The following is a 67,250-nucleotide window of genomic DNA, read 5'->3' as shown; positions in this document are numbered from 1 at the left end:
GGCACCTGACTCACTCTTGCTCTTTTTCCTGCCAAACAGGCTCTTGGTAACTTTGGCAAACAGACTCCTTGCAGGGTTGGGGGGTGTCAGATCTGGGACTGTCACACAGCTACTGACTGGGAGCCGATCAGGGGTGTAGCCCTGAGGAAGAGAGTCAGGAAAACAACGGCAGTGAGACCCCCCAAGGGCTCTGCTCCTGTGTGTCCTCTAGGAACATGAACACTGAACTCCAGTGTCTGGAGAACCACAGACCTTCATAAAGAAGTCATGGCGTAGGATCTGTTCAATGGAAGGGCGGTCTCTGGGTGAAGCTCGTAGGATGGCAGCCAGGAGCTGCCGGGCAGGCAGGGAGAGGCTAGCAGGTAGTGTGTAATGAACCTGCTTGATGCAGCGGTATGTCTCCTTCAGGTCAGCAGTCTCAAATGGGGGGCTCCCACACAGGAGCGTGTACCTATGCCCAAGAATGGGAGATCAGGAATAAAGTAGTGGGGACCCCCCCCATCCATGCACCTACCACCTGTCCACCAATGACTCTGACACTCACATGACACAACCAAGCGACCACACATCTGCCTCGGGGCCATGGCCCTGTCTCAGCAGCACTTCTGGAGCCACGTAGTTGGGAGTGCCACAGATGGTCCTGAAAAAGGCAAGGCAGAAAGAGCAAGGCTCAAACCCAGCCCGGCGCTGGTACCCGCCCCCATTCCTGCCCCTGCTGTGAGTTCAGACAAAGCAGCTGCCTGTCACCAAAGGCCAGAGAGCTCCTGCTTGTCTTGGGACAATGGATGCTGAGAATGGCAGCTGAACCCTCACCCACCCCTCTGGCCCAGCTGCTCAGCTGCTCTGCAGGACAGGAGGCCCTGACCCATCAAAGCCCCCACTCCCAAGGTCAATACAGAGGGTCCATGACTGAGCCCTTCCCCCACTCCCATCTGTAAATACTCACTAGGCTGTCACCTCCCACTGTCTGTGCCAACACCAGCTGTCATACCCTTCATAAAGCCTCACCTGCCTCACATGCTATGTTACACACACCCTGTCCTAGTGACCACAGCAGGGTCACATACACACAGAGGGTATCACGGTACCATCATGATCTGTCATTCCCATTCAGTCATCTCACACACACAAGCTGACTGCCTGGCCTATGTTTTTCCCATACATTTCCAAAAATCCTAGACACCCATCTGTGCCATACATTCATAAGATTGCTGTCCTTCTTATCTAACACAGTGACCTAGGTTGCCACCTCTAATGTCACACATACAGACAACCCATCATTACCCCTTCCCTGGTTATCCCAAGTAAACATCTGGTCACCTTGTACATCATCTGTGTCACAAACAGGCTGTGGCCACCATTCCCTTAACTCACTTTTTCCTCTGCTCTGGGGGCTCTAATCGAGCTGCCAGCCCAAAATCCCCCACCTTCAGTTCCATGTTATCCGTGATGAAAAAATTTCCTAGACAGTAGCAGAAAGATGTGTCAGATTCTTAACGCCTTTCCTCCCTCGGCAGGTCTCCACCCTTTAGACCAGACGCAGGAATCTCACCCAGCTTGAGATCTCTGTGTAAGATACCCCTCTGGTGCAAGTACTTGAGGCCAGAAAGGATCTGGCGCAGGTAGTAGCGAACCTCTGGTTCCAACAGGGTGTGTCGGGCCTTCCAGATGTGGGCCAGGGACTGCAGAAAGTCACTGTTTCAGACCCCACTTGCCTTCCCAAACCCTCCCTCCATCTGTGTTTGCTAAAGATGACAAGAACACAGCTTTGGATCTTAAGAACCCGCTTCCTCCCCTACCTCTGTTCCCAATGAATCCACCCCGCCCCCATTCCGGACCTTTCGGCTACAGAGCTCCAGGAAAATGTATATGTTGTCAGCATCCTCGAAATGATGTGAAAAGCGAACGATATGGCGGTGCTGTAGGTCTCGGTGCAACTCTATCTCATTTAGGATCTGCGACAGGGGAGTGAAATCCTCATCTTTCCAGGGTTCCCACGCCACCATCCCCTCCCCATCCCTTGGACCGCAGAGCCTGGACCCACCTTCTCGCGCTGATGCGGCTTGGCGACGCGACTCTGCGGGATGACTTTGACCGCGTAGGCTATACCAGACTCCGTGTCAGTGGCTTCATAGCAGCGTGCGAAGCCCCCCTAGAAAGAAGAAGCTGCATCATCGATCTGGGCGCTCCGGAGTGGCCGGATCGGGCCCGCAGAGCTTCTTTCCACCTCCGGAGTGGCCGGGTCGGGTCCGCAGAGCTCCCTTCCACCTCTGTCAACGCTACCCCGGAGCCCCGACCCACCTTGCCCAACAAGCGACCCTTGGTGTAGGTACGGCCGCTGAGAGGGTCCGTGATGAGGCGACCAGGATCCGGCGCCCGTGGCCCGGCCAGCACCTCAGGTTCCGACCGCGGGGAGGCACTGGCAGGCGGCCCCGGGCCGGCGTGGGGCGCGGACGGGGCAGCCGCGCGCGGGAAGGGGCGCGGAGACAAGAAGCCGGCGGCGGGCTCCATGTGAACGGCGCGGCGCAGCGCCTGCCGAGCTGGTTCTCGGTTCCGCCCGGCCCCGGCCGCGCGTGGCGCTGCCTGGTTTCTCTACGCTGCGATCGCGCCAGGGCAAGGGGGAGCCCGACGTTTTTATCAATGAACCCCTGCCCCCTCCCCGGTGTTTCGTCATCTCGAGCTCCGCCCCTTTCCTGGCTGCCAGGCTTGGAGAGGCCACGCCCATTGCTCCGCCTTACGTCACCTGAAAGATCTTCCCTTGCCTGGGCGTACTTAAAGGCCACTCCTCCTGCTCTGGCCTTAAAGGAGCCCCGGTTGAGCTAGTCGCCTGGCAGGTGTAACCCTGCTCCGTTTCTCTAGGCTACCCAGTCCAAGTGGCTCTTTTTTTCCCCTTCATCCTTCGAATGTGTGCTGAAGTCGGAGTGGAGACCAGTTATCCGGAGGCCTCTTTCGAGCAACAGCAAGGGTTAGCATTCAAACTGGTGGGAAAGACAGGGGTGTTGCAAACTGCTCAGTGCGCGTCACCAACACAGGTGGTTTCCTGCAAGCATCTCTTGCTCTGGTGCAGAGCATGCTGCCCTCTTCGGGGACTGTGGAATAGCACGCTGCAGAGCCCGATTTACCTAGTCTGGGACTGTGCAATGGGTTTGTGGAACAGAGCCTGATATTCAAGGTTTTATGTTTGCTTTTTGTTTTTCCAAGACAGGGTGTCTCTGTGTAGCCCTGGCTGTCCCAGAACCCACGCCGTAGACCAGGCTGGCTTTGAAATCAAAGATCCACCTGCCCCTGCCTCCCAGTATTCACTGTTTTTACCATGTTCCAGGCTACATCTTCTGCTACCCAATTCTATCTTCTTCTTCTTCTGAGGGAAAGGAGAGCTGAGGCAGAGTAGCTGTCATGTGATCCAGGCTGGCTTTGAACTCGAGGTCCTTCTGCCTTCACCTTTGACATGATGGGACTCCAGACCTGTACCTCTGCCCCAGACCCTGAGTTCCCCATCATATTCTCAAAATACCTATTGCACCGAGTCAGCAGGCAAAAGGCCAGACAGTGAGGAATGAGAACTGGATACTCTTAGGTGCTAGAGACCTGCACCTGGGCAGTTAGCATTGAAGTCCATTACAGATAAACTCAAGTAGGCGGCAGGAATCTATGATCTATGTGGAATCTTTTTCTGTGTTTTTTTTTTTTTTTTTTGAGGGGGGAGGGGTGTTGTGGAGGGTTGTTTTTGTTTTTGTTTTGTTTTGTGACAGGGTTTCCAGGAAGCCAGGAATTCGACCTGTAAACCAGACTGGCCTTGAATTCCTGCCGGTCCCTGCCCCTCCACCACTGCCTGGCTTCGATGTGAAATCTTTTTTTTTTTTTTTTTTTTTCTTCCCTCGAAATAGGTTTCTCTGTGTAGACTTGGCTATGCTGGAATCATTCTGTAAGCCAGGCTGGCCTCCAACTCAGAGATCTGCTGCCTGTCTCTGCCTCCAGAGTGCTGGGATTAAAGGCATGTGCCACCACCCGCCCAGTTTCGCCAGTGGAATCTTTTTTTTTTTTTTTTTTTTTAAGATTTCTTTATTATATGTAAGTACACTGTAGCTGTCTTCAGACACTCCAGAAGAGGGCGCCAGATCTCGTTGCGGATGGTTGTGAGCCACCATGTGGTTGCTGGGATTTGAACTCTGGACCTTCGGAAGAGCAGTCGGGTGCTCTTACCCACTGAGCCATCTCACCAGCCCACCAGTGGAATCTTAATCCCTAAAACTTTCCCCAAGGGTCACAGATCTGCTGGCTGTGTAGGCTTCGGTTTCACTTGGAGCCGTACATTCAGACCTCAGATTTACTGAAAACATCTGCAAAGTGGCAGGCGCTGCTTCCAATAAGAATGGCCAAGGCTGCAGCCCTTACTTAGTTTCTGCAGTTTCTGTATTGTGGAAACAGACTTAAGTACATAAATAAAGTAATTACAGGCTGTGAAAAGTGCTAAGACGGAAGTAAACCAAGGAGCACCCAGAAAAACCAACAAACATACACATACACCTGTGAATCAGCTCCCTCCTTCCCCAGTCTCTGGTCTGGATCATAACCTATCTTGTTGGGATTATTGCTACAGTGTACGGCCATCCCTGCCTTTGGTCTCATCTGCATTTCATCTTGCCTGTACATACTGTGAAGACATGGGCACACACACACACACACACACTTCCCAAAAAGCCTAAGACCAGGAGAAATATTAGTAGTTTAAATGATAGGGGTGGGCAGGAAAGTCTTAGGTGCTATGCTCAGCAGTTTCCCTGGCGGAGAAGGTAGTGGTAGGGTCACAAAGGACAAACTCTTCAGGTCACATGGCCTGAAGCACAAGTAGAGCTTCAAAAGACAGACTCAAAAATCTGAGCTGGAGTTGAGGCAAGAGGTTCAGGAGTCCAAGGTTGTCCTAGTTAAAGCCAACTGTCATCCTGACGTAACGAAGAGTCATCTGACAGAGTCTTGCTGGGCAACTGCACAGTTCAGATTGACCTTTGGCCTGGGAGGAATTGTCTTGATTGATGATGATTGGCATGGGAGGGCCCCTGAGGGCCCTGCCCACCGCGTGTGGCACCACCCCTGGGGTAGGTAGAGCTGAACTATAGCCGGAAGCTAGCAGAGTGATCTGGAGAGATGACTCAGCAGTTAGGAGAACACAGTGTTCTTTCTGTCAGAGGACCTGAAGTCACTGGGTGACCAGAGCTCCAGGGGACCTCTACACCTCCAGCCTTCTCAGCTGGGTACCTGGCATGTGCATACTCACAGACATACATGTGTGCATACTCACAGACATACATGTGTAATTAATTATTTAACGAAGCTAACAAGGAGCAAGTGATGAGGGAGCCAGCCATGAAGCAGCACTCCTCTGTGGTTTCTGCTTCAGTTCCTGCTTCAGTGTCTTGCCCTGGCTTCCCTCTGTGACTGACTATAACCTATAAAATGAAATAAATCCTTTCCTCCCCGGGTTGCTTTTGGTCTGGGTGTTTATCACAGCTGCAGAAAGGTAACAAAGGGCTCTCTGCATAGTGAACTTGAGACTAACCTGGAATAAATAACAGCCTGTCTATTTGGCCCTGGAGAGTTAGCTCAGTGGTTGAGCACTTGTTGCAAAGGACCCAGCATCCTGGGAATCACGGAGGCCCGTCACCTTTCCGGGCACCAGGATACCAGGCCATGTGTGATGCAGACCAAACACTCACACATGAAATAATAAAAATTAAATCTTTGAAAAAGATATATTCACTACTGTTTACTTTTATGCTGTGGTCTGGGAATTAAGCCCAGGGCTTTGTCTACGGGAGGCAAGTGTTACTAGACTATCCCCAGCTGGACTTTACAGCTATACATCTGGAAAATAAATTAAGATGTCTGTGTATTACTTTGCTGGAGATGCCATAACAAAATAACCTTGAATGGTTCAAATGACAAAAAAATAAATTAATAAAATTATTTTCACAGTCGGAGGTGCAAGATCAAATCAGGACAGGTTTCTTGGATTTTTCTGTTTTTTGCTTTTTACTTTTTTATTTTGTTTTGTTTTGTTTTTCGAGACAGGGTTTCTCTGTGTAGCCCTGGCTGTCCTGGAACTCACTTTGTAGACTAGGCTGGCCTCGAACTCAGAAATCTGCCTGCCTCTGCCTCCTGAGTGCTGGGATTAAAGGCGTGAGCCACCACGCCTGGCGATTTTTACTTTTTTTTTTAAAAAAAAATCTATTTATTTATTTTATGTATATATGAGTATACTGTAGCTGTCTTCAGACACACCAGAAGAGGGCATCAGATCTCATTAAGGGTGGTTGTGAGCCACCATGTGATTGCTAGGAATTGAACTCAGGACCTCTGGAAGAGGAGTCAGTGCTCTTAATTGCTGAGCCATCTCTCCAGTTCCTGTTTTTTATTTTTAAAACAATTATTATTAAATTCTCTCTGTGTCTCCGTCTCTCTGTGTATGTGTGTGTGGAAGTGCAAGTGCCAAGAGAAGGACAGAATTTAAAATTGCACGTGTCGGTGTACAGGTGTTGGTGCGCACACAGGAAGGTTAGAGACTAAGAAACAGGAGTTGATTTCTGTTAACCACCGACCCAGATCATCCTGGCCTGATGAATGAAAACAAGCAACTCAAGACCGGCCTGGTCTACAGAGTGAGTTCCAGGACAGCCAGGGCTATACTGAGAAACCCTGTCTCAAAAACCAAACCACAAGCCCAGCATGGTGGCTCCGGCCTTTAATCCCAGCACTTGGGAGGCAGAGGCAGGCAGATTTCTGAGTTTGAGGCCAGCCTGGTCTACAGAGTGAGTTCCAGGACAGCCAGGGCTACACAGAGAAACCCTGTCTCAAAAAAAAACAAACAAAAAAAAAAAACAAAAAAAAAAAAAAGAAGAAGAAGTGAATCCAGGGGATATGCCAAGGAGAGAGACAGAGAGACAGGGGCTCCCTCTGTAGCCCAGGCTGGCCTCAAACTCAGAGATCTGCCTACTTCTGCTAGGACTAAAGGCCACCATGCCCAGCTTTGGTTCCATAATCTTAAAACAAGTCTTAACTATGAATTTTGTTTGTTTTGTTTTGTTGTTGTTTCAAGACAGGGTTTCTCTATGTAACTCTGGCTGTCCTGGAACTCCCTTTGTAGACCAGGCTGTCCTTGAGCGCACAGACCTGCCTACCTCTGCCTGTACCACCGCCGCCAGGCTCCAGGTAAGATTTCTAAAGTGAACCCTGAGAGCTGGGTAAAAGTCAAGCAGGCATAGCACGGCTCAGGATCCTGTGCTCCTGGAGGCCTGAAGTGAGGGCTCACGGGTCCTTAAAGAACTACAAGTTGGGCGGGGGCGGGGGGCGGGGGGGGGGAGCTCCATTGGGAGACTCCTTGTCTAGTAGGCTGAGGTTTGATCCCTGAATGAAACTGAGAACACCTGTCAGCTCCTGGGTGTGGCTAAGGAAGTTTTTATTGTAGATTTCGGGGCGAGAACAGCCAGAGGGCACCTGGAAGAGACCTGAACAAAGAGAGAAAGAAATAGACCGAACAAGACCAGCAGACTGAACCGCAGCATGAGGGTGGGTGTGGGGATAGGGTGAGGTTGCTAGGGGATGAATGACCAAGAGGACAGAGAGCTTGAGGCTGAGCGAGGGGGAGGGGGAGGGGAAGGGAGGGGAAGCCAAGCCCCTGGCCTGCTGAGGTTTTAGGCAGAGCGTGGGTGGTAGGGGTGAGAAGATCAGAAAGGAGCTGCAGGTGCCGAGCGAGCCTAGAGGTCCAGCAGACACCTTGATGTGCTAAGGCACCACGGTTGTCCATTTGTCATGAGATTTTTTCTTTTTTTGCGACCTGACAATCCCTAGCGCCAAACAATGGGTTTGAACCCTAGCATTGCATAAACCAGGAATAGTGGCACACATCTGTAACCACAGCCTTTGGCAGTGGGAGGCAGAAGATCAGGAGTTCAAGGTCAGCCTCTCATACATAGTTTGTAGGTAAGCCTGAACTGTAAAGGACGCTGTCTAGGAAAACAACTGGAACCAGGTGGTGATGGCACACACCATTTATCCCAGCACTCAAATGGCAAAGATAGGCAGATCTCTGAGTTTGAGGCCAGCCTACTCTAGAGAACACGTTCCAAGACAGGCAGGGCTACACAGTGAGACCCTGTTTTGAAAAAAACAAAAGAAAGCTGGAGAGATGGTTCCGTAGTTTACCAAAGGTCTTGAATTCAATCCCCAGCAACCACGTGGTGGCTCACAACCATCTGCAATGGGAGCTGATGCCCTCTACTGGCCTTCAGGTGTACATGCAGATAGAGCACTTATGCATAAAATAAATCAATCTTTTAAGAACAAAAAAGAAAAACCAAAAGAAAGGGAAATAAGGAGGAAGAGAAGAAAAGAAAACACCTGGGGGGGGTTAGCTCAGTTGTGACATAAACCTAGACCAGTATAACCACCTACACCCATCACCCAGGAGGTAGAGGTTCAAGATCAGTCTCAGCTAAATAGTAAATTCCAAGCTAGCTGGATACAGTAGGCCATCTCCAAACAAAATAACAATAATAATAATAATAATAAACCCAAACCAAAAACCCTTACTTTTTAACCAAAAGTTAAAAATAGCTGAAACGGGCCGAGCGTGGTGGCGCATGCCTTTAATCCCAGCACTCGGGAGGCAGAGGCAGGCGGATTTCTGAGTTCGAGGCCAGCCTGGTCTACAAAGTGAGTTCCAGGACAGCCAGGGCTACACAGAGAAACCCTGTCTCTAAAAACCAAAAAAAAAAAAAAAAAAAAAAAAAAAATAGCTGAAACACAGCTGGGCGTGGTGGCGCACCCCTTTAATCCCAGCACTCCGGAGGCAGAGGCAGCAGATTTCTGAGTTCGAGGACAGCCTGGTCTACAGAGTGAGTTCCAGGACAGCCAGGGCTACACAGAGAAACCCTGTCTCGAAAAACCAAAACCAAATATATATATATATATATATATATATATATATATATATATATATATATATGAAACACTTCAAGGACTGGACCCTAAAACAATTCTGCAAGCTGGAGGGCGGGGTTAGAAGTTTTCTTTCCCTTCCTCACTTTGCAAGGTTCCCACGTTGCCTAAAAGTAGGTAGGCAGCCAGCAGGTAGACTGCTTGTGGACAATTTTGAAAGTCTACATTACGCTTTTGGGTTTGATAAAAGAGTTATTTGGAGTCAACCAATGCCACCGGGGTCTGGAAGTGGGTTTGGGGTAATGGTGGGCAGGATAGCCTTAATGGGCTTCTGGCGAGGTGAAGTTGACGCTGTGGCCCCACTCCTGGCTCTCCGGTTCTCCTTTCCAACACTGAAGAGATGCTCTCACCAAGCGTCTGTTGCTAAGCTCTTTCTAGGCTTCAGATTGAAGACTGAGCTCAGGCTGTCTGACCTACGTTTGCCACTCTAGACAGGACCCTCACCGGAATCCCTCCAGGGATGTCCTGTCCCCTTCCTTTGCTTTCCTCCCCTGGCTTGTACCCTCAGCCCCAATGTGGCACTGCGAGCCCCCTGTACACCTGTCTTTCTCATTCCCTCTCCAGTGCTGGAAATTGAGTCCAAGGCCATCAAGAAAGTAATCTAAGGGCTGGTGAGATGGCTCAGTGGGTAAGAGCACCGGACTGCTCTTCCAAAGGTCCGGATTTCAAATCCCAGCAACCACATGGTGGCTCACAACCATCCGTAACAAGATCTGACTCCCTCTTCTAGCATGTCTGAAGACAGCTACAGTGTACTTACATATAATAAATAAATAAATCTTTAAAAAAAAAAAGAAAGTTATCTAAGAGCTGATAAGATACCTCAGTGGTTAAAAGCACTGGCTGCGTGGGGAGGGTATAAGGGACTTTCGGGATAGTACTTGAAATGTAAATGAAGAAAATACCTAATAAAAAATTGGGGACGGGATGAAGCACAGGGTGCTCTTCTAGAGGTCCTGAGTTCATTCCCAGAAATCACAGGTGGCTCATGACTTAAAAGAATCTATAAAGGGATCTGATGCCCTCTTCTGGCACAAAGATGTATGTGCAGATAGAGCATTAATATATTTATAAAAAAATACATAAATAAATTTTAAAACAAAAAGAATCTACCACAGAGCTATACCCCCAGACAACTGCACAACTTGGAAGGTGAACAAGGTGTTTGAATCTTCTATTGGGAGCCAGGATACCAGGAGGAGCTTTCTAGATGTCATTATCTTTCTCAACTCTCCGCCATGGTATCAAACCAAGGGGCCCTGTGTATGTAGACAGTGTTCTATGGCTGAGCTCTGTCCCGGGGATGCTGTAATGGAAGGGCCTGCCTGTGCCTCCTCTCCCTGACAGCTGCTCCCCATCTGTGGGCCTCCCATGGCCCAGGCGCTGACCTGGGCAATTAGTGTATTGATTGCTCCCAGTAAGCCTGCAATAGGGAAGTGATTATAATCCTCAGAAGGAAATAAAAGTTCACAGGATGAGACAGTTTCCCCAAGGCTAACTCAGCTTCCCATGGGAGATCCAGCTTGCCCCATCTTTCCAGAGCATGAAGCAGGGCTGAGAACCTGAGACTTTTCTGAGCTCTCTGTGTGTCCATCCCTGAATGCTGTGTCCAGGCCTTCTGCTCTGTTGAGCATATGGTCTAGACCCCTGGTTCCCTTGGCAACTCAGAGTCATATATCTCTTGGTCAGAAGCTAAGACAGGGCAAGAATAAGAGGTTAGGATTCAGACTCAGGAGCAAACACCTGGCTAATCTGCAAGGAGATCTCATTATCTGTGATGTGCTACAACACCTCCTGGATCTGAGGGAGGCCAGCATGGAATACAGAGTAACATTTCTACAAGAACAAAATGGTTGCCATGTAAGACTGGTGACCCCTGTCCCACCCTCAAAACCCATATAAAGGGGGACAGAGATTCCACAAATTTGTCCTCTGACCTGCACATGCTCATTGTATACACACACAGCTGTGATGATGATGGTGGGGGTATTAATGATAACCAAATAAATAAGTTTCAAAAGCGTGAAGGGTCCCCTGAGTTAAAACACTTGCCACTAACAACTTGAATTCAGTACCCAGAACTCACATGGTAGAGGGAAAGAACTGACTTACCTATACACAGAATAAGTGAATAAGTTAGTGTAATTTTTACATTTAAAGCAAGCTAAGGCAGTGGTAGCACACTAATCCCAGCCCATAGGAGGCAGGTGGATCTCTGTGAGTTCGAGGCCAGCCTGGTCTATATAGATACTGAGTTCCAGGATGGCCAGGGCTGCAGAGAGAACCTGGTTCAAATGGAAGGAAGGAAGGAAGGAAGGAAGGAAGGAAGGAAGGAAGGAAGGAGGGAGGGAGGGAGGGAGGGAGGGAGGGAGGGAGGGAGGGAGGGAGAGGGAGAGAGAGAGAGAGAGAGAGAGAGAGACAGACAGAGAGAGACAGAGAGAAACAGAGAGAGAGAGGATTTAAAGCAGGAGGCTGGGGGACATCTCAGTCAGCATAGTTACCCAATGCAAGCGCCAGGACTTGGGTTTGATCCTGGAGTCCATGTGAGGAGCCAGGCATGGCAGCGCATCCTCATAGGTGGGGAGACTGATGAATCCCTAGAGCTGACTGACCAGCCTGGCTTAATCCACAAACCCCAGGCCCTGTCTCAAAAAAACAAAAACAAAAACAAAAACAAAAACAAAAACAAAAACCAAAGAGAATACTGACCTCTGTCTTCTAGTACATGAGCTCAAACAGGCAGTCAGCCCAAACCATCCCCGCCCCCCCCCCCCAGACACTGAGAGAGAGATGAGAGAGATGGGAGAGAGAGGGAGGGAGGGAGGGAGAGAGAGAGACAGAGAGAGAGAGAGAGAGAGAGAGAGAGAGAGAGAGAGAGAGAGAGAGAACCAAAGGGCTGAGAATTCAGCTCATTAGGTAGAATGCTTGCCTAACATGCTCGAGGCCCTGGGTTCAGTTCCCAGTACAGCATAAAACTGGGTGTGAAGCTGGGCATGGTGGCGCACGCCTTTAATCCCAGCACTCGGGAGGCAGAGGCAGGTGAATTTCTGAGTTCGAGGCCAGCCTGGTCTACAGAGTGAGTTCCAGGACAGCCAGGGCTATCAGAGAAACCCTGTCTCGGACAAAAAAAAAAAAAAAAAAAAACAACAAAAAAACCTGGGTGTGGCCATACACACCTGCAATCCCAGCTCTTGAGAATTGAAAGCAAGAAGGTCGTGAATCCAAGGTCATCCTCACCTACACAGGCAACTGGAGGTCAGCCTGGGCTACATGAGACTCATCCCACTCCCATCCCCGACACAATAGCTAGAGCTAGACCAGACTTCATGGTTGCTTATTGCTCCTCTGAGAACTTTACATAGTAACTAATATTTCCAGCAACTCAGTGAAACTGGTACTGTCATCGCCATTTCTTCTCGGTGAAATTCATTGATCAAGCATACAGAAGTTTGCTGGTATTCTGGCGTTTGTCTGTGAGCCTAGCACTTGGAAGGTGAAGGCAGGGGGCTCAGGAGTGTAGCTCCATGGTCAGCTACACGGAGAGTTTGAGGCTGGCCGGGGCTGCGTGAAACCCTGTCACAATAGACAAAGAGTTTGTCTGTCTGAGGTCATGAAGCTGGGAGAGCTTGGGAATGCAGACCGGCTGGCTGCACACCCCTGATGTTAGGTACTCAGCTGTATGACCAACTTCCCTGTGAGGAGGGGAGGGCGCTGGTGGGAAGGACCAGCAAGAAGAACATGGAGAAGCAGGGCAGGGCGCATGACTTATAGACGGAATGGTTCCCTTTCTGGGGTCATAAAGCAGGACAAGAGATCCATCCTCAGTGGGAAGGGAGATAAGCTGGGGGGATGATCGTCCTTCCTGGGCAGCAGCTCCAGGTCACGAACTTTTTATCCTAACTCTGTGGGAAATTCACAAACCAGAAAGCTGGTAACAGGTTCAAGTGTGTGAGGGCCGTGAAGGTGCGGGGCACAGGATCTCAAGGAGGAGATGGAGAAAGGAAGGAAGGAAGGAAGGAAGGAAGGAAGGAAGGACAGAAGGATGGGAAGGAGGGAAGGCAAGAGAAAGGAAAGAAAGGGTAAAAACCAAGGTAGGATATGGACAGAATCCCTCCAGCAAGCAGGGCTTCTGCCCTCTGTAGGCCTTGCATACACACAGGGCACACACACACACACACACACACACACACGCACGCACGCACGCACGCATCCACACACCCAAGACAGTCAAGAGAGAAAGAGTCCCTGAGAGTATCCAGGAGTTAAGATGGTTTCACAGAACTTAAAGAGATGTACCTCATGGTCCAAGTCCTTAGATTCATGACCTCTTTAACACTGTGGCATGGAAATGGCCTGACTAGGACCCCAGAGCCTGGGACAGGAGCCTGGCCCTGTGTTGAAGCCACTGGTACCAAGGACACTGATCTTGGTGCCCAAGTCCTGCTCTAGGGTCCAAACAGAGCCCATCTAGCCTGAAGCTGTGGCATGGTCTCCTGCCTCCAACACCACGACCTAGCTGTGTGACTTTGGGGAAGTCACTCTCCTCTTGGAACCTACTCTGAGAAACTGGGATGATTCCTGAATGGCGAGGATGTGATGAAGAGCCCACGCAAAGAAAAAGAATGTTGTTCTTGGCACAGTGTCTGTCTGTCTGTCCCTTAGTACTCAGTGATCAGCAGCTGAGAGTTACCACAACAGTTTACCCTGAACTGTCATCTCACTTGGAGCATAAAATAATCCTCCCTATTGTCTCTAGCTTAAAGGACATGGTATCACCTGTGAAATGTAGGGTGAGGACACATGGTCACTCAAAGTCCAGACCAGCCCCACAAGGCTAGCAGCACACGCCCAGTTCCCAGGAGTAGCTGTGTGACCGCCTCCATCCATCATGTCGGCAGCTACTTAAGATCGGGAAGAATGGGGTCTGGTCCAGTTCCTCCAGGCTGCGGCTCAGAACAGGTAGGCAGGTGTGAGTGGGGATTAGAGGGCCCTGGGACTTGGGAGACCGGGTAACCAGGTGTGGAGGGGACGCTCCAGGGGAAAGTGGAGCCTCTGGGCTGCAGTTGGTTGTGTTTGTTTTGAGACAAGGTCTTGCTCTATAGCACGGGCTATAGAACTCGAGATCTCCTGCTAGGAGTGCTGGGCTTGCAGATGCGCACCATGGCACCTAGTAAGCTGAGGCTCTGATCCTCAACACTTCAGAATCTACTTATCCCAGCTCCAAAGGCAGAAGGGTTGTGGAAAACCTCTGTGAGGGGCACAGAGCTCAGCTCCACTTCACCCAACTCCATCCTGGTTTTACCCATGTTCTGCAGGGGACTCTTTAGACTTTGTCCTATCGTTTTTTTAGCCCCTTGTCTACCGACACAGGGTGAAGATGAGCGGTCAGAGATGAAGGAACTTTGCTCAAGGTGCTAGGTTTAGTGGTAGGATAACAAGCAGAGAAGAGGACAGACAGTTCTGTGACCTTCTGTACCAGGCCCCAGCACCATGACGGCGTCTTACACTCTCCGAGTGGCAGAAGCATGCTTCAGAGCCTTCTCTGGCTTGCTCTTCCGCTGGAGGGGCAGCATTTACAAGCTCCCGTACAAGGAGTTCCTGCTATTCTGCGCCTTGTATGCTGCCCTCAGCATCACCTACCGGTGAGGGCAGCACTGAGCCCTGGCATGCGGGGACCTGTACCGCCTGCCTCCTTCCAACCCAGGTTTCTGCCTGACATTCCTTAGGCTGTTGCTGAGCCAGGAGCAGAGACACATTTATGCCCAGGTGGCCGATACTGCACCCACTCAGCAGAGCTCATCCCCTTGTCCTTTGTGCTGGCTAAGGACCCTCCTAGTTCTCCCTGGTATCCTGACCATGTTTTCTGACCTTTGGGCTGACTTGACAACTCTGAGCAGCTTGGCCTGTGGTTAACCAGTAGACAGAAGGGCTAGATCCCGGGTCCACAGTTTCCTCTGGGGCATTACTTGTCTGTCATTTCTGGACCCTCAGTCTTCACTGGCACAAAGACACTCACTGGCCTTATAACCCCTCTCTGGTTATACATCGGAATCTAGAGAGAAGGGATCCCTACCCTCATGGAAAAGTCTTAGACTCAGTAATCTCCTGGCCTCAAACCCCACCTCCCTCTTCCCTGCAAGTTGGCATTCTTTTTTTTTTTTGTTATATATTTATTTTATGTATATGAGTACACCATTGCCCTCTTCAGACACACCAGAAGAGGGCGTCAGAGCTCATTACAGATGGTTGTGAGCCACCATGTGGTTGCTGGGACTTGAACTCAGGACCTACGGAAGAGCAGTCGGATGCTCTTACCCACTGAGCCATCTCACCAGCCCGCAAGTTGGCATTCTTTGTGTCTTCCTGGCCCGGCTTTCCCAGCAAGTCCCACTTCTAATGGGACTAGAAGGGCGCTAGAATCCAATGCAGTATCTCAACCGCTTTTGAGGGCCTGGAACCCTTTCTGTCTCTGTTACCCATGGTGACCCACTAGGTTTCTACGTGACTTTGTTGGCGAACCGTTGGTGGTCTCAGTACAAGCATTCCACTGCCGGACCAGTTAATGTGTGTCTCGGCCAGTGTGCACGGTGTGGACCAGAGTGGCTGCTTGCTACGGGCTATGCCAACCTGGCATCGGTTTTGGTGCTACGTTCGGTGAGCACCCGTGTACTCAAGCGCTTCCCCACCATGGAGCATGTGGTGGAAAGGTCTGACCTTTAGGGGGCGCTCTAGGATTCCAGGGAGGCCAATGGGTTTAAGGGAGAACAGCCAGCTACACAATCACTGGCGCCCCCTGGCGGTAGAGGACTCTGCATTTACCTCCCTCACCCTGGCCAGGTTTCATGTCTCAAGAAGAGAGGAAAAAGTTTGAGAGCTTGAAATCTTGACTGTAACAAGTACTGGGTCCCTTGCGTCTGGTTCACTAACCTGGCCGCCCAGGCCTGCAGGGATCTCATACTGGAAGTCAGTTTAGGATTTGGATCCTTGGCTCTCCTTTCTCTATCGTCAGATTAATGTTTTTGGTACTTAAAACGTACTAGGCACCAACTATATACCACACACTCTTTTAGAGGGGATCTAGGATTACTCTCCATAGCTCAAGCTTGCCTGGAACTCACTATTTAGCCCAGGCTGGCCCTAAACACATGGCAATTCTGCCACCATCTAGACATTTTGGAAGCATGTGTTTACAACTGGCTCAGTCCTCAAAACAACCCTTGGGACAAGTGCTACTATCACCCCCTTTCACAGGTAAGGAAACTGAGGCCAGCTCCAAAATACGAATTTTTTGCTAATTTCCTAAATTGTTATCAGAAGCACTCCAGGCTGGTACCACCTGACAGCAGGGGAGCCTCAGGCCTGGCCCAGGTCTGCTGTGTGTGGAGTCTCGTGTTCTCTTCCTCATCCTCCTTCTCTGTCTCCTGTGCCCTCCCTTTCATCCTCTTCTCTAGGAGCTGAACAAGTGCAGCATGCTATTCCACTATGACTGGATCAGCGTCCCCCTGGTCTACACCCAGGTAACTGCCCAGCGCAGGTGCCGATTGGATGTTCTCAGGTGTGGGAGATACCGAGGGGCAGAGAAGGCTCTTCTCTTCACCCGGGCCAACTCAGTCTCAGGAAGGACTGAGCTGCTGAGGACCGTCCTCAGAAACTTTCCTCCCAACCCACCACGATGACCTGCCAGGCATGGAGAAACACATCTTTAAAATCCCAACACTTGGGAGACAGAGGCAAAAGGATCTCTGTGAGTTCAAGGCCAGTCTGGTCTACATAAGCAAGCTCTAAGACAGCCAGGACTACATAGAGCCCCTGTCTCAAACAAACACACAAAGCAAGCAGAACAGAGGATGAGCCTGCCCTCTTGCTACTGCTGCCCAGTCACATGCGTAACTGCTTGTCAGACTTCTTCAGGCCCAGAGACAGGGACAACACTTCTTGCTGTCCCAGTGCCCAGTCCTGGCTTTTCCCTCTTCAGGTGGTGACCATAGTTGTCTATTCCTTTCCCTGATTGGCCGCCAGTTTGTGGAGCCAGAAACGGGGGCTGGTAAACTTCAGGAGCCTCTGGAGCCAGGCAAGGAGGCCTCTCTAGCCCTGTGGGACGTGGATATGTTCATGCCTTTCACCACACTGCTGCAGTTTTTCTTTTGCGCTGGTTGGTTCAAGGCGAGTATGGCATCCTCTTTTGTAGAGGTGGGCACATATAACCACTATCTGCATACTGCAATGATGGGCAGTCGGGGCAACAGGGAGGGGGGCTTTGAGGCTAGAAGACACCATTTTTGCAATTCATAGGTGGTTGAACAGCTCACCAACCCCTAGAATGACGACTTTGAGACCAATCAGCTCATAGACTGAAACTTGCAGGTTAGGTGTGGGGTAGGGGCCCGGGGCAGAGATAGCCAGGTATGCAGAGAAATGCTCCTGGCCTACTGCTTGCCCTTCTGCTGGCTCAGGTGTCCCTGCTCTCTGTGGATGATAAGTACCAGAACCTGCCTCCCACTGAGCAGGATCTGTACTGGGATAAGGCCCAACCTCAGCCACCCTATACGGCGGGTGGCCATAGCTGCTGAGTCCCTGCATCCTTCCTTCCTGGGTTCCACTTTCAACCTGCGGTGAGTTGGGATTTGACATGACTGCCCTATGGGGTTACAAACAAGTCCTCCAGGAGTTATCAGTTGTCTTTGCCTGCCCTGGTGCCCGCAGCATGAGTGATGACCCTGAGCAGTGCCTGCAGGTGGAGGTGTCTCAGAGGTCCGACCTGCTGAGGCCTGCCACACAGACCCTGCAGCTGGGTGGCTTCCTGGGTGCAGGTGTGCCCTGGCACGCCATAAGCCTGCAAAACTTCAGCAGAGCGCATGGCGCTCCAGGACCTCTGCACTTCCAAATGGGCGATGAGGAGGCTGAGGGCCGCATCGATGAGGCTGTGGGTGAAGGACCTGACAGTGAAGCCCTGGATCTCTAATAATCCTTTCTGCGGTGGCCACCACCCCACCTTCTACCCCAGCTTCACTGGGTCTTTTTTTTTTTTTTTTGCTTTTTCGAGACAGGGTTTCTCTGTGTAGCCCTGGCTGTCCTGGAACTCACTTTGTAGACCAGGCTGGCCTCGAACTCAGAAATCCGCTTGCCTCTGCCTCCCGAGCACTGGGATGTGCGCCACCACACCCGGCTCTTCACTGGGTCTTTTTTTTTTTTTTTTGGTTTTTCGAGACAGGGTTTCTCTGTGTAGCCCTGGCTGTCCTGGCACTCACTTTGTAGACCAGGCTGGCCTCGAACTCAGAAATCCGCCTGCCTCTGCCTCCCGAGTGCTGGGATTAAAGGCGTGCGCCACCACGCCCAGCTTCTTCACTGGGTCTTAACACACAATTTAGTACAATTTTTCTGGACAGGGGCACTGGCTGTTGGGAAAAGCATTTGGGGACAACCCCTGAAAGCAAAGATGGCAGAGTGAGCTGGAGGTAGTGTTTATCAGTTTAGTCTAAATATTTGTTACCTTGACGGTTGTCAGGCATTGGAGAGTTAGGCCAGTGATCCAGAGTTGAGGAACCTGGGGCTGGAGAGATGGCTCAGTGGCTAAGGGCACTGACTGATCTTCCAGAGGTCCCAAGTTCAATTCCAGCAACCACATGGTGGCTCACAACCATCTATAATGGGATTTGATGCCTTCTGATGTGTTTGAAGACAGCTACCAGCACCCAAAATAATTCTTTAAAAATAGTCATGGGCTGGCAAGATGGGTCAGCTGTTAGGAGCACTGACTGCTCTTCCAAAGGTCCAGAGTTCAATCCCCAGCAACCACAGAGCTCCACAACCACTCATAATGAGATCTGATGCCTTCTTCTGGGGTATCTGCAGACAGACAGCTACAGTGTACTTACATGTAATAAATCTTGGAAGAAAAAAAAGCGTGCCTGGTGTCTAGCTCCACTCCCAGCCTGTGCTTCCTAGATTTAGTAGCTCAGGAAGTGGCATTCCCCCACCGCAAGGATGCTGCTGTGCTACTGGCCTGAGACAGCTATCTCAGAACCACATTCCTTACCCAGTAACTTCACTCTGAAGGCAGGTCAATGTGCTGACTTTACCTGGTCACAGTAAGAATATATCCATCTCTTTGTTGTGGGATTATGTTTAATTTGGTATTTGGCCCACCATTAAGAGCATGGTCCATGGAGACCATGGCGTTAAAACTTTTTACTCCTGCTTTCATGAAAGGATGGCTAAAGCCACAACAATGGAGGGATCTCACTAAATTGCCCAAGCTGACCTTCCCCTGCCTCAGCCTTCCAAGTAGATAGGATTACACTTTTTCAAAAATATTTTTTGGGCAACCTAAGTGCCACAGAGGCCATGCGGTGCCCTGGGACATTCTGTCTTAGACTTGAAAAGTGAGTTGTGAGCTGCCATGTGAGTACTGATACTGAGTCCTCACTGGAGGACCCACCTCTTGGCCCCTCCATTTTTTTTTTTCGTTTTTGAGACAGGGTTTCTCTGTGTAGCTGACTGTCCTGGAACTCACTCTGTAGACCAGGCTGGCCTCAAACTCAGAGTTCCATGTGCCTGTGCCTCCCAAGTGCTGGGATTAGAGGTGTACACCACCATGCCTGGCTCCAAATTAAAATGAAAACCGCACATTTATCAGTGCGTCTACACACATGGTCAGAGATCTTTTATAATTCTTCCACCCTGTGGGTTCCAGGGACTAGATCTCAGGTCACCAGGCTTAGAACCAGCTGCCTCTACCTGCTGAGTCATCTCAATGGCAATTAAAACGCATGAGGTGTATAGACCAGCACTGTGAAGGCTTCGGCAGGGGACCTCTGCTTGAGGCCAGCCAGTCAGCTTTAGTTTCAGCATAGCCTAGGCTACATAGAGATTTTACACTGTGCCCACAGATGCTCCACAGCATGTCCAATCTCAAATTGATGCTCTTTCCCTCCCCTTTGGGTTCAAATCCAGGCTGGGCACTCACCTCAATGACCAAACTATCCCACGGGTCCTAGCAGCATGTGAGGCCAGAAGACAATTTTTTTGGATTTCTCTTGTGCTTCTGGAAATTAGGGTTAGGTCACTTGGCTTGCATGACAAGTGTCTTTGCAGGTTGAGTCATTTATCAAAATCTCAAGTGTACAGACAATAGCACACCACAGTGATAATATTTCTATATAAGATCCCAAGCCGGGCGTGGTGGCGCACGCCTTTAATCCCAGCACTCGGGAGGCAGAGGCAGGCGGATTTCTGAGTTCGAGGCCAGCCTGGTCTACAAAGTGAGTGCCAGGACAGCCAGGGCTACACAGAGAAACCCTGTCTCGAAAAACCAAAAAAAAAAAAAAAAAAAAAAAAAGATCTCAAGATTAGGATTAATATAGAAAACATCTGCTTTTGCAGATGCTAATGAGCTGGGATAATATGTGTTTGAGAAGCCTGCCCCCACACCTGTGACTTATGCATCCCGGTGTTCTGACATGTTTTTGTGTCTGTGCGAGGTGTCAGATTCCCTGGAACCAAAATGACAAGAGTTGTGAGATGCCATGGTGGGTGCTGGGAGTTGAACCTGGGCCCTCTGGAAAACAGTGAGCTGCTGAGCCATTTCATCAACCCCTAGACATCCACTTGCTTGAAACATTTGAGCTTAAAATCCTGTTAAGAATATTAAATCCAAGCCGGGCGTGGTGGCACACATCTTTAATCCCAGCACTCGGGAGGCAGAGGCAGGCAGATTTCTGAGTTCGAGGCCAGCCTGGTCTACAGAGTGAGTTCCAGGACAGCCAGGGCTACACAGAGAAACCCTGTCTCGAAAAAAACCAAAACCAAACCAAACAAAACAAAGAATATTAAATCCCTGGGGCCTAGCAAACACATAAGTGGATGATCACAGTCAGCTACTGGATGGATCACAGGGCTCCCAATGGAGGAGCTAGAGAAAGTATCCAAGGAGCTAAAGAGATCTGCAACCCTGTAGGTGCAACATTATGAACTAACCAGTACCCTGGAGCTCTTGACTCTAGCTGCATATGTATCAAAAGATGGCCTAGTCGGCCATCACTGGAAAGAGAGGCCCATTGGACACGAAAACTTTATATGCCCAGTACAGGGGAACGCCAGGGCCAAAAAAATGGGAATGGGTGGGTAGGGAAGTGGGGGGGGGGAAGGGTATGGGGGACTTTTGGGATAACACTGGAAATATAATTGAGGAAAATAAGTAATAATAATAAAAAAAAAATATTAAATCCCAGCACTTGGGAGGCAGGCAGATTTCTGAGTTCAAGGCCAGCCTCTTCTACAGAGTGAGTTCCAGGACAGTCAGGGCTACACAGAGAAACCCTGTCTCAAAAAAACAAACAAAAAGACTATCAAATCCCAAATCTGCCTTGAAGTGGAGGACAGCTCATTAAACAATGTTTAACATCCATTAAGTTCAAAAAGGCAAGGCTTGGTGGCACACACTGCAGTGAGTTGGATCAGGAGTTATTATCCATGGCTACAGCCTAGGCCATGAGAACTTGTTTCAATAACTAAACCGCAAGACATGCATAGAAACAACCTGACAACATAGCCCTGGCTCTCCTACCAGTCTGAAGGCTAAGGCAAGATTACCACAAAACTGAAGCCAACCTGGGGCTACAGAGGGCACACTCAGCACTGGAAAGTGCTTGCTGGCTGGTGCTCTCAGAACTTGCTTAGTTCCCAGCACCCAGTCAGGTGGCTCCTAACCATCAGTACTTCAGCTCCTAGGGATGCAACACCCCCCAATCTAGAGGGAGGCAGTGGCTCAGGTTAAATGTGCTTAGATCTGACTGATGGGACTGAGCTGATGGTGCCCAGTGAGGGGCCACCCACCCACACACACACACAAACTTTTAAGGTCTGGAGAGAGCGCTCAGTAGTTAAGAGCACTAGCTGAAGACCTCAGAGCTCTAACACCCACAACAGCTCACTACCAGACAGTAGTTTCAGGGTCTAAGGACAGTGCACACGTGTGATGTACATTCCAGTTAGCAAAACAACTAAACACATGCAATGTAAAACAAATCAAAACAAAAACATTAAAAATTCTGTGCTAGTTGAGACCACGGGGAAGCTCAACTGAGCTCAAGAGCTGAAGGCTACAACATGCGCTCACACCTGTGACCAGTTTACAAACGCACACTTCCACAGACATAACCTGGAGGCCTGCTCAATGCCTGTCTCTAAAGCTGGTCACATGTGACTCGTGTCTTTTATCCCAGCACTCAGAAAGCAGAAGCAGGTGGATCATCCCCGTGAGTTCAAGGCCAGCCTGCTCTACATAGTGAGTCCAGGACAGTCAGGGCTGCATAGAAAAACCCTGTCTCAAAAACAAACCCCCCAACCCACTTATTAGGTGAGGCGTGATGGCACATACCTTTAATCCCAGCACTGGAGAGGGAAAAGCAAAATGAGTTCAAGGCTAGCCTGGTCTACTCGGGGAGTTTCTGATCAGCCAATCCAAATTCAGTGACACCACACCTCAAAAACAATCACACTTCAGTCTTAAAACCTTAACCATTCCCAGTCAGCTCTCTCCTTCCTACATTTCTGACAGACATAAACTCAGCAAACTGCAGCGGTGCTGGACCTGCCCAGCTGCAATGCTCCCCTCCCCCACCCAGAGGGCCAGATTAACCTTCCAGAACTGTAAGCAAGCTCCTGTAGGGCACACCCTTACTCAGCACTCACAAGAGGCAGAAGCTTCTGGGTCTTGGAATTCCAGGACAGATCTACCTCAGAACTTACCCTCAAAACAAACTTTGAATTGTTGGGAGGTCAAGACAATAAAATGCTAATTGCTATGCAAACATGGAGACCTAAATATAAACCTCCAAGCATCCACATAAAAGCCAGGTACAACAGAATACACCCGGAATCCCAGTCTTGGAGGGGACTTCTAGAGCTCACTGGCTAAATTGGCATTTCAGTTTAGTGAGATTTCTAAGGTGGAAGACACTCCCTTCTAATCTAACCTTGACACCCGTGTCCAAAGAGACACTGCGGCCAGTTACCTTATGGGGTAGCCCATTCACAAGTAAAACAATTCAACAGAAAAATTCGCTGTTAAAGCTATCAACAGTCCTCTTAGATAAGGTGGGTCTGGATCTCAGGAGCTGCTATCTGCCTGGCGTGGCCAGCCAAGGCCAAGTGTGCCTCAACCAAAAACCCCTAAACCACTCAGTAAGGCCATGCTCTAACCTAGAACCCACTCTTACATAACTGTCAGCTCTACAGTCCTGTCGCTGCTCCCCATTCAGGATTCTCTGCAGGTAACTTCAAAATCTACGAAAATCTCAACTGCTGGAAGACTCTCAACGTCAAAGTTCCCAGACCTTCCCGGAACCTGGCTGGAGGTGTAGCCAGCTCTGTGCTTAAGATGCACAGCACACACACACCAATTAAAGAACCCTCAAAACTCATGTCTGCAAAGGAAAGGGACAGCCTTTCTAGCCCTAATACAAGCATGGTTTACACACACCCTAATGCTGAAACTCAGAGCCCCTGCCACACCAATCCATACTCTAGGTTCCCAAAAGACCAGGGGAATTCTGGCTTTACTGGACTGGGCCCCTCACTACAGCTGCACAGCAGAGATGAATTTCCTCAGGTTTTGCTCAGAGAGCAGGAAAAAAACAGCCTCTCCAAACACCTAGACAACATACATATAGAACAGCAGACACCTTTATTACACTATGCATGAGGCTCATTTGCCTTTCCGGGCTTTGATCTTCCGAAGATAGAACTCCAGCTCCTTGCCTTCGAGCACATAGCCGTCTGCTCTGCCACACTGGCCTGGTCTTGAGGCAATACAGGCTGAAAGAGAACAGGCAGTCTTCAGTAAAGGACAAGACACTCCACACCACCTGTAGAAGCTCACACTGGCCTGACACCCAGAGGGTAGGCTTTGAGGCCAACTGTCTCCTCAGATAACTTCATCCTCACTTAAGAGATCAGCAGCAGAACTGGACAAAGTTCTCATCACCGAGACAGCACCGCCAGTCAGGGCACCATCCCCTGGCCCCAGCTACACACCCTGCTTTCCTAGCGTTTGCTCCCCACCCACACTCACATGTACCCCACTGAACCAGAAAGGGTCAAACCACCACTCCGCCAATCCCAGCTCCCCAGCCACCTCACCTAGAAGCTTGCCCTGCTGGAACTGCTCCTCCAGGAGACTGCTGATTTTGGCATTCTTTTTCCTTTCGTCGTATTTCTTTTGAATTTTCTTTGATCGTTTTTTGTTTAAAATCTCTTCCTCCTCAGGAGTCTGAATGAAAAGAATATGAATTGATTCGTCACCGGGAAGGTCACTAGCCTCCTTGAACCTCCCAAAGTCGCCATGCTTGCCTTCTTCAGCACTAAAGTATTCATCTCATTCCTTCAGTAGCAGAACTGGACAGTATTTTCATCACAAGAAGGCAGCACTCATCCCACCCCGAGCCAATCAACCCCTTACAGGAAGACAACGCACCAGCTTGGCCCCCTTCTTACGGCCCAGGGGCAGTGCATAGTGGGACTCGTACCACTGTCGGTACGGCGTGCTGTCAATAAGCACGATGCAGTTCTTCACCAGGGTCTTGGTGCGGACAAGCTCGTTGTTGGATGCATTGTAGACAACATCAATGATCCTTGTTTTGCGAGTACAACCTGCATACAAAAAGAGATTCACAATCCAGGGGCTGGGGCAGTTAATGTGTTCCAGGCCTGAATGCAGCATCCAGTACACACACACCTACCCACTTCCCCAGCAAGGGCAGAAGGGAATACCCAGCGTCAGTGCCTAAACTCCCTTCCTCCAGCCCCTTTTTTTTTAAAAACTACTGAGATCTTTTGTTAACATTCTCTAGAAAGCACCTCTCATTGCAGGAGTTAAGGGCAAAGAATTCTCCAACTACTTCATGATCTTTCAGCAAGGAACAAATTCAAATACTTCAACACCTACTTACACTCAGAGCCCCAGGAAAAGTTCCCCACATCCAATCTCAGGGCGCGGTACTTCTTATTGCCTCCTCGAACTCGGACTGTGTGTATGCGGCGAGGGCCAATCTAGAGAACGCAAGAAGGTCAGAACATGTGTCATCAAAAATAGAGGGGACTGGGAGAGGAACCCGAACCAGACGGAGGTAACAGTCAGTGTAACTATGACAAGTCCTTGCATTGGCAAGTGGTGTACAAGTGGCCAAGACGGCCATAACCACGCCTAAGGATACGTTTTCATCACCCTAGTTACCTCCAGGAAGAAAAACCAGACCCCCTCTAACACAGAAAGGATCCGAGTGAGGAACACAACCATCTTTCAGCTCTCCCATTCCTAGGCTCCAGTAGACCCTAAGCTTGGAGATCGGGGTGCACAGGCCCTGCACGTGGACACACATCCATGTCCAGTCCTCAGCACCGAGAAACGTGAGCCTTACAAAAGTGATCACAGCCACTCTTGTTCCCCCGCAAACACGCTCTAGCGCAGGGGAAGGCAGTCTCCCAGTCGTCCCCCCCCCCCCGACCCCCGCACGCACCTTCGTGTTGGCAGCGGGCCGTCCCAGCTCATACTTCCGCTTCTTGTGGTAGGGTTTTCGCTTACCCCCGGTCTTGCGGCGCTTGTGCCAATTGTCCCGAGAGATGCCTGTGTGTGGGAGCGAGGACGCAAGCCTGAGCAACCGGGCCTCGGCGCCGGCCACTCAGCCCGCTCCCGGGCCCGCGCTGGGCGGGCTGCCCGCACGCTCAGCTCTCCAAGGTTGGCTTCCCCACGACGCAGTCGGGAGTGTGCAGCATACCCGGGTGTCATCATCCGCGTGCGGCCCGGCCCGCGGCAGCCATGTTGGCCCGCTCGCAGCCCCGAACCCCGGAGGCGACCGCAGCGATCTCCACAGCCCCAGCCCACCGCAGGCCCTTGCCACGGCTGCCCGTGGCCCACGGTCGGGCCGAGCATGCGTCTGGCCGGGCTGGGAGGCAGGATGGAAACGGATGGAGCTCGCTCCCCCGCGGCCCGGCCCAGCCCGCAGCAACACTCACCCATCGCTCGGCGCTGGCTGGAAAGAGGAAGCGCAAAGCTTCACGGTCCGGTTTCTAAAACTCAGCCCCGCCTTCTTTACGTCTCTTCCGGTTGCCGGGAAGGACCTGGGGCCGCGGCGAGCCTAGGACGATAGCACAGGGGAGGGTCCTGCGGCGTGCGAACTCACGCGGACCCCGCCTCAACTCCCTTGACCTTGGGCGGTCTGGAGGGCCGGCTGCTTAAACTGAGCTATAGGGCACACTTGCCAGTTGTTGTGCTTGCATTTTGTCCTTTAAAAATTTTTTTTTTTGCTGGGCGTGGTGGCGCACACCTTTAATCCCAGCACTCGGGAGACAGAGGCAGGCGGATTTCTGAGTTTGAGGCCAGCCTGGTCTAAAAAGTGAGTTCCAGGACAGCCTAGGCTATACAGAGAAACCCTTTCTTGTAAAACCAAAAAAAAAAAAAAAAAAAGGAGGAAAAGTGAAGTAGAAGTTCTAACGCTTTGTTCACAGGTGGGCTTGACCCTGTATATGAACACACAAAATTAATGTGTATCTCTTACATGGCAGCAATTAGCAATCTAAAAAGGAAATTAAAAGTTCTGCCGGGCGTGGTGGCGCACGCCTTTAATCCCAGCACTCGGGAGGCAGAGGCAGGCGGTTTCTGAGTTCGAAGCCAGCCTGGTCTACAAAGTGAGTTCCAGGACAGCCAGGGCTATACAGAAAAACCCTGTCTCGAAAAACAAAAACAAAAAAACAACAAAAAACAACAAAAGTTCTGGAAAGACTGGTGCTGCACACTGTGCTCAGGGTCTCTTCAAAAGCATCAAGTGCTTAGGCGACTCACAATTCCTGAAATTCCAATTCCAGAGTATCTGACAATCTGGTCTGGCCCAGTGGGTCAAACCTGAAATCCAGCATTGAGACAGAGAAGGATCACCAGTTGAGGGCTAGCCTGAGCTAAAGAATGAGCTACTGCTCAGTGGGAGGAACAAGCGGCTGGCTGAGAGGAGAAACTGAGGCAAGAGAGGGTGACAGACGCCCCTCCAAGTGAAATAAGCAGAGGACATCGGGGCTCCAGCGTCAGACGTGATGAGAGCTCAGTACATTTTATTTCTTAAACTTAAACGTCGGCCTTGAATGTCAGTAAGGAAATTTTAATTTCGGGTTTGAACGTCTACTTTTAAAGGGACCTCTCACCTGACCGATTTCTTTTTGAATTTTAAACTTTAACTTCAAATGTTTTAAATTTTGATTCTGAGGTTTTTACTGCTCGTATCTGATTTTACACTTTTGAAGTGATTTTTAATTTTGTTTTAATATCATTTAATCGTTTTAAAAATGTTCTTGAGCCAGGCCTGAAGGCACAAGCTTGTGATTTGTCTTCCAAGTGCTGGGATTAAAACTGCATTACCACCCAGCTTTTTTGTTTGTTTGTTTTTGTTTTGAGGATTTTACATGCTCACAGTAACCCAGCCTAGCCTTGAACTCCTGGTAATCTTCCTGTGTCAGCCTTTCTGACTTGTGGAATTATAGGTGAGCTACCACATCCAGCTTTTCTGGATTGGCCTGACCTTGGGATTTGCCATAGTATCCCTCATAGCAGCAGCTGGGCCACTTCAGTGGTAAAGAGAATCTGCCACATGCAAGTCAGAGCCACCACCAATGTACCCGAGCTGGATTTGCAAGTTCCTGGTTCAGGAGACTGAAGGTCATGTACAAGAGACAGGTTTGTAGAACATCACAGATTGCAACTATAGCCAGCTGTCCAGCAACTTCTGCAAGATGGGTGTCGTGCAGAAGCAGGTCTTGCTCAGCAGTCAAAGCTCCCTCAGTCCTCAGCTCAGAAACCATAGGGCTCAGACCTTATAAGAACCACTTCATTGGTATGGCTGGGAGATGCAGCATCCATGGAAATGGTCTGTGGCAAGAAGTAACTTCTGCGTACCGCAAAGAAACTAGATGGGGGATTTTAGGAAGGTTTAGGGTGGGCCTGCCTGCTATTTCCCAGAAAGCCCTAGGTGTAAGCCTCAACAGTCCCTTCATAGGAGAGGCAAAGCCAAGGACTTTCACCCCTCAGCTCGTGGGCCAAGTCACTGTTTTACCCAATCTGAGCGCAACATGACCATTAAAACCCTGTAGAGACACCTGGGTACCAATCACTGCATTCATTCTGACATGGAACCCTCTAGTGCCTTTAAGCTTGGTTCCTCAGTCCACCCAGCGAGCTTCTGTGTAGAACCATAGTAAGTGTTCCCTTCAGAGGCCTTTCTCTTCAGGAAATCAAGTGCTTTCTTGTCAGGGTTACCGGTTCTTCAACATGTCCTGAGCAGTCTAAGCCAGGCCTGGTGCCACAGGCTATGTTCCAGTTAACTGCAGAAGCTAAGGCAGGGTGACTGGAGTTTGAGGTTAGAGACTTAGTGGGGCATTGTCCCTGCTGTCCTCTGCCTCGATTCCGCTTGGAGGGGCGTCTGTCACCCTCTCGTGCCTCGGTTTCTCCTCCCAGGGGCTGGGGAGATAGCTGTAGAGTGCTTGCCTGCCAGGTTAAATCACTGCTGCTTTGTAGCTAGGGCTATACAACAGGAGGCAGTAGGACTCCAGCCGCATTCACTAGAGAACCTGGAGCTCAATGCACATCTATGGCAGACAAGTCAAAGGCTGCAGCTCTACCCTGCTGTGAGGTCACAGGTGTGGGCTTGGTGTTTGAGGAAAAAAAAACAGAATCAGAGCCCAAGGTGGTAGCTCTGTCCCTGGGCTCAGAAGGCTCAAGACACACTATCATCTTCTGACAATCACACAGAATCTGGTTTTGTTTTGTTTTTTCTTTATTGTTTAGGTACAGCATATAAATACATAAAGCCAAGAACTAGTGACTTTCTTAGGCTTCAAAACAAAAACAAAAAACCCAAAGAAGTCTTAAAACTTTTTTTCTGAAAGTATAAAATCATGAGAGTGCTTAGACCACGGGTGATACTGCAGGCAGAGGCAGCAGGAGGCAGACAAGCTCCGCTTCTCTTCCAGAGCACGCACCTCACAGCCGAACCCCGCAGCGTTCCCACCAGCAGTGGATGCTGAGCCAGCGAACCACCCAAACAGCGCTCCCCTTCCATGGGGAGGAGAAGAGGAAGCACAGTCATTAAAACTCCTTCTTCCTGCTCCAAACCGAGGAAAAGAACATCGTCTCTCCCCAGCTTTCCTGGGCATGATGCCCCGGAGTTGACATTCACCCAACCTGTCCAACTCAGTTTCTAATCAAAGCCAGAAGGTGCCCAAAGTTTTCTGGGGAGGGGAAGAGGCTAGTGTGAAATCAAACAGATCTTTATTTGAAGTCATCATTGGTGCCGTTTCTTGCTGTTTATTTGTTTGCTAGCCTGTTCTTCCAGTTGCATGGCTAGGCGCAGGGCCTTGATGACTTCTCGAAGGGCTGAGAAGTGCTTCGCCTGCTTAGCCTGCTGTGTCAGGGCAGATTCTGCCTTGTTCACAAAGGTCTCCAAGTCATAGTCTGGCTGATCCGTCATCTCGGAGAGCTCAAGCCAGTTTGGTCCTTGCTGCAACAACAGGGAGAACCCAGTCAGCTTAAACTCACCACAACACTCCAGCAAGTCGCAAACAGAGCTCAACCACCTGCAATATAGACACACAAGCAGGAGGCCAAACCTTCATTCTGCCTCCTGAAACCCTGTCCTCAGGAAGTCCTCAGTCTGCGCCCAGGGGGTGGAATATGCCTATGATCCCAGCACTCATAGGTCAGGAGGTTGGGCTGGAGAGACGATCTTAGTTCAATTCCCAGGAGAGAACTGACTCCACGTTATCCTTGCCTTCTACACAGGTACCCATACCCACAAGAAATTACAAAGAAAAGAAACTTCAGGAGTTTAAGGACAGTCTAGGCTTCAAGAGACCATGGCCTAAACCAAAACCAAACAAAAGAAAATCCGTAGCTTGAACTTAGCATCATCCTATCCGAAATCTGTCCCTATGTCAAGTGAATAACATCATTGATTCTGTTCTTAAGAGTCAGAAACTGGTGGGCTGGAAAGATAGCTCTGCGGTTAAGAGCACTGACTACTCTTCCAGAGGTCCTGAGTTCAATTCCCAGCAACCACATGGTGGATCACAACCATCTGTAATGGGATCTGATGCCCTCTTCTGGTGTGTGTCTGAAGACACCTACAGTGTACTCACATAAATAATAATAAATAAATAATATTTAAAAAAAATGAAGCATATAAATATATGCAGGCAAAAACACTCAAACACATTAAAAATAAAAATCAAACAGCCAACCTCTGCTCTGACCACACTGCTGGAGGCCTCACTCAATGCATCATAATAAAATCTAAGCCTCTGGCATGAGCAGGATGCAAGGCCCTCTAGCCCCACTGACCCTGTCTTTATCTGCCTCCCTGTGATATCTGTTCAGCTTCTACAGTCAACTCTCATGTAAAAGACCACCATTTTATTGCAGAGCCCTGGACTCCACAGGGAAGGGGGACGAGTCTGCACACTTAGTCTTCACCACAGTGTCCTAAGCTCTTTCTGCTTCGCTGTCTGCCACTATCAGGGGATGCTTCCTACCTCTCCCACAGCATCTCCCTTGGCTGGGTGTGCTAGCACATGCCTTTATTCCCAGCACTTGGGAGGCAGAGCCAGGGCTGTCACACAGAGAAACCCTGTCCCCAAAAAATAAAAACAAAGAAAAAATACAGAAGAAAAGACAAAACAAAACAAAAGACCCCTCCCTCCCCCGCATTCCTCGGTTCTGAGTGATGCCGGTACCACACTGCAGCTATAGCAGTCTAGCATTTAGTCCCCAAAGACCACACTGTGTCCCCAGCTTAGAGAAAAGGAAACTGAGGCTCCGTGAGACTAAAGGCCTTTCAGTAGGAGGTGTTGTAGGACCATGTGTCACTACACCGAATGACAATCCCTTACATGCAGGACCCTCTCACCCCTAGACAGCAGCACCGTGCCACAGGAGAGCCTGTGTCATTAATTCTCCTAGAAGAGAGACTGAGGAGAGCTGGCTGTAGAGGACTGCCCTGTCCCAAACCAACAAGGAGCCAGAGCAGCCAAACCCAGCCTATGTTGCAGGATGGAGCTGAGCTCTGCAGGCTGAGAGTGGCCTGCCAATCGATCCCTCCCTGGCCGGAGCCAGTTCTCACCTGTGTGATTTCTCTGAGCTCTTCCAAGGCCCTCTCTTCCAGCTCGCTGATCTGAGTCATGGCTTCATTAAAGCTGGACAACTGTGAAGACAGTTCTTCCTCTTCCTTGGAGAACCGAAGGCCAAAGAGGGAGATAACAGTGTAAAGACTGGGGCCCAAGGTCCATCTCAAAGGCCACATTGCATCTCACCCTCCCGCCTTACATTGCCAGTCAGAGACGTCCCATTAGAGCTGGCTTCCATCACTTCTGTTTCCATCTGAATCGGCTGCTCTCCACTGGGCCCGCTGTGGGGGCTTAGCTCCTTGACTCTGAGGAAATAAGGGCTTGAATGTCCCAGCAGCCCCCTGGGCACTCACTACAGGAGTGTTACCACCACTCAAGACAACAAATCTTAGGGATCCAAGGGGTGAGTAGCAGGAGTCTGCAGCCAAGGAGAGGCTGAAGCTGACAAAGAAAGAGACACTCACATACTATATACTGGAAAGGACTGGGACTGACCTAGCATGCAGCTGACCTCCACACACATACTGTTTATGGAGGACATTCAACTGTCCCTTAGATGCTCCCTGTCCGTCTCACCACGATGAAGGCCCGCATACCTGTCTGCGTATCTCAGCGTGTTTAAGGTGTATTCACAGGAGCTTATGCCTGGTGAGATCATGGCGATCTGAGAAAAGAGGAAACTCATGTTTAGAGCTTGAGAGTCAGGGACTGAGGACACAGGACACTCTGGCCCTGGAGATGGCACCAGGAGTGTCAGCCGACAGGTGTGTCTGAAGCACATGTGCTCTGCTAGGCTATTTGTTCCGGGGCATGTAAACTAGGGCAACTTTAAAAACCGGCTCCAGGGGGGGTTGGTGAGATGGCTTAGCAAGTAAAAGGCTAAATGTGACCCTAGGACCTACATGGAGGAAGGAGAGTAGACTCCCGTGAATTGTCTTCTGACTCTCACATGGTTACCATGGCATATGTTCATATGTACACACTTACACAATAAACACAGGTTTAAAATATAAAAAAAAAAAGTCAGGCATGATGACACATACCCTTTAATCCCAGAACTTGGGAGGTAGAGGCAGGCAGATCTCTGTGAGTTTGAGTCCAACCTGGTCTATGTAATGAGTTCCAGGCCAGCCAGAGCTACATATAGTGAGACATAGGTTGGGAAAAGGAAAAGAACTGGAGAGATAGCTTGGTGGTTAAGAACACCTGTTCTTGCTAAGGACCTGGGTTCAGCTTCCAGCACCCATATGGCCGTATATAACCATAAAACTCCAATTCCAAAGATCAGTTATCCTGCTCTGAACTCTGAGAACACTAGGTACATCTGTGGTGCACATACATATGCAAGCACAATATTCATATAAATACATTAAAAAATATGTATATTTAAAGATTTATTTTTCATATGTGAGTACACTGTTGCTGTTTTCAGACACACCAGAAGAGGGCATTAGATCCCATTAGAGATGGTTGTGAGCCACCATGTGGTTGCTGGGAATTGAACTCAGGACTTCTGGAAAAGTAGTTAGTGTTCTTAAATACTGAGCCATCTTTCCAGCCCTAAACTTAAAAAATATTTAAAAAAGAAAAAGGAAAAAGGTTGCCAGGTGTGGTGGTGATGCACGCCTTTAATCTCATCACTTAGGAGGCAGAACAGGTAGATCTGTGAGTTTGAGGCCAGCCTGGTCTACAAAGCAGTATCTAGGACAGTCAGACTACAAAGAGAGACCAAACTCCACTCCCCAATAAAGAAAAGAGGCTCCCAAATGGTGTGATACATCATATCTATAATCCTTGTATTCAGGATCACTGTGAAATTGAGGCTAGCCTGTTGTATCTCAAAAACAAACAAATCCGGGCGTGGTGGCGCACGCCTTTAATCCCAGCACTTGGGAGGCAGAGGCAGGCGGATTTCTGAGTTCGAGGCCAGCCTGGTCTACAAAGTGAGTTCCAGGACAGCCAGGGCTACACAGAGAAACCCTGTCTCGAAAAACCAAAAAAAAAAAAAAAAAAAAAAAAAAACAAAACAAAACTAAAGGTTTCCAGCATGGGTCTTCACGTTGTCCAGGCTGGTTCTAAATGATACTCCACCTTTAGCCTGCCTAGTAACTATAACTACAGGGGGCACCACGCCCGGCTGGGTTCTGTTTTTAAAGGTGCTCTTAATTATCTTCTGCTTCTTTAATTTCTTCTATCAAAGAGACATCTCAAAACTCGGTGACTCCTGCTCAGGTTACTCAATCCCTGAGGGGATGCCTCTGAGAGAAGGGTTTACAGATTAGACAGAAAGCTCAGGGTAAAATACTTGGCGAGGCCTTGGAAGTCTGAGTTCAACCCTCTATACTGACAGAGGGAGAAGGAGGGAACAGGGGTATTAACTAATTTGTACACTAATAATTAGTATTAACTAACACTAATACTAATAGAGATAGAGAAGTCTATTCATGAAAAGGTACTATTAGAGAAGAGGAGAGGTGTGCTCTGGATAGTGGCAGATCTCACTTAGCAGGACCTGGAGATTAAGCAGGAAGGAAGGCCAGGCGGGTGTGGCTCCTGCCTTTAATCCCAGCACTTGGGAGGCAGAGGCAGGCAAATCTCTGAGTTCGAGGTCAGCCTGGTCTACAAAGTGAGTTCCAGAACAGCCAGGGCTACACAGAGAAACCCTGTCTCAAAAACTTTTTAATAGGGAGGTGGCTCAGCAGTTAAGAGCACTGACTGCTCTTCCAGAGGCTCTGAGTTCAATTCCCAGCAACCACATGGTGGCTCACAACCATCTGTAATGGGGTCTGATGCTCCCTTCTGGTGTGTCTGAAGAGAATGACAGTGTACTCACATACATTAAACAAATAAATCTTTAAAAGAAAGAAAACAGAAAAGTAGGGAATGAAGACGTCACTGGAGGCTTGGAATATGAGATTCCACGGTAGAAGCCATGGACCCAGAGGGAAGCCGTGGAAAGACTTCCTTCCGTATCTACTAAAGGTTCACTTCCTGAATTCCAGAACCCTTTTTCCTGGTAAGGGAGCAATGGCTGTCCTCAGCCAAGGCTGCACCTACACAAAGAGAACAGACTCTTTCCTCCTTACTAAGATTGCTGAGCTCCCTGCCCAAGACAGGGCAGCATCTGCAAAGCAAGCTGGGACTTCTGCAAGCCCACCTGCAAAGCCCCCACTCACCATGCAGGTCCTCGAGTTCTCCCCAATGAACGAGTCCCTCAGCACCTGGGTCAGCTTGCTCTCACGGAACGGGGTGTGAGCCTTGTTCTGTCCCAGCGCCCGGATGCACTCCTGTGGGGCAACAGAAAAAACACTGGACCCTCTCTTCACTTCTTATGCAGCCTACTCTCTCCCTTCCCAACTAGCTGCCAGGCTCCACTAGCACCGGCCTGCTACCTTCAGAGCCAGGAGAGACTTGTTAATTTCTGCTCCCTCCATGCGAGTCTGCCGGTCAGCACTAGATGTGTCGGCCCCTCGTTCATTCCCGGCCAGATCCACCAAAGAGAATTTGCCATGTAATCTCCCTTTAGTTCGAAGAAGAATCTGGAAGCAGGCGTGGGAGCGGGAGGAATTGGAGTTGGCAAATGTTTGTCCAGAAGTCCTATTAAAGGAGGGAAAGACAAAGGGTATAAAGCTCTGGGCCACTACCCCCGGGAGCCCCCAGGTCTACACTAGCCTAGGGCCCAGCAGTGAAACCTATGGTAAAGCAAGGACATAGATCAGGACCCTAACAAGTCCCGTGTCTTCCCTCTCTAACATCTACTTTGTCCTCCAACACAGTCGCTCTTAACCTAGTATTTTCCAGGCAGTCAAATCAGTACCGGAGTCTGTGCTGGGGCATCAGCCAGACCTCAGGCTCATGAAGATGGAGAGGGGCTGACGGCCACAAGGAAAGGGGGCTAGGTACCTGTGCAAACTTGAGGGCTCTTGTGTGGATGGAGCTCTAACAGAGCACCTGCCTCACATGCAAAGGCAGGCTCTGGGTTTAATCCTCAACACAGAGAGGAAGAAATCTGAGCCCCACAACTGCCCAGTGCCCCACTGCATGTGTCAGCCAGCACAGGAGGGTGCTTATTTACCTCCGGCCCACAACAGACTCAGGGCTGCCCACTTCTTCCACAAGGGAAAGCAAGAAGCTCACAGATCCCGGGCAAGAATGCCGGTCAGTAAAGCCTGCTCTAAGTTTGTCCTCGAGACCTTCTGGGATTATCTGCTCTACCAGGTCCCCTAGGGCAGAGGCCCCACAGCTGCTGTGCTGAGTCTGAGAAAGAGATGGCGTCTCCTGCTCACGCTGTCTCTGCATCTGAGACGGCATCACCTGAACCAGGAATTACCAGTAGTTCCCTCCACTTGCCAGCACTCTGACCTGCAGGCACTGCCCATGTTGATCATCTTGATGACATCATCAGCACAGGTGACCAGGTACTCCTGCAGGCCCACAACCTGCACCTGCTGCCTGCTGTCCTCCAGCACACGTAACTTGGCCTTTTTGTTGAGCAGATCAAACACCTGTGCCAGGCAGAGAGCATAAGCTTAGGTCCATAGGTGCTGGGTACCCTGCTCCTGCAGAGCTGGCCCCAGCCTGCTCAGGTAACAGACCTAGCAAGTGAACCCATTTCCATGACTCACATCAATGCCACTGCTTTACTAGCTGTACCAACCTGAGCAAGTTACTGAACCACTCTAGCCTGTTCCATCTATAAAGCTGAGACTACTAAAAGCAAACAAACAAATTCAAAAAACTAACTACAACAGCAGCCGGCCACGTGGTGGTGCTGCATGCCTTTAATCGCAACACTCAGGAGGCAGAGACAGGTGGATTGCTGACTTCGAGGTTTGGTCTACAGAGTGAATTCCAGGACAGCCAGGGCTACACAAAGAAACCAAAAAAGAAAGAGGACGGCTCGCACACAAGGTTTTAAGTCACTTTACCTTCCCATTGTAGATCTCGAAGAATGTCACATAAACTTCCAGGTTTAAGTTCCGGTATCGAGACTGATTCTTCAGAAGGAAGACATCCCGGGCTGGAAGGAAGAGCCTCCCTGAGTAAGCAGCTTGCTGTCCATACCCAATCCCAATGTAGCCAAACAGTTTACTCACAAGCCATGGCGTAGATCCCTTTAGATGCGTTCTGACTTTTACCAGACAGGTCTCCACCCATTGTCTGCAAAGGGAAAGCGCATGTGACACAGCCCAGTAGAGCACAGTGGCCCATGCCAGAGTCAGGAGGATGGACCTATCTAAAGCCCCTCTCTGCATCTGGCATGGCAAAGGCTCTGTCTTCCTTCTCAAGAAATTAGTAAGGCTTTCTCTCCTGACTGAAATACTCACGTGTGTCTTCCCACTGCCTGTCTGTCCATAGGCAAAGCATGTTGCTTTTCCCCCTTCAAAAATCGTCTGTACCAGTGGCCTTGCTGTGAACCTAGGAAAAAAGACAGTGTAGAGGAAGTGCATTTCTGTAGCTATCCCTTAGAGTCCAAGAGGTATTGGCTACGGGAACCCCCACGGATACTCAGCACATAGCTGCTGTTAAATCACTTCCTTTTTCTTTCTTTCTTCTGGGCAGAACCCAGGGCCTAGCATGCTAAGCAAACACTGTCACTGAGTTGACTCTTACTCAGGTCCATTATATAAATGGCATAATGTTTGCACAGCACTTACATACACTATTACATATCTCTAGATTATCTATATTCTAATAAGATAGAAAGGTGATATATTCCTTACACTCTACTGTTCAGGGGGGAAAAATGAAAAGAACTGACTATGTTCAAGACAAACAGTTCTTTCTAACTTTTCAATTCCATGTATATCTCTGTGTGCACATGGGTTGGTGACGTGGTGTGACACATGGCAAGGTCAGCAGACAACGTGTGGGAGTCAGTTTTCTCCTTCTGCCACCCTAACCTGGGGCCCCGGCTTAGGTCACCAGGCTTGGTAAGCCATCTCACTGGCCGCTCTTTCAGAAGTATTTTCTCTTTGTGGTTGAGTCCACAGCAACTCAAGAACATGAAGGAAAAACTGTTTGCAAAATGTGCTCCCTAAAACATGGTCCTTTGTAGAGCTCCAAGTCTTTTTGTTTGGTTCATTTTTTTAAGACAGGGTTTCAGCTGGGCAGTGGTGGCAAACATCTTTAATCCCAGCACTTAGGAGGCAGAGGCAGGCAGATCTCTGAGTCTGAGACCAGCCTGGTCTACAGAGTGAGTTCTAGGACAGCCAGGGCTGTACAGAGAAACTGTCTGGAAAAACAAAAAACAAACAAAAAAATAAAAGACAGGGTTTCTCTGTGTAGCCCTGGCTGTCCTGGAACTCTCTGTAGACAAGGCTGGCTTCTAACTCACGAGATTAAAGGAATTAAAGGAGTGACCACCACTGCCTGTCAAGCTGCAAGTCTTTTGTTTTGTTTTGTTTTTGAGACAGGGTTTCTCTGTATAGCCCTGGCTGTCCTGGAACTCACTCTGTAGACCAGGCTGTCCTGGAACTCAGAAATCCGCCTGCCTCTGCCTCCGGAGTGCTGGGATTAAAGGCGTTCGCCACCACTGCCTGGCCAATGTCAAGACCTTTTACCTCAGCTTCCCCAGCACCAGAAGTGTAAGACTGCACCTCCAAACTTCTTTAAAAAGAAAATGTCTGACAAACCCAAAGCCTTGAAGGCTGGGACTTAGCTGATAAAAAGTGCTTTCTGTCTAAGTCTGCACTTGTGGAAGGAGAGCTGACCTCTCAAAGCTGTCCTGACTTCCACACACACGCCATGGCACACCATGTCCATTTTCTCCTCATGCATCCACACAAATACACCCCACCACCAACCCCCTCCTGCAAACCTTCATTGTGAATTAAATGCTGGGATGGAGAGAAGGCTCAGACATGAAAGACTAAGCTCACAGCCAAAGATGTAAGCTTAAGTGCTGAGTGGCACACTGCACAGAGGAAATCTGAAGATACCTGAGGCTGCTAAGCTCATGTGGGTCATGAGGTAGCTGCATAAACCATTGGAAAGTATAATCTCAGCACTTGCGAGACTGAGGCAGGACTGTCATGGTTCAAGACCATGTGAGCGAGCAACACAGACAGGTCTAGGATAGCCTGGGCTACAGAATGAGCTCTTGTCCCAACAAAACATCAAAGAGAACTGCTGGTGCCTACCCATGATCCTCAGTGCAGTGGTAATGTCTCACTCATGAGTCATCTAAGGCTGGGCTGCTATAGCTTAAAAGGTGTCATGACAGGTCCCAAACTAGACCTCACGGTTAGAGGCGCCAGTGCTCCTGAATCAGAGAGCTAACCCAGTAAACCTCTACAGATCAGGGAGGAGTTCGACGTCTGCTGTCAGACAGAGACAGACTTGGGGGAGAAAGTGGCATGAGGAGGATAAGCGAGAGTACAAGGCTCACCTGTAGACAACTTCATTGGAAGCTGTCTCATCAAACGCAAAGTCAAAGCAGAAAGCCTGGTTCTCCAGGTACTTGGTTAAGTCGACTTTTAACTTGGGTTCGTGCACCAGGAGGAGACACTTGCTGGGAACAGAAATCACATCGATTTCTTTCTTGGCCAGTTCTGCAGAAGGAGAAGATTTCAGGGGCTGCTCTCTGCACACGGGACCAGCCCTCTGCTTCTGACTCAATAGCTCACCTTGTTTATTCAGTGGGCGCTTCCTGACGCAGACACAGATCCTGTGCTCTTCAATCTGCGAGAGAGTGACGGGAGACAGCCAAGGGGAGGTCAGAACAGTACCAAAGCAGAGTTTATCCACAACCCCTTTCTTTTTCTTTTTTTAAGATTTATTTATTTATTATATGTAAGTACACTGTAGCTGTCTTCAGACACTCCAGAAGAGGGCGCCAGATCTCGTTGCGGATGGTTGTGAGCCACCATGTGGTTGCTGGGATTTGAACTCTGGACCTTCGGAAGAGCAGTCGGGTGCTCTTACCCACTGAGCCATCTCACCAGCCCCCACAACCCCTTTCTTGGCTCTAGCAAGGGACAAAGAAACCTGATACTAGAACCCTGTTAACCACTCTAGGGGACAAGAAAGTCATTCTTGAATGGCCCTCGTTCTCTTACTCCACGGCCTTCAAGGATTCAGCACGACTCAACTAGTCCTTAGCAGTCAGGCCAGCCTAAAGCAGAGAGCGCCTCATCTGAGCCTTAACTAATGTTCTCCCCTAAAGTATTTAAAAACAAACAAAAAATCTAGCTGATGAGATGGCCCAATGGGCAAGAGCTCTTTTGCCAAGCCTGATGAACTGAGTTCCATACCTGGAACCCACAAGATAGGAGGCCCAACACAGTAAGTTGTCCTTGACCTTCTCCACGGCATGTCCACACATGCGCAATACACCCAGAATTTTGTTTTTTTGGTTTTTATTTTTTTTAAAGAATTATTTGTTTATTGTATTCTATTGTATGAATACATTGTTGCTATCTTCAGACACACCAGAGGGCATCAGATCCCATTACAGATGGTTGTGAGCCACCATGAGGTTAGTGGGACTTGAACTCAGGACCTCAGGAAGAGCAGCCTGTGATCTTAACTGCTGAGTCAGCTCTCTAGGCCTTGTTTTGTTTTTTTAAGGCCAAGTTTGACAGCATATACCTGTAATCTCACCATACTTTGAGACTCTGTCTCAAGAAGGGGAAAAAAATCCAGCCAAACAAACAAAAACCATCCTGGGAGATGGCTCAGCAGATACAGGCAGTCGGGACACCAAACCTGAAGACCCAAGTTCAATCCCTGACACACACACACACACACACACACACACACACACACACACACACATTAGAGAACTGAGTCCTGCAAGCTGTCCTGTCGTCCATATGGGAGTGAGCACAAGCACCCTGCTGGGGAAACAAAGCTAATGTAAGAACACTGTTAGCTGGGTGTACTGCCAGGTCCCTGTAATTCCAGCACCTGGGAGACAGGCAAGCAGATTTGTGTGAGTTTAAGGCAAGTTTAGTCTACACAGCAAGTTCTAGGCCAAGCAGTTCTAAAGTATGATCTTTGTTTTTGTAAATATGTAAGAGTGCTGGCCTGTCCATGTCTGTGTATCACACGGGAGCAGTGCCCAGGAAGCAGGGGATTTACAGCTGGCTGTGAGACACCATGTAGGGAATGGAACCCCGGTGTTTTGGGAGAACAAGTACTCTTAACTGTTGAGCCATTTCTCCAGCCCTAAGACACTATCTTTAAAAACTGTTGGGTTCAAGGGGAGACTGTGCTCAGTTATATGGAGTACCAAATTCAACCCCCATAAACACAGAGAGAGAGAGAGAGAACACTCAAGAGTGCATGGTGATCTCTGCATGCTTTCTCTTTGTCCTTCAGTTGTTTACCTGCTCAGGGAAGAGAAGGAGACTTTCTGGTATACTCACAGGGTCTGTCACAGTAAGCGGGTTACATTCCATAGTAACACGAAATTCTCTGATCATCCGGGCAAATTCCCAGTTTGGAAAGCTGCTGTCATATTCCTGTGTGAGGCAGGAGAGACAGGACAAAAGTTCAGGTGCAGGTGCTCTTAGACCCAGAGCTACCAGGCAGCAACAGCTCCGCAGCTAAGGAGTGCCTCACCCCGGCTCCAGTCTGAGAAGCCAGGCACAAAGTTCTGAGGCAGGACTGTGAGGGAGAATAGGCATGTACCAAGGACGAGAGCTGCTTTCACCATCTTAGGAGGCAAAGCAACAGAATGGGTTTCCTCAGAGCAGTTACCCAGCTAAGGAGCCTTCTTTGCTACCGATTCCACCCTGTGATAATACAGCTTCCAGGGGATGGATGAGAAAGCAGGCAGGTGTGCCCAGCAAGAGCATTACACCTTGTGAGGACAAGATGGGCCACCCCACTGGCCAATCAGCACCGAGTATGGCTCAGCTGGTCATCAGTTGAATGCACATCTGTTAGGGGCCTGTGCGGAAACTCTCAACCACATCTCCCGACAGTCACCTGTGCTCGCTTTATTCTTAGCTCCGAGTTCTGGGCCCTCTTCTCTTCACGCTTGTTCTTCATTTTCTCCATCTCCTTCACGATACACGATTTCCTCCGAACTAAGAAGGGAAGGAAACACACCGGGTTCCCTCTGTCAGTCTCTGGATCTTTCATAAAACAGGTCTTCTTTCTCTAGACCCTACCTGCTTCCGCTATTTTGGCTTTTTTCAAGATAGCTTCTCTGTGTAGCTCTGGCTATCTCAGAACTCACTGTAGATACATCAGGCTGATCTCCTTTATAGATCAGATTTGCCCTCCTTTGCCTCCCACATTCTGGGATCAAAGGTGTGAGCCACCATGTCCGGCTTATTTGTAAATTAGTGTGTATATTTGTACGCATGCTCATGCACACCATACATGTGGAAGTCAGGTTTAATTTTTAGAAGTCAGTTCTCCCCTCCTACCATGTGGGATCCAGAAACAGAACTCAGGCCATCAGGCTTGGTGGCAAGCACCTTTCATTGTTCAGCCACCTCACCAACGTGCCCCACCAGTAAATGCAAGACGCACCGGCTCTGACCCTTGGATGGACAAGTCCATGGAGCACTAACTGGGCTAGAGTGACGTCAGAGTGATAACCACCCCACCCTGGTTTTGACCTAAGCTCTCTTTATGCTTATGCAGCTAGTTCCTGTAGAATCAAAATGAGGCAGGGCTGGAGAGGTGGCTCGGTGACTAAGACCATTTGCTCTTGCAGAAGACCCAGGATTGATTCCCAGCATCCACATGGTAGCTCACAACCGAGGAGACCTGGTGCCCTCTTCTGACTTCCACAGGCACCAGGTACACAGACATGCATACAATTAAAACACTCATACACATTAAAAAATATAAAAGCCGGGCGTGGTGGCGCACGCCTTTAATCCCAGCACTCGGGAGGCAGAGGCAGGCGGATTTCTGAGTTCGAGGCCAGCCTGGTCTACAAAGTGAGTGCCAGGACAGCCAGGGCTACACAGAGAAACCCTGTCTCGAAAAACCAAAAAAATAAAAATAAAAAAAAATATATGTAAAATAAAAATCAATAAATCTTTTTGTTTGTTTTTCCAGACAAGATTTCTCTGTGTAGCTGTGGCTGTCCTGAAACTCCCTTTATAGACCAGGCTGGCCTCAAACCCACAACGATCCACCTGCCTCTGCTTCCCAAATGCTGGGATCAAAGGCATGAGCCACTACATCTGGCTAAAATCAATAAATCTTTTTTTTTTTTTTTTTTTAGGTTTTTCGAGACAGGGTTTCTCTGTATAGCCCTGGCTGTCCTGGCACTCACTCTGTAGACCAGGCTGGCCTCGAACTCAGAAATCCGCCTGCCTCTGCCTCCCGAGTGCTGGGATTAAAGGCGTGCGCCACCACGCCCGGCTCTTTTTTTAAGATTTATTTATTGATTATATGTAAGTACACTGTAGCTGTCTTCAGACACTCTAGAAGAGGGAGTCAGATCTCATTACGGATGGTTGTGAGCCACCATGTGGTTGCTGGGATTTGAACTCAGGTCCTTCGGAAGGGCAGTCAGGTGCTCTTACCCACTGAGCCATCTCACCAGCCCAAAATCAATAAATCTTAATTAAAAAAAAAAAAAAAAAAAAAAAGGACGCCGTTCCCACTGTACTGGGGAAAGCCCTCTGGGTTGTAAGTAAGTCCATCTACCTCACCAAATGGCTTCTAACAACTGTGTCTTGTGGAAGACTCGGTCCATAAGCACTGGGTAACATACCTTCAAGGTGACAAAAGGGTTTGAACTTGGACCCAGGCAGGCCCAGTATTAACTCCTGTCCTGTGCTAGAGGGCAAGCACACAGGGCCCAGCCTATCTACCTGAGTTCCCAGGGTTTGCAGACGAGGTACTGCGGGTGGAGTGGGCTTGCTCTTCTGCTTCCTCACTGACCATCATCAACGGCAATTCTGTCACTGTGGAGCAGGAGGCCCGAGGGTGGCCTGCAGTGGAAGAACAAGAGTCACTGGAGAAGTGGGCAGCATGGAGCCATTGTCCTTGCATCTTGGGGGTGGAGGTGGGTCAAGGGCTTTTCCTCTGCACTCATCCCAAATCCAACCACCCTGCCAGCCAGGGATCACACCTGGCTAAAACCATAACCATCAAAGCAGCTCCCACCTGTAATCCCAGCACTCGGGAGGCTAAGGGAGGATGATTTTTTTCCAAGTCCAAGGGCAGCTTAGGGTAAATTCTAGGCTATCACAGGGTAAAGAAGAGAGACCCTGTCCCAAAACAATTGTTTTGAAACAGGGAATCACATAGCCTAGGCTGACCTCAAACTCACTATGATTGAACTGAGGTTAAGTCAAACTTGTAATCCTCCTGTCGCATGAGCGCTAGACTCTCAAATGAGGTCCACTATGCTGTTTTATGTGCCACCAGGAATGGAACCCAGGCAAGCAGTCTAACAATTGAGCTACAACCCCAACCCAATAATAATTTTAATTAAAGCGCTTTCTCGCCTGGTTGGGTAAAGTAGATGAAGATTTACGAGGCACTAGATTATGCTGTATGTATTAAATCCATCTACATGAAAGGATCAGGACCACACATGAGGGCAGGAAGGGAGGATGGAGCATCATTTCGGCGGGTTTTTTTTCCAGTTTGAATTTTTGTTGTTCTTCTTGGTGTGTGTGTGTGCCTGTGCATGGCATGAGTGCTCATGTGTATATATGGAGACAGAATTTTACCCCATTGCCCAGGCTGGTCTCAAACCCATGGCAATCTCTCTTTTAAGTACTGGCATCTTAATTGCGACAACCATAGTCACTGGTTCACTGAGCCCATAGAGTTAACTGTTGCCCAAGCAGCAGTCATCCATGTTTTTTTCTTCTCCCCCACCTTTGCTTCTGCTAACCACGTGGTTTCTGGGGCTTTGGAAAAGTCAGAAAAGGCTGGCTTGGCCTGAGAAGCCATGCTTGGCTCAAGTCTGTAGAGTCAGGCAGCCTTGGAGGCTTTTCCCTTCATGACAAAGCCCATCCTGAAGTATGAATGCCGGGACTCTGGGAATGCAGTGGGCTCATGTAAAGCAAAAGGAGCTGTTGAGGGCTTATACAAGAACACACTCATCACTCACTGGGAATGGGAAACTGCTTGCGAGAGTTTGTAGGCACAGGCAGCTCCACCTCCATTTCATTCTCCTGAGCAGGGATTCGAACTTCTGAGACAGTGGACATGCGAGTGGAGCGGCTTCGAAGGCCTAAGACCGAAAGGACCAATCAGTGCTACACGAGCTAAAGCAGCAGCTTCCACACAAGGCAGGCCAGATCCTAGCCACCCAGAAATGAGCCCAGGAAAGCAAGCACTTTGGAAGACCAAGAACTGCTACCCCAAACTATTTGTGCAGTTGGTAGACCTGTGCTCCTGCGGGCAAAGGTATCTCCCTTAAGAACATTTGTCTTGGGCTGGCAAGATAGCTGAGTGGTCAAGTGCTAATCTAGAATGTATGTGGCCCTGGGTTCAATCCCTAGTATGGGAGGCAGTCAGGAGGGTAAGGAGGGGATGAATAAATATTATAAAGGAAGAACCTACAGCAAATCTAAAATCATTTCTGGAGAGGAAGACCTATTCTTCTAAGCCTTGATGGAGGGGGGGGGTTCTTTTTAAAAGATTCACTTTTTTTAGGGATGGAAAGATGGCTCAGGGTTAATGGGTCTGATGCAGGATATCTGATCACATTGTGAATGCCAAGATTGTGTTGTTTACTGGACAACTGTTTCTTGTTCTTTAGTCCCTCTGGCTGGAGTGCAGACACACCCTTAGTACACACCTTTAATCCCAAACAATGAGAGTAAAGTTAGTTTGTAGAAGGAAGCACCCATGTTTGAAAATGACTTCCAATTGAGGGGCAGACAAAGTGATGAATCAGAGAAAGATTTAACAGACCAGGATCTGCCACTAGAAGAAGGGGAAGGGAAGCTCTTAGGGAGCAATGGGGAGAAAGGGAGAGAAGGAGAAGACAGTTTGACTGGGGAGTTTAAAGACACAGGTTGAAGAGAACAAGCTAGACACAGGTGAAGTCAGGAGCCAGAGAATGAGAAGAAGCCAGAATGGCTAAAGCCAGGGTGTGATGGGCTGTCATGACAAAATCTGGGCTTTCCCCACTGTCCTAGGGATCTTTATCAGGACTGAGACATGCCACCTCTTCAGAAGCCCATGGACCAACTATTCAGAACTCTCAAGGAAAGGTTATAACTGAGACATAGGTAAGCTGTTACTGAACATATATATATGTTATTTATTTTATGGGCATTAGTGTTTTCCTGGCACATATCTGTGTGAGAGTGGCAAATCCCTTGGAACTGCAGTTATAGACAGTCGTGAGCTGCCATATAGGTGTTGGGAATTGAACCTAATTCCTCTGGTAGATCAGCCAATGCTCTTAACCACTGAGCCATCTCTCCAGCCCCAACACCTGAATTCATGTAGCTGTAGTAAGACAGAGAAACAATCAGTCATCTATAAAGCCCTTCAAGTTAGTGATACAAACATTTAATTCTAGTACCTGGGAGGCAGAGGCAGGTGGATCTCTGAGTTCGAGGCCAGCCTGGTCTACAGAATAAGTTCCAGGACAGCCAGGGCTGCACTGAGGAACCCTGTCTTGAAATGCCAAACAAACAAAATAATCTTTTTTTCCAAGTCAGGCTGAATGAGTGCTAACACCTACAATCCTAACACTTAGAGAAGGCTGAAATAGTAGGCCTACAACTTAGAGGTCAGCCTGGGTTACATAGTTGAGTTCCAGGACAGGCTGAACAAGAGACCCTATCTCAAAAAAACCTGGATACCAGAGCTGAGATGGTTCAGCAGTTAAGACTAAAGTGACTCACAATGGCTTCTAACTCCAGCTCTACAAGATTCTGACGCCTCTAGCCTCTTTGGGCACCTGCATTTGTATGTAGCACATACTAAAAAAATACAGAATTAAAAAAAAAAGAATCTAAAACATTAAAAAATAAATGAAAAAAAAAAAAAAAACCACAACAACTCATCAGGGGGCGTTTGCTGCACAAGCCTGTTGACCTGAGTCTGACCACGGAGCCCAAGGTGGAAGGAGGGCACTGACTTCCAAAAGTGGGGAGTACTTCTGCCTGCGTGGGACCATGCCGCTAAGATCAACAAGATCCAACCAACCAGGAAAGGGTCTACATCCTGTGAGATGTGCACTGGGATGGTCCCCGAGCTTTTCCTGCAGGCCCTGTGTGTGTGTGTGTGTGAAGCTGCACATGAGGAGCATGTGTAGAGAGCCGAAGACACTCTGTTACCTTTTCTCGTTCTCCATTTAAGATTAAACTCAGGTTGTCAGGACTGTGGCACACAATCCTTTTACCTGAATTATCTTGTCAGCCCTTTACCTTTAAGTTTATTATTATTATTGTTGTTGTTATTTCTTTAAATTTTTAGACAGGGCCCCACTATATAGTTCTGGTTGTCCTGGAACTTGCTGGTTTCAAACTCAGAAACCTCCTGCCTCTGTCTCTGCTAGGATTAAAGTATACAACACCACACCCAGATTATTTTTAGGGGATGGTCCCCTTATACAGCCCAAAGCAGCTGGAATTTTCAATCCTCCTGCCTCAGCTTCCTATGAGGATCATAGGCACACATCACTGTATTCAGACCCATTGATTTTCTAAATAGCCCCCAAACTACACCTACGCTTTCCTCATGACCTCACTGTAAGGCACATTGTTCTGAGGAAAGGAAGTAGCTGATCTCACTCTCCCCAGCACCAGACTCTGGTACACAGGACAAGTGTCCTGAAAGCAAACGCCTGAGACGTACATACACTTCTCTCAAAGGTTAGGTGTAGGCTGAGCTCTTATGGCTGAGAAAGATGGATGCACAAAGGACAGAACTCAGCTTAGACAGAAGTCACATGCTCAGTTAGGGTTTCTAATGTGACTCCTCTGCCTTCCACTCTGAGCCCTAGGAATCTCGCCCACAGCAAAACCACCATGACAACAGTCAATGATTTACCTTCTTTTAGAGCTGGAATTTTGGAGTTGACTGATTTGCGTTTTTGCTTCTGAAAAACAGAACAAATCACCACAATATATGGCTCTTGTGAGTAACCACAGCTCTATCATGAGCCTATGGATTAGTAACCACAGCTCTATCGTGAGCCTATGGATTAGGATAAGGCCCCAGGCAGACCCAGACAAAAACCAGCAAGAAGGTACCAAGCTAAGTGGCTCTTCAGGGACAGCAACTGCAATCTGGTGACAGGCACTTACCGGGACCGTTACGTTTTCCTGCAGGGGCAGACTGTCCTTCGGTCGTAAGGGAAGAAGCTGTAGGAGCTCTGGGTTTATCGCAGCCACATCGTCAATGTCAATCTGCAAGGGCAATAATTCTGGGTGAAGGAGCGCTGCTTGATCTAAATGAATTGCTGTGATCAAGACCACCCAAGATCGAGGCTTTACCAACCTTAAGTTCCATTAAAGCACTGACCACTACAAAATAGCTATTCCTTAGAAATGGTTTACCATCTAGATGGAATGGGGTTCCAGTTTCCAAGCCAACGGAAGATTGTGAGTGAGGAGGATGAGGTGGAGAAGAAAGCAGACAGGCAGGCACACAGAAGTCCACAGCAGACCTACACCACTTGGCTCTCCTACTGCTCTGCTGGGCAGTGACGTCCTGCTGGCCACAGCCCCCTGAGCACTTCTTGCTGGCTGACACGAAGGAGGAAACAAGTTCTAACCCGCTGGTGATATCAAAGTGGAGGGCCCCTTAGGATCTTATAAGCAGGAGTAAGTTCCCGAAAGCTGCATCCTAACCCTAAGCCTACCTACATTTCCTACTGGGCCCAGAGACTTCTTCCCAGTCACATCTTCCAGTTGATGCCTTTCCTAGTCCCTGCTCACCTCCACGATGAGGTCACAATTCTGGGTTTACATCACCAGAGTCCTGTAACTCTTTAGGAACAACTCAGACTTTATCAGCCGTACTCAGGTTTGACACAGCAGACTGGGCTGAGGGATGGAGCTCAGCAGCAGTGTTTCCTTTGCATGAGAGAGGACCTGAAGTCACACTGCCGCACCACACAGGACACAGGGCACCAAATAGAGCCCACTTTTGTTTATATTTAAAACTGATAAAGCTTAAGAATATACTTCCCACCGGGCGGTGGCGGCACACACCTTTAATCCCAGCACTTGGGATAGAGAGGCAGGTGGACTTCTGAGTTTGAGGCCAGCCTGGTCTACAGAGTGAGTTCTAGGACAGCCAGAGCTACACAGAGAAACCCTGTCTCGAAAAACTTATATATTATATATATATTTCCCTGGGGCTGGAGAGATGGCTCAGCAGTTAAGAGCTCTGACAGCTCTACCAGAGGTTCTGAGTTCAATTCCTAGCAACTACATGGTGCCTCACAACCATCTGTAATGGGATCTGACGCCCTCTTCTGGCATGAAAGGTGTACATGCAGGTACATGCAGAGAGCACTCATACAAACAAACAAATACTTTTTTTTTTTTTTTTGACAAGGCTTTCACTGTGTAGCCCTGACTAGCCTCAAGAACATAGAACTCTGCCTGCCTCTGGCTCCTGGGCACCACCACAGTCCTGCTGTGTCACCCTCTAAAACAGCACTAGAGACTCCACCTTAGTCGCCTACACCCCCAGGCCTCAACACACTACCTATCATTTTGGAATCAGTCCTGAAGGACTTTGTGGTTAAATCCTCACAACATTCTGAGATAGATATTGTCACCTTCACTTTATAGGTGGAAATGTGACTAAGCTCAGGTAAAAAAGAGGCAGACACAGAGGAGAAATCCAGGTTTTATATGCACAGATCAGAGAGACATTTTCACAATGCCTTCCTCCCATCTCTTTCCAGTCATTTTCCTGCTGCCAACGCATGCTGAGTCTGCTCTGCCTGTGGCCAGTGCTGTCATTCTGCCTTCTGGCTGAGGCATGCCACTGTACTGCTTCAGCTAAGCCCTGCAAGTCCCACCCTGGAGCGGCTCTTACGATGCTCACCTGTGCCATCCAGTAACAGAGGCTTTATGCCTTGGCTTGTCAAAACCACACCTTCATTTCCTTTCCTGGGTTGCAGATTTTGTTACCCAAACTGACACTGGTACTGTGTACTCAGGACTCAAGCTTAGGCGAGTGGGCAGAGCCTTGGTTAGGGTTCACTGCAATTTGCTCTCCACAGACAAACCAGAAATGGCTAATTGCTTCAATTTAGAACATTTGACTACAGGAAATCCCAGTGTATCCAGGGAGGACCAGTTCTTAAGACTGGAGAGGGTAGCACAGCTTCAGGCTGGGCTGTCACCCGTTCCACACAGATGCTCTGCACAGGATCATGTGAGATGCCACAGAAGCATCCTCAGAGGACCTACCTCTTTGCCTTTTGTGGTACCTCCTTCGGTCCATTCCACTGAAACACAGGATTTCTCCACGTTCACTGTGCTTATATTGGCGGGGTGAATTAAGCCTAGGTATGAAAAGGTCAGAAGTTATCCATGTGACTCCTAAGAACTTAAGTTGTTGGGGTTTTTTTTTGTTTTTTTGTTTTTTGAGTGCACCACCACTGCCCGGCCAAACTTAAGTCTCCACTTTGTTTTTAGGATCCTAAAGACTTCAAATTTACATTTACCTCAGAAGGGAATTTTTTTTGTTTGTTTGTTTGTTTGTTTTTTGAGACAGGGTTTCTCTGTGTAGCCCTGGCTGTCCTGGAACTCACTTTGTAGACCAGGCTGGCCTCGAACTCAGAAATCCGCCTGCCTCTGTCTCCCAAGTGCTGGGATTAAAGGCGTGCACCACCATGCCCGGCTCCGGAAGGGAAAATTTACTTCTCTTTTAAAAAATACAAACAGCCAGGCAGTGGTGGCCCTCGCCTTTAATCCCAATACACCAGGAACAGAGGCCTGAGGAGTTCTGTGAGTGAGGACAGCCTGGTCTATAATGTAAGTTCCAGGACAGTCAGGGCTACTCAGAGAAACCCTATTGTCAAAGTGTAATTCCACTTCCAGAGGATTTCACAAAATACCAATGAACATAAAATAAAATAATAAATTTAAAAAGCAACAGACAAACAAAACACCAAAGAACTAGGCCTGTGATGGTGCATGCCTTTAATCCTAGCACTTGCAAAGTACAGTAGGTGGATCTCTGTGAGTTCGAGGTCAGCCTGATCTACAAAGCAAGTCCAGGTCCAAGGCTCTGTTACAGAGAAACTGTCTCAAAAAATAAAACAAAACACAAATGCTAGTTAGTAATTCTAGTAGGGTTCACCCTTAGACCATTCCACAGTGGAAGTGAACAGGGAATGGGCCTTAAACCCCAGCTCCATAGGATAAGATTGCATCACTGCTCCAACAGAATGAAGATTCATTTGAGCAATTAAGTTACTACATTCCTTGGAGGAGCTATTCCTGAACACATCAGTAAAGAGCTGGACCGCTGGAGTTCCCTGGTCCATTTTTGGCAGTGGTTGGCTAGTCCATGAATGACCCGTTATTAGACCTGTAGAAGTTGCTTAATAAAAACAGAAGGTTGACCCGGGCAGTGGTGGTGCACGCCTTTAATCCCAGCACTCGGGAGGCAGAGGAAGCCGAGGGTCCAACAAAGCAGAACAGGTTCAGAGGAAGATTTCGGAAGGAAATGCATCCATACACTATAACCTAGCTAGGCGCACCAATTACCGCAGAGGTGCTCCGCCCACACTCAGAAAGCAGGCAAGGGACCCGCAACCAAAGTAGCGTTTTCCTCCTGTGTAGGGGACACCGACTGCCAGTGTAGTGACATGGACCCTCTCAGTGTGGAATAAGGGAAAGTATCCCAAAGCTTTGCCACACGGAGATTCAGATAACCATCTTGGCAGTCTCACCGCTCTTGGGTCGTCCCCTTGGCCTCAAGACCCTGCCCTCACCATTGCTGCGTTGAATGTTGATGGAGAGACCAGGAAACAGGCGTGCGTGAAGCGACTCCATGGACTCAGGAACAGCAACGAGCAACACAAATGAAAGAAGCTTGGAAAGCACGACTCTGCTAATACTGCGCTGTGTTAACAACGCCTAAACCGCTGCAGTTTAAATCCCGCGCGCCAGCCTCCCTACGACGTCACCAGTGCGACGCACAGCAGAGCAATGCGGGATATGTAGTCTCGGTCTCCGACTTCCGGCGCGTGGGCGGGCTCCCGGGCTCTGAGACTGATGGAAAGGGTTTTTGGTTGGTTGTTTGTTTTTTTTTTTCGTTTGTTTGTTTGTTTTGTTTTGTTTTTCTAGCTCTGGCTGTCCTGGAACTCACTCTGTAGATCAGGCTGGCCTCGAACTCAGAAATCCGCTTGCCTCTGCCTCCCGAGTGCTGGGATTAAAGGCGTGCACCACCACGCCCGGCCGATGGGAAGGTTTTATGGCTTCTGTCCCTACCCTCCCGCTACCAAGTCGAACTTCTGCCTTTATGTAAGACTAGGAAACTTATGTATAATGTTTCAGTGAGGGCCTTGTGATTCTACAGACAGGGGTTCAAATCCTGGCTTCTTGATGATTGCTTTCTCTTTGAAATGTATACAATATTTCGAAGACACCAATTAAAAATAGTCACATGCTAGTGCTAGACATAGTGCTAGATTGGGATAGTGGAATAAAGACGAATGGTTCCTGTCCGTGAAACTTTTTTTTTCTATTAGGAATACGGGGGAAACCAGACGGTGGTGACTCAAGCCTTTAATCCTACCACTAGAGAGACAGGCAAATTTGAGTTCGAAGTCAGCCTGGTCTACAGCCTGAGTTCCAGAATAGCCAAGATAACACAGGGAAACCCTGTCTAGAAAAACAAAACAAAACAGAACAGAACAGAACACAAGAGAAGCGGGGTATGGTAGATCATGCCTATAATCCTAGCTCTCTTTAGATGAAGAAAAGAGAATAATTTCAAAGCCAACCTTAGCTAAGCAGCATGTTTGAGGCCAGAGTGGACTGTGTAAAACTGTCTCAAACAAACAAGCAAACAAACAAACAAGATGCTGGTGATGAATAGCATCCTACAATGCCTAAATGCTGGAATTAGCATGAATCACCATTCCTGATTTTTGTCATTATTTATAATGTCTTTTTGTCTCATAGTACTAGGTATCAACTCCGGGACTTTGTGCATGTGCCACCACTGCCCAGCTTCTAGGGGAACATTCTTACACTGAACCACATCATTACTGCCCGAGTATGCAGACCTATGCAGACCAACAACCCCCACCATCCCTCGGGGGATATGTATAGTGTAAATGGTGTCTAGCCGTTGGTCTATCCAACCTTGACAAGCCTGAAGACCTGAGTTTGATCTTCTGCACCTACATGGTAGGAGAATGAACTCCCCAAAGCCTCCACAAATGTGTGATGGCATGCACCACGTACACACACACACACACACACACACACACACACTAAATAAACAAATGTAGTTACATTAAAAAACAAGAACAGCAGCCGGGAGTGGTGGCAGAGGCAGGTGGATTTCTGAGTTCGAGGCCAGCCTGGTCTACAGAGTGAGCTCCAGGACAGCCAGGGCTACACAGAGAAACCCTGTCTCGAAAAACAAAAAACAAACAAACAAACAAAAAACAAGAATAGCAACAGTGGAAGGAGGGACAGGGTATTGAGATGGCTCAGAGGGTAAAAGCCCTTGCTGCTGTGCTTGAGCCTGGAACACACAGGATGGAAAGAGAGAACTAATCCCTGAAGGCTGTCATCCCTTTAACCTCATGCTAATGACGATGATGTTAAAGTTAAAATATAAAAGAAAACAACTTCCTGTGCTTGAACATCTTAGACTGGCCTCTAACTCACAGTGTAGCAGAGTGACCTGTTTTCCTTGTTTTGTTTTTTGAGGCAGGGTCTTACGATGTAGCTCTGGCTGTGCTGGAGTCTGTTCTAGAACCTGCTCTTCCAGAGATCCTGAGTTCAATTCCCAGCAACCACAGGGTGGCTCACAACCATCTGTAATGGGGTCCAATGCCCTCTTCTGGTGTGTCTGAAGACAGCGTACTCATATACATGAAATAAATAAATCTTAAAAAAAAAAATTAAACCTGGCCTTAAGACAGGATCTTGTTATGGAGCAGACAACACAGGTCTCAGGAAAGCAGCAGATGACCCTGAGCCTTCTCTCCAGCCTCCTTTATTCTCTATTTTCTTACTTGTGTGTGCATGTGGGTGTGCTCCTATGGAGATCAGTGGGAAACTCCATAGTCAGTTCTCTCCTTCTAGTGTGCAGGTGCCAGGGATCAAGATCAAGTCTTCAGGCTCGGCGGCAAGCACCTTTATCTACTAAGTATCTGCCCCGCCTCCCCCTCCTCCTTCCCCTCTCAGGTTTCTCTGTGTAGCCCTGGCTGGCCTGGAACTCAGCGATCTGCCTGCCTCTGCCTCCTGATTCCTGGGATTAAAGGTGTGCACCACTGCCCAACTCCTTTCTTTTTAAAAGTACATTTATTGGGGTTGGAGAGAGGGCTTTGCAGTTAAGGACACTAGTTACTCTTTCAGAGGACCTAGTTCCATTACCATCACCCATCCAGCTACCTACAATCATTTGTAAATCCGATGCAGAGGATCAGATATGCCCTCTTCTGACCTCTGATGGCACCATTTTGCATGGGATGCACAGTATAAAACACTCATATATACTGATAGGTAATCTTTGCCAATATAATAAGCCTACTTAAGCCAAATTAAAGCTGCTCTCACTGGTCCCAAGAAAGGAGACCAGGGAAGTTGCCAAGGGGAGAGAGACAGAGGGAGGAGGTTAGAGAAAGAGAAAGGACATGCACTTAAGAAGAGAGAAAAAAAATGCGCCGGGCGTGGTGGCGCACGCCTTTAAAAAAAAGGGGGGGGGGGGCTGCTTGCCACCTCCTCACTCTCTAATCCTCTTAATCTCTTACTCTCAGACCCTTCTCTCCCTGCCCTTTCTCCCTCCCCTTCTCCTCCCCGCTTCTCTCTCCCTCCCCCAGCCTTTCTGTCTCTATTCCCTCCTCAATTCCCCTTCTCATGTCCTAAATAAACTCTGTTCCATATGGCTGGCCTCAGGGAGAAGGAATTCCTCAGCATGGGCCCTCAGAGGCACCCCTGGTCTCTACCAAAACATATCCTGTTCTTTCTTTCTTTTTATAAAATACAACATACTCTTTTGGTGAAGTATGCCTGTAATTTTCTCTCAGTGTTTTTATCTGAAACAGAAATACAAAATGAAGATTTCCTTTGACGATATTTCATAAGAGAGATAGGGGTAGAGGGTGATGGACATCTATTAAGTTCCTCTCCTGTTGCAGTGACAGCAGAGGTCATCAAATCAGTGGCTTTAAGGACATCCCAAGTAATATTCAGCAGGAGTTTGGCTCAGCTTTTTATTGTTGTTTTGATTGTTTGTTTGTTTTGAGACAGAGTTTTACTGTATAGCCCTGGCTGTCCTGGAACTCACTCTGTAGACCAGGTTGGCCTCAAACTTACAGAGATCCATCTGCCTCTTCCTCTGAGTGCTGGGTTCAAAGGCGTGCTCCACCACTACCCTGCTTTCATTTCTTCACCTTCCTTCCTTTCTTTCCTTCTTTCTTTTCTTTCTTTCATTCCTTTCTTCTTTCTTTCTTTTTTTCTTTCTTTCTTTCTTTCTTTCTTTCTCTCTCCAATATTTTGGTTTGGTTAGACAGGGTCTTACTATGTAGTCATGGCTGTCTAAAACTCCATATGCAAACCAGACCAGGCTGGCCTCAGACTCAAAAAAAATACACCTGCCTGCCTCTGCCTCATAATCCCTGGGATTAAAGCCATGTGCCGCCCTGCCTGGCAGCTTTTTCAAAACAAAACAAAACAGTATTTATATTTCATTGAGTGCTTAATAAGTAGCCCTTAGCCAAGTGTGATGGCCTGCACTTTTTATCCCAGCACTGGGGAGGCAGAGGCAGGCAGATCTCTGTGAGCTCAAGGTCTGTGGATTGAATTCCAGGATAGACAAGACTGCACAGAGAAACCTTGTCTTGAAAAAACAAAACCAACATTTGAAATGTAAATAAAAAAATCTAATAATAATAATAATAAAAACAAAACCTAAAACAAAACAAACAAAAAAGCAGACCAGGCTGGCTGGAAACTCACTATGAAAAGTAACCTGGCTTTGAACTTGTGAGAAACCCTCCTGCCTCCTCCTCCTCCTCCCCCCCAGTGCTGAGATTGCTTTCCAGCTCTTCAGTGTCTTCCTCTTGCTGCCAAGGAACAGATCACAGACTCTCTAGATTCCTCTCTCCTCTCCTAGAAATCAGGCCATGCCCCTATGCAACTCTCTCTTTCTGAGACAGAGTTGAGAAGGTTTTGTGACCTTACAGTTCTTACAAAGAGTCAGCTCTCTTGCTCTCTCTCCCCTTCCCTTCCCTTCCCTTCCCTTCCCTTCCCTTCCCTTCCCTTCCCTTCCCTTCCCTTCCCTTCCCTTCCCTTCCCTTCCCTTCCCTTCCCTTCCCTTCCCTTCTCTCTCTCTCTCTCTCTCTCTCTCTCTCTCTCTCTCCCCCTTGCAACTATGAGCAAAGCTAACCCCCGTCTGAGCCCTAGACTAAGGGCAGCCTTAATCATAACCTTGCTTTTATCTAGTGTCTTCCTATTTTGTGACTCTAGGCACTCCTGGCCACTCCAGGCTAGGTTACAAAGTATAGAGCTTGTCCACCCGGAAACCTGTAAGAGAGTCAGGATCCCATTTTATCCTCTAGAAGTGAGGGCTGTCTCTTTCCCTCATCACCTCAACATTATGGCCTGGTTTGGTGATGTACACCTTTAATCCGAGCAGAAGGAGGCAGAAGCAAATAGGTCTATGAGTTCCAGGCCAGCCTGGGCTGCATAGCAAATTCCGGGGCAGCCAGGGCTACATGTTGAGACCCTATTGAAATAGAAGGAAAAGGAAGAGGAGAAAGAGAGAAAAGAAAACCAAACCAAACCCTGTCATTCTGTTTCAGCCTTTCCTATGATGCTCCATCTCTCCTTACATCCTCTCCTTCAAGTCTCCTGCCCATAGCCCGTAGTAATGCAATTGTCTAGTTTCCCCTTGGCTTTCCGTTTCTTCAATAAGTCGTAACATCAGGCTATAAGCAGGTAACATGCAGGTGTCACCTTGCTCCTCAGGATCCTTGGTGCTTGGCCTGTGTCAGTTAGCGATGTATTATTAGAGGCTCAGCACACAGACAGCACACAGAACAAGACCTGCTAGTTCTCAATACATTTTTTTTTTTTTGTAAAATGAATATACCAGGATAACTGGTTTCAAGGTTTGACTATTCATTTTTATATTTATCTCTTGGTGCTGGGATGAAACCCAGTGTTGTCTGCTTGCTAAGCAAGTCCCCCCCCACACACACACCCCGTTTATTTTATTTTTAATTAATTAAGAGAACTTTTAAGTTGGGTGTAGGTGCACGTGCCTGTCATGCCAACATTTAGGAAGATGAGGCAGGAAGATGAAGAGTTCAAGATCTTCCTAGTTGACTCGGCGACTTTAGTGCCAGCCTGAGATCCAGCAGGCTCCCTAATGGCTGCCCAGCACGGACAAGATTAAGGCAGAGAACTGTGCTCAACTTCCCAGGCCCACCTGGTTCCATAGTGAGTTCAAGGTCAGTGTGAAGCACAGTCTCAAACTTTCAAGAAGCAAAATCAAACTACGCCTCCCTCCCCGGCTTAAAAATAAAAAAGAAAAGAAAAGAAAACTTGGTGTAAATTCCTGTGACTCCGGCTTCTGCACTGCCCTCTGGCGGCAGCTCGGCATCTACTAAGGGAAAATAAAATAAGGGCAGTCTTATTTACATACCCACAATACACTGCGCACAGATCAGTGCGTAAATTTAAATTGGTAAACGCTTATTTTTTTTCTTTCCCGTTGTACTTTCTTTACAGCGATGTGGTTTTTGAGAGACCTGCGTGAAAGAAATTCAGAAGTCATTATTTATTTTGTGTAAGTAAACGCCATCGGTTATCTAGGAGTTACAGTCGGTAGAGAATGCTCACTGACGCGAATTCAGCATACTCTGGTTTCTCTTCAGATCGTATAAATCTTTCGCCTTTTACTAAAGATTTCCGTGGAGAGGAACAATTCTGAGTCTTAACCCAATTTTTTGAGGTCCTGCTTATGCAGGGCTAATAACTTTGGTTTAAAATTAGAAGTCCTATTTCTGAAGTAGTTGCTTCTGAGTAAGTGGCTGTTTATTTCAATTTGCTTACTTATTTTAGCTGTGACTTTTGAGTAGTAAGTTCTGTTAGTATTTAGTCCAACTGACGACTGTTCTTTGCCTTTCCCTCATATCTCTAGCAGTACTTCTCCAGTGAATAGATTACTAGTTTAGTCAGACAGCTATGTTTTAGGTGGTGCTAAGGGATCAGTAAATGCTCTTGTAGTTCTTTCTCATGACAAGAGTCTCACTATGTAGACCAGGCTGGCCTGCCTTTGTCCTGTGCTGGATTTAAATTAGTGCACCACTCTGAGCATACTTTCTACTAAATTACTAGTTCTGGGTTCCTCTAGTAAGAACTACAAAGCGAGGATTGGGGGTAGGTGGTAACGTATCTGTAATTCCATCACTGTGGTCCTGGACATGCAGGTGGATTCCTGTATCCATACTGACAGTGCTTGGGTGACAAAGAGCCAGAGACTAGGTAGCTCAGAGAGCTAGGGAGAAACACACAGCAGGGGCTGCAGAAATGGCTAAGCAATAAAAATCTGTTGCTCTTGCAAGTTTTTTGTTTGTTTTTGTCTTGTTTCGAGACAGGGTTTCTCTGTGTAGCTCTGGCTGTCCTGGAACTCACTTTGTAGACCAGGCTGGCCTCGAACTCAGAAATCTGCCTGCCTCTGCCTCCTGAGTGCTGGGATTAAAAGCGTGGGCCACCACGCCCAGCTCAGCTCTGGCAAGTTTTGATTCCAGTTACCTGTAACTCTAGCATCCTTCCCTCTGGCCTCCCTGCATGGACATATTTAAAAATAATGAGAATAAATTATATAAACAACACATAACACCACTTGGATTGATGACAGGATGATCTTAACTACTCAAGAGGCTGAGACAGCAGAATTCCAGATTTCCAGACTTGGTTCCATGACAAGACCATTTCAAAAGACCAAGCCTTCCTCCTCTTTTTATTTATTTATTTATTTATTTATTTATTTATTATATATAAGTACACTGTAGCTGTCTTCAGACACTCCAGAAGAGGGCGCCAGATCTCGTTGTGGATGGTTGTGAGCCACCATGTGGTTGCTGGGATTTGAACTCTGGACCTTCGGAAGAGCAGTCGGGTGCTCTTACCCACTGAGCCATCTCACCAGCCCTTTTATTTTATTTTTTGATTTATTTATAAGCCTTCCTCCTCTAACTGCCACTAAAGGGCTGAGGCATATAGCTTGGTGATAAAACAAATTTTTATATATCTAGGGATTGGGGAGTGTTTGCTGATCAAGTACAGGGACCGAGTTTAGATCTTAACACCAGTGTACAGGGGGTAGCAGTATCCGTAACTGCAGCACTGTGGTAATGGACATGCAGGTGGATTCCTGGAGCTTGCTAGCCAGCAATTTGGTCTTAGGAGTAACCCAACAGAAGAGAAACAGACTGAGAGGATGCCCTCAAGCCCCAGTTGGGGGTCTGCCTTGGAAGTGAGAAGGGCAGATGTTGGTCACTGTTAGGTGAGGAAGTGTTTGGCTCTGCTAGCTCTAGGTGGTGGGCTGCTGGCAAGAGCTGGGTAGGAACCGTGGCGTTCCTGTGTAGTGCAGGCCAAGAAGCCAATTAGGGACTTGCCAATAACATCCTGACTTCAGCTCAGTTTCTTAGTTTCTGTTTTGTTTTGTTGTTTGGTTGGGTTTTTTTTTAGTTTTTTTTCCTCCCCGCTCCCCCCTGTCCCCCCCCCCCTTTTAGGGTCTCCCTTTATATCTTTGACTGGCTTGAAACTCACTATGTGGAACGTATTAGTCCAGAACTTTTATAATTGCCTGTCTCAGCCTCCCAGCTGGTAGGGTTACAGATGTGAACATCACACTCAGCTTCCTATCTTATATTCTTTTATTTATTTAGTTTTGAGACAGAATCTCTATGTGTAGCCCTAGCTGTCTTGGTACTTGCTAAGTAGACCAGGCTGGCCTTGAACTCACCGATAATCCAGCTGCCTCTGTCTTCCTCTGCTGAGACCGAAGGTGTGTGCACCACCATGCCCAGACTTTTATAGGTTTTGGTTTTTTTGTTTGTTTGTTTGTTTTGTTTTTGTTTTTTTGAGACAGGGTTTCTCCGTGTAGCCCTGGCTATCCTGGAACTCACTTTGTAGACCAGGCTGGCCTTGAACTCAGAAATCTGCCTGCCTGTGCCTCCCAAGTGCTGGGATTAAAGGCGTGTGCCACCACTGCCCGGCTTTATAGGTTTTTGAAACAGGATCTCATTTTGTAGGCGAGGCTATTCTCGAACTCACACCTCACCTGCCTCCTGAGTGTGGAGAACACCAGCGTGAGCCGCGCGGCACAGCTCCGGCTTCCTGATTCTTCCATCACTTCAGCTGTCGGTGCTGGACAGAAGGCTGCTCAGGAGGAGTCGGGATTGGAGCCAGGAGGCCATGGTCACTACGTGGGTGATCTTCTGCGCTCTGATCTGAGAAGGCGTTCTGCTCTGCTCTCCTCTACTCCATGTCCTGGTCCCAGAGTCCCCCTCACTATTTCCTCGCTCCTGAATTCTCACTTTCTCTCTCAGTGCTGAGCCTTTCTCATTGATGTTTTTGTTTTTGAGACAGGGTTTCTCTGTGTCCCCCTGAATGTACTGGAACTCGCTCAGTAGACCAGTTAAGTTTATTTTTTATTAATTTATTTCTATAGTATGTGTGGAGATGTTTTACTGAAGTATGCCTATACACTGTGTACATGCCTAGAACCTGAGGAGGTCAAAAGAGGGCATTGGATCCTCTGAGACTGGTCTTACCGATGGTTGCGAGTCAGCGTGTGGGGACTGGGGATTGAACCCAGAATCTTTGGAAGAGCAACCAGTGCTCTTTCATAGCTGAACCACTGCTCCAGCCTCTAAAGATTTATTTATTTCCTGTGTGGGTGTGTGTCTGCGCGAGTGTGTGGACACATGAATGAATGTGTGCCCAGGGAATCTTGGAAGAGGACACCTGACCACAAGCTATAGTTACTAAACCAGAAAGAAAGAAAAAGACAACAAAATCAGCCTGGTGGCCCCTGTCTGTACTGCAACACTTAGGACACAGAGACAACGGGATTGCTACACTTGCCATAGGGGATAACTACCTGTTCTCTGAGGGGTGTGGCTGTCAGTTTCCTGAAGCTTCACTGCTCCTAGAAAGCCAGGGTGACAAGGTTTAGGGAAATAACTGAATACCTTTTAGGCGGGGTTTTGGGGATCTTAGAACATAACACTGTAAAAAACCAGAACAGTTAAACTGACAGCAAGATTCGTCAGGTGCCTCTAGCATTAGGGGGTGGCATGGTCACAGTGCTGGAGATTTCAGGTAGACATTCCTTCAGTGACTAGCGTACCTACGTGCTGAAACAAGCTGGTGGTCCGAAGCAGAGGAAACAGGTGCAAAACGAAGGCAGAGATTCCAGACTTCTCTCCAGCTTTTGGCTTTCTGATAGTCGACTGAAGCCTCCTTACTTTTTAGAAAAAGTGTCTGATATAACCCAATTTCCAAATAAACCCACATTCCTGGGCTTTAGTGAGTTCCCGGCCTGCCTGGTCTACAGTGAGACCCTGGCTAACCTGGTCTGTAGAGGGTGAGTTCCAGGACTGCATAGAGAAACCTTGTCTTGGATAAACAAAATAAATTGTAAAAAGAAAAAAAATCACATTCTAATTGTGCTGGCTAATATCAGGCCAATTGAAACAAGCCAGAGTCATCAGAAAGGAGGGAACCGCCGGGCGGTGGTGGCGCACGCCTTTAATCCCAGCACTTGGGAGGCAGAGGCAGGCGGATTTCTGAGTTCGAGGCCAGCCTGGTCTACAAAGTGAGTTCCAGGACAGCCAGGGCTATACAGAGAAACCCTGTCTCGAAAAACCAAAAAAAAAAAAAAAAAAAAAAAACAGAAAGGAGGGAACCTCCTTAAGATCTGAGGCATTTTCTTTTTTCTTTTTTTCCATATTTTTTTATTGGGTTTTTATTTCAATTACATTTCCAATGCTATCCCAAAAGTCCCCCACACGCTCCCCCACCCACTTCTCTACCCACCCACTCCCACTTCTTGGCCCTGGCGTTCCCCTTTACTGAGGCATATAAAGTTTGCAAGTCCAATGGGCCTCTCTTTCCACTGATGGCCAACTAGGCCATCTTCTGATTCATATGCAGCTAGAGACATGAACTCTGGGGGGTACTGGTTAGTTCATATTGTTGTTCCACCTATAGGATTGCAGATCCCTTCAGCTCCTTGAGTACTTTCCCTAGCTCCTCCATTGGGGGCCTTGTGATCCATCCAATAGCTGACTGTGAGAGCATTTTCTTAATTAGTGATCAATGGGAGAGGACCAAGCCTCGCTTGTGGTCCTAGGTTCTATAAGAAAGCAGGCTGACTTTTTTTTAAAGACTTATTTATTATATGTAAGTGCACTGTAGCTGTCTTCAGACACCCCAGAAGAGGGCATTAGATCTCATTATGGATGGTTGTGAACCATCATGTGGTTGCTGGGATTTGAACTCATGACCTTCAGAAGAGCAGTTGGCACTCTTAATCGCTGAGCCATCTCTCCAGCCCCCCAAGCTGACTTTTTAAATGCACCAGAAGTACAGACAGGTGCACTGTACCAAACCCTTCCAACACTTGTAGAAATCAGCACACTGTAGATTAGACGGAATCATCTTTCAGTCCTTTGACTTCTTTTCCTTAAGTTTGAAAAATTGTATAATAATTGACTACTGTCAAATTTTTGTATGTGGTAGTATAGCTTTAATTTATCTTACTTGGATAATCCAGCACTTGGGAGGCAGAGGCAGGTGGATTTCTGAGTTCGAGGCCAGCCTGGTCTACGGAGTGAGTTCCAGGACAGCCAGGGCTACACAGAGAAATCCTGTCTTGAAAAACCAAAAACAAACAAACAAAACCCCCCAAAGCTCAGCCACATTCTTGGGTCCCAGGGCAAGCACAGTTAATGCTCAACACATTAAAGTGTATGTGTGAAGACAATTTTCAAGGTTTATATTTCTTTAAGATGTATTTATTTATTTAATGTGCATTGGTGTTTTGCTTGTGTGTATGTATGAGGACGTCAGATCCCCTGGAACTGGAGTTATAAACAGTTGTGATCTGCCATGTGGGTGCTGGGAATTGAACCCTGGCCTTCTAAAAGAGTAGCCGGTGCTCTTAACTGCTGAGTCATTTCTCCAACCCCTATTTTATTTATAGTTATCATTTGTCTATTTTAGGATTTATTTTGAAATAGGGTCTATGTAATCCTAGCTGGTCTAGAACTTGCTCTGTAGAACAGATTAGACTCAACCAGAGAGATATGCTTGCCTTTGCTTCTAAGTGTTGGGACTAAAGGTATGGACCACCACAACCCAATACCCAATGTATTTGGGTCACCCACCCCCACCTTCCTCCAACCTCATGCCCTCTTTATTGTGTTTTTATGTTTGTTTATGCATAATAACTTTCTGGGTTCAGTTAATGCTACCCAAATGCACATGAATGTAGTCACACTGGGAACATGAGCAACCTTTGAGAAAATCCCCCTTCCTCAGTACCCGTTAACTGCCAGTAGTTCGATCGCTAAGGGTGGGGTTCTGAAGACTCCCCCTCCCCCCCATCAGACTTTGTTGTTGAGTCATATATTCTCGTAAATATCGCTTTCGTCCTGCCCCCTAATGGTAGCCCAGAGGAAGCACAGGAAGAAAGGTCGGCCTTTTGGAAATCTGTTCTGTGATTTAGCATCTTTTTTACATACCCACAATGCACTGCACACAGGCCCGCGCTTACATTTAAAAGTGTAAACTCTTTTACTTCGGTTTCTTGTCTTGTTTTATTAATAGTGATGCAGTTTTCAGAGGCTTACTGTGAATCGAAAGAAGACGTCACTAACCAATTATTTTGTGCATCTAGTTCCCATCGGTTGTGTAGGAGTGACAGTCAGCCGAGGACAGTGGGCGGAGGCAGTGCTCCATACTCTGGTTTCTCTTCAGATCGTATAAATCTTTCGCCTTTTACTAAAGATTTCCGTGGAGAGGAACAACTCTGAGTCTAAACTCAATTTTTTGAGGTCCTGTCTATCCAGGACTACTATTGCATGTTGAAAGTTAGAAGTATCTAAAACCACATTCTTGCACTGTGAGTGGTACCTGAATATCTTGTTGTCTTTGCTGTTTCCGGTATGCATACACAGTAGGTATTCACACGATTGCAAAACATTCAAACATATCTTGAGGGAGCCAGACATCCTTTAGTACATTCAACAGTTTTAGTTCAGTTCTTTGCCATGGTTTTGCTCACAAGTCCTTTCCAATGGCCCTTCTCTAAGAATACTTTCTTTCTTTTCTTTTCTTTTCTTTTCTTTTCTTTTTTTTTTTTTTTCTTTTGGTTATTTGAGACAGGGTTTCTCTGTATAGTCCTGGCTGTCCTGGAACTCACTCTATAGACCAGGCTGGCCTCGAACTCAGAAATCCACCTGCCTCTGCCTCCCGAGTGCTGGGATTAAAGGCGTGCACCACCACACCCGGCCAGGAATACTTTCTATTAAGACATAGCTGGGCATAGTTAGCTGGGCAGTGGCGGCTCTCGCCTTTAATCCCAGCACTTGGAAGGCAGAGACAGGCAGATCTCTGAGTTCGAGGCTAGCTTGGTCTACAGAGTTCAGTTCCAGGACAGCCAGGGCTATACAGACCAGGGCTATACAGAGAAACCCTATCTTGAATCCCCACCCCCGCACCCAATAAAAGAGTCACAAGCCTGTTACCTGTCTCAGTATCTCTATGAGAAAATCAAACTGGTTGAGCTAGGTTTCCATCCTAGCACCCAGGAGGGAGATCTGTTGTGTTCGAGGCCAGCCTGACCCACACAGTGAGTTCCAGGACAGCCAGAGCTACACAGAGAAACACCTCCAACCCCAGTCTCAAAAAGCCAAAGAAAACTGGCAGGTTTAGCAGTGCCAAGTTTTGTTTTCTTTCTTCTTCTTTTCCGCTCTTTTTCTTTTCAGCATTTTTTCTGTGTAGCCCTGGCTATCCTGGAACTTGATCTATAGACCAGGCTGGCCTCAAACTCAGAGATCTGTCTGGTTTTGCCTCCCAAGTACTGGGATTAAAGGTGCACACCACCAACTCCTGGCCCCCTAGGATCTATAATTTTATAAATTCTCTCCTCTTTCAGCCTTGGTATTCTAAAAACCCAACCAAGGACATGGAGAGAGGTGAAGAGTGCTTTACAGCTCTTGCAGAGGACCCAAGTTGGATTCCCAGCACCCACATCCTGTGGCTGGCTGTAACTCCAGCTCCAAGGATGGATCTAATGCTTTCTTCTGGCCTCAAAGGTACCTGAATTCTCTCTCTCTCAATCTCTCTCTCTTTCTCTCTCTCTCTCTCACACACACACACACACACACACTTAAACGTACTAAAAATACAAAAAAATATTAAACAAAATCCAGCCTAATTTAGGAACTTTTATCCTAGACCTGTATCTTCAGGGAGACTTGCACCTTTTCCGAACATGCTTCGAGTGAGGGTTCCCAGACCCCAACTCCCCTGGTCATAGGGGGCTCTTCTCATTTTCTTTTTTTTTGGCAGAAGAAATTCTTTTTTTTCTCTTTTAAATATACTTTTTATTAGGTATTTTCCTCATTTACTCTTCTCATTTTCATAATCACTAGATAATCATCGTTTGGTGTTACTTTAAGGCAATTTAACTTTCTGAGCTGGGTGTGATGACACATCAAACACTCCAGAGAGAGACAGAGACAAGAGGATTGTCCATAAGTTTGAAGGCAGCCTAGTCTGTACAGTGAATTTCAGATCAGGGAAAACTCCATGTTAGGACCTGGGCTCAAAAGAAAAAAAAAAAATAAAGTCATTATAACTTCCTTCCTTATCCCCCACCCCCAACCCCCGCTCTCCTTCCAGCCCTTACAACCACCTCTTCTAGCACCTCTTGGAAAGGCTCACATTCACCTCACATAACACAAGGACTGAGGTCCATGGAGAAGACTGCTGACTTTGCCTGCCCTAACCCACCTCTGTGTCAGAACTAGCCTCCTGTAACTTGACCTCTTGGAATCTATTAACCGAGCAGAGTACGAACTTCCAACAACTCCCAAACTAAGAATGTCATCAGACATTTGCCTGGAGGAGAGCTGACCTCATCTAGCTCTAACTACCCAGGAAAATTCAAAATTTCCTTAATTTATGAAATTTTCTTGTTCTGTTAAACTATAAACCTTCATTGTGGTGGCCCATGGGAAGTGGCACTATTAGGAGGTGTGTCCTTATTGAAGGGGATGTGGGTTTTGTTTGTTTGTTTGTTTGGTTGATTGGTTTTGGTTGTGGTTTTTCGAGACAGGGTTTCTCTGTATAGATAGCCTTGGCTGTCCTGGAACTCACTCTGTAGACCAGGCTGGCCTCGAACTCAGAAATCAGCCTGCCTCTGCCTCCCGAGTGCTGGGATTAAAGGCGCTCGCCACCACTTCCTGGCTTGATGTGGCCTTGTTAAAGTGACTGTGGAGGTGGGGCTTTGAGGTCTCATATATGTAAGTCTGGCCGGTGTGATCCAGACCAGTCAGTCTCCTTCTGCTGCTTTGGATGAAATGTAGACCTCTCAGCTCCTCCAGTGCCATGCCTGCCTGGACACTGCCATGCTTCCCGCCATCATGCTAATGGACTAAACCTCTGAACCTGTAAGCCAGCCCCAAGTAAATGTCCTTTATAAGAGTTGCCTTGCCGGGCGTGGTGGCGCACGCCTTTAATCCCAGCACTCGGGAGGCAGAGGCAGGCGGATTTCTGAGTTCGAGGCCAGCCTGGTCTACAAAGTGAGTGCCAGGACAGCCAGGGCTACACAGAGAAACCCTGTCTCGAAAAACCAAAAAAAAAAAAAAAAAAAAAAAAAAGAGTTGCCTTGGTCGTGGTGTCTACTCACAGCAACGGAAACCCAAATCAGACATTCATGAATCTTTTTGTTGTTTTTTCTAGACAAGATTCTCTGGATAGCCCTGGCTGTTCTGAAACTCCCTCTATAGACAAGGTTGGTCTTGAACTCAGAGATTTGCCTGCCTATGTCTTCAGAGTGCTACGATCAGAGGTGTGTCACCTGTCTGCCAAAACTGCTTCTTTGTTGGAACATAATATTTGGAGTAACCTAGATATGTCTTTGAGTCATAGTTACTCAAATTTGGCTCCAGAATAAACGATCTCTTATTTCCTTTGAGAGTTTTTTTTTTTTTTTTTTTTTTTTTTTTTTGGCTTTTCGAGACAGGGTTTCTCTGTATAGCCCTGGCTGTCCCTGGAGCTCACTTTGTAGACCAGGCTGGCCTCGAACTCAGAAATCCACCTGTCTCTGCCTCCCAAGTGCTGGGATTAAAGGCGTGCGCCACCACGCCCGGCCGAGAGGGTTTTTTTGTTGTTGTTGTTGTTTTGTTTTGTTTTGTTTTCCTTTAACAGTTCTCATGTGGTGGTGGTGGCCACAATCAGTACTAACTCCAGTTCCAGGGGATCTGACACCCTTTTCTGACCCCAATGGCACTAGGCACACACGTGATATACATGCATATATGCAGGTAAAACACTCAGACACATATAACCTTTATTTTATGTATTCTATCTATATTTTGTTTGCAGGTATATCTGCACCTCAGAAGAGGGCACTGGATCCCACAGACAATTGTGAGCTGGGTGCTGGGAATTGAACTCAAGACCTCTGGAAGAGCAGCCAGTGTTTTAAACTGGTGAGCCATCTCTCCAGCCCCCACATATAATCTTTAAACAATTAGAAAGAGATCCTAGAGCCTTTGCTCTCTCTCTCTCTCTCTTTTTCTTTTTTTCTTTTTTTTTTTTTCTTTTTTTTAAAGATTTATTTATTTTATTTTATGTGAGTACACTGTAGCTGTCTTCAGATACTCCAGAAGAGGGCGTCAGATCTTGTTACAGATGGTTGTGAGCCACCATGTGGTTGCTGGGATTTGAACTCAGGAC

General features: G+C 48.0%; 4 protein-coding genes, 1 long non-coding RNA gene and 6 other non-coding genes across 20 annotated transcripts in view; 4 read left to right on the top strand and 7 right to left on the bottom strand.

Annotated features, from left to right (window-relative positions):
- The window catches only part of Plk3 (polo like kinase 3), a 5,349-nt gene extending 2,717 nt beyond the window's left edge, over nt 1–2,632 (bottom strand). Inside the window, exons 1-8 of the mRNA XM_021159536.2 lie at nt 2,302–2,632; nt 2,045–2,152; nt 1,839–1,955; nt 1,553–1,682; nt 1,375–1,462; nt 545–640; nt 253–451; nt 15–141 (exon numbers count right to left, since the gene is read on the bottom strand). Of these exons, the coding sequence (XP_021015195.1) occupies nt 15–141; nt 253–451; nt 545–640; nt 1,375–1,462; nt 1,553–1,682; nt 1,839–1,955; nt 2,045–2,152; nt 2,302–2,511 (1,075 nt within the window). The 5' untranslated portion in view covers nt 2,512–2,632. The remainder of the gene's footprint in view (nt 1–14; nt 142–252; nt 452–544; nt 641–1,374; nt 1,463–1,552; nt 1,683–1,838; nt 1,956–2,044; nt 2,153–2,301) is intronic.
- Nucleotides 2,633–14,484: 11,852 nt separating this feature from the next.
- Nucleotides 14,485–17,956, top strand: Best4 (bestrophin 4). The gene is given in 15 exon segments (XM_021161228.2): nt 14,485–14,636; nt 14,721–14,761; nt 14,764–14,809; nt 15,483–15,530; nt 15,532–15,608; nt 15,611–15,700; nt 15,829–15,878; nt 15,880–15,957; nt 16,446–16,511; nt 16,970–16,994; nt 16,997–17,157; nt 17,287–17,358; nt 17,448–17,546; nt 17,548–17,606; nt 17,698–17,956. Coding segments are annotated over 15 exon segments (1,323 nt in total).
- Nucleotides 17,957–23,657: 5,701 nt separating this feature from the next.
- Rps8 (ribosomal protein S8) lies at nt 23,658–26,142 on the bottom strand. Its single transcript, XM_021159979.2, has 6 exons — nt 26,008–26,142; nt 25,512–25,618; nt 24,945–25,044; nt 24,470–24,645; nt 24,136–24,265; nt 23,658–23,811 (listed from the first exon to the last, which is right to left on the bottom strand). Exons 1-6 carry the CDS (start codon nt 26,009–26,011, stop codon nt 23,702–23,704), a joined length of 627 nt encoding a protein of 208 aa, XP_021015638.1. The 5' UTR covers nt 26,012–26,142; the 3' UTR covers nt 23,658–23,701.
- On the bottom strand, nt 23,916–23,985 carry LOC115030962 (small nucleolar RNA SNORD38). The gene has a single exon (XR_003836556.1). It is a non-coding gene; the product is annotated as a small nucleolar RNA SNORD38 (small nucleolar RNA).
- On the bottom strand, nt 24,347–24,414 carry LOC115030963 (small nucleolar RNA SNORD38). The gene has a single exon (XR_003836557.1). It is a non-coding gene; the product is annotated as a small nucleolar RNA SNORD38 (small nucleolar RNA).
- LOC115030965 (small nucleolar RNA SNORD46) lies at nt 25,123–25,226 on the bottom strand. The gene has a single exon (XR_003836559.1). It is a non-coding gene; the product is annotated as a small nucleolar RNA SNORD46 (small nucleolar RNA).
- Nucleotides 25,710–25,788, bottom strand: LOC115030957 (small nucleolar RNA SNORD55/SNORD39). The gene has a single exon (XR_003836551.1). It is a non-coding gene; the product is annotated as a small nucleolar RNA SNORD55/SNORD39 (small nucleolar RNA).
- Nucleotides 26,143–28,856: 2,714 nt separating the features above from the next.
- Nucleotides 28,857–51,172, bottom strand: Kif2c (kinesin family member 2C). Of its 10 annotated transcripts, none has more exons than XM_021160997.2 (20): nt 51,014–51,172; nt 49,482–49,576; nt 47,358–47,459; nt 47,101–47,149; nt 44,198–44,320; nt 42,945–43,064; nt 41,092–41,192; nt 40,527–40,622; nt 38,784–38,838; nt 38,546–38,708; nt 36,483–36,573; nt 36,252–36,315; nt 36,084–36,175; nt 35,518–35,660; nt 34,548–34,752; nt 34,332–34,442; nt 31,752–31,819; nt 31,355–31,460; nt 31,152–31,256; nt 28,857–29,534 (listed from the first exon to the last, which is right to left on the bottom strand). In XM_021160997.2, exons 1-20 carry the CDS (start codon nt 51,072–51,074, stop codon nt 29,319–29,321), a joined length of 2,166 nt encoding a protein of 721 aa, XP_021016656.1. In that variant the 5' UTR covers nt 51,075–51,172; the 3' UTR covers nt 28,857–29,318. The 10 variants fall into 10 exon arrangements, with proteins under 10 accessions (XP_021016656.1, XP_021016660.1, XP_021016662.1 ...); XM_021161001.3 differs by lacking the exons at nt 49,482–49,576; nt 51,014–51,172 and adding exons at nt 47,610–47,798; nt 47,915–47,978 and having other exon boundaries at nt 28,859–29,534; XM_021161003.3 differs by lacking the exons at nt 49,482–49,576; nt 51,014–51,172 and adding exons at nt 47,610–47,798; nt 47,919–47,978 and having other exon boundaries at nt 28,859–29,534.
- Nucleotides 51,173–56,961: 5,789 nt separating this feature from the next.
- LOC115030895 (uncharacterized) lies at nt 56,962–66,439 on the top strand. Its single transcript, XR_015047231.1, has 4 exons — nt 56,962–57,054; nt 59,528–59,701; nt 64,441–64,600; nt 66,252–66,439. It is a non-coding gene; the product is annotated as an uncharacterized LOC115030895 (long non-coding RNA).
- LOC115031064 (U5 spliceosomal RNA) lies at nt 57,123–57,238 on the top strand. The gene has a single exon (XR_003836629.1). It is a non-coding gene; the product is annotated as a U5 spliceosomal RNA (small nuclear RNA).
- LOC115031065 (U5 spliceosomal RNA) lies at nt 63,241–63,356 on the top strand. The gene has a single exon (XR_003836630.1). It is a non-coding gene; the product is annotated as a U5 spliceosomal RNA (small nuclear RNA).
- Nucleotides 66,440–67,250: the final 811 nt, after the last annotated feature.

Source organism: Mus caroli, unplaced genomic scaffold, assembly GCF_978045245.1.
Source record: "Mus caroli unplaced genomic scaffold, Mus_caroli_1 scaffold_6, whole genome shotgun sequence".
Taxonomy (NCBI): Eukaryota; Metazoa; Chordata; class Mammalia; order Rodentia; family Muridae; genus Mus; species Mus caroli.
Note: the sequence above shows the minus strand (reverse complement) of the source record. Positions and strands in the feature narration are given on the sequence as shown.

What these genes read in the sequence shown, in the direction of transcription:
- Rps8 (XM_021159979.2), bottom strand. An exon ending in GGCCCGCTGCCAACACGAAG is followed by an intron (nt 25,045 to 25,511) that starts GTGCGTGCGGGG and finishes TGCGTTCTCTAG; the next exon opens with ATTGGCCCTCGCCGCATACA. An exon ending in CTTTTCCTGGGGCTCTGAGT is followed by an intron (nt 24,646 to 24,944) that starts GTAAGTAGGTGT and finishes TTTTGTATGCAG; the next exon opens with GTTGTACTCGCAAAACAAGG.
- Kif2c (XM_021160997.2), bottom strand. Translation starts at nt 51,074, where the DNA reads ATGGAGTCGCTTCACGCACGCCTGTTTCCTGGTCTCTCCATCAACATT. An exon ending in CGCTTACTGTGACAGACCCT is followed by an intron (nt 38,839 to 40,526) that starts GTGAGTATACCA and finishes ACTCTCTCGCAG; the next exon opens with ATTGAAGAGCACAGGATCTG. An exon ending in AGAACTCGAGGACCTGCATG is followed by an intron (nt 31,820 to 34,331) that starts GTGAGTGGGGGC and finishes CTCTTTTCTCAG; the next exon opens with ATCGCCATGATCTCACCAGG.